General features: G+C 42.7%; 1 protein-coding gene across 5 annotated transcripts; it reads right to left on the minus strand.

Annotated features, from left to right (window-relative positions):
* Positions 1-20,027: 20,027 nt before the first annotated feature.
* Positions 20,028-45,848, minus strand: LOC104563121 (potassium voltage-gated channel subfamily A member 6). 5 transcript variants are annotated; one of them, XM_062007433.1, is made up of 5 exons: positions 43,717-45,848; positions 39,813-39,996; positions 39,422-39,508; positions 22,661-22,731; positions 20,028-22,469 (listed from the first exon to the last, which is right to left on the minus strand). In XM_062007433.1, exon 1 carries the CDS (start codon positions 45,846-45,848, stop codon positions 44,298-44,300), a length of 1,551 nt encoding a protein of 516 aa, XP_061863417.1. In that variant the 3' UTR covers positions 20,028-22,469; positions 22,661-22,731; positions 39,422-39,508; positions 39,813-39,996; positions 43,717-44,297. The 5 variants fall into 5 exon arrangements, with proteins under 5 accessions (XP_061863417.1, XP_061863425.1, XP_061863409.1 ...); XM_062007441.1 differs by having other exon boundaries at positions 22,661-22,728; positions 43,551-45,848; XM_062007425.1 differs by having other exon boundaries at positions 43,551-45,848.
* Between the last annotated feature and the right edge of the window lie 26,241 nt (positions 45,849-72,089).

Consider the following 72,089-nt stretch of genomic DNA (forward strand, 5'->3'; position numbering starts at 1 on the left):
GAGGTTGTTTGTATGCAGATCTGAAGAAAAGAACTTGGGTAGAAACTGAATGAAAAATTTTTCTACTTCAGGGTAGTGAGTTCCTGGGTTATGTGCAAATATTTGCCAAAGAGAGACGGGAAACCAGGACTGAACAGGCAGAGCGCTCATCTGGTCACAGGGAGCTGAGGACCAACAGCTATGCCAATGCTGTCTCTTAAGGATGGCCCTGAATCCATGTCCCAGTACTAACATGTTTTCATTGTCCAGCAAGAGACTGTAAAACTCCAGGGCATTACAGATCAAAGGATGCCTTGCAGGTTTCCCTCCATGCTTCAAATGCATCTCTGATACACAACTGCTATACTACAGGTGCAAGAACAACACAGGGAGAGTATATACCTTGTGTAGAGCTGCTGCAAAATGGCATAACCACAGAAGCAAAAGTGTATAAAATCACTGTGTCCATTCAAATACACCCCAAGTGTATGAGGTCAACTCCATTCCATGAAGCCTTATGTCAGAGCAGGTGTTATCCTTCCTGCAACTACTATGTGTGCTATAGATAGCTCAGCAGAAACATGATAAATATCCACACCTTGTTTCAGACCCAGCAGGTGCTGATGGATGATCCAACACTGGACCGATCCCATATCAGCCATCATTAATTGTGCAACCATAGACTGAGGTGAAAGGGGCAAACAGGAGTGAGATGAGTCACATCACTTAGCAGAGATGGTCTTCAAATGCCATAGTGATATGAACAGATACTCAGCAAAGTACATTTCACTATCTAAACCTGCCTCCCACTGAGCAGATAACACTGATATGTCCTCTAAGTCTGAGGAATGGAACTTAACTTACAGGAAATCCAATGGCTTAAAATCAGCCTGGGTCAGCCTTATTTGGGGTCAATACTTCAAGGTGCCAAGTACTTACTGACAGTATACCACATATCCCTTTCCCTTATCTAAATAGCCTGTTACTTCACTTATCAAGTGCTGCTTTATGCTTACTGAACTCCAACAACTTTACTCCCAAATCCGCTAGCATACAGATATGCTGGTATGACTTACAGTTGGTTCTGTTGATGTTTTTTTCTATGTAGCAAGAATGTTTGAAGATAAAAATTAATGCAACTTCTCTAAGGGCAGACAAAGAAGTCAAGGAGCTGACAGCTCAAATCCCATTACCTGCTGGTAACTTAGCTGAGTCATCGCTGACTGACCAAGGGTCTTTCACATCTGTTTCAGCACGTGGTGGAGGTGCTTAGATCTTACAAACTTGAGGAACTTCTTGAGGAACAGCTTTCTCTCTGTTCATCCGTCTTCACTGCAACACCAACATCTAACATAGTATTGTTTCCCAAGAAAATAGAATTATTCCTATCCCTCCTGCCCCTAACCTTGCCTCCAATCAGACTCTTAAGCCTCCTACAAACCACTACTTCAGAAGAGCAGTGCTACAAACTGCTGACACACAGTTTGCAGTGGAAGTACAACAGCAATGTAGCACTGCTGACTGGGCATACATCATGAAGGATAACTAAAAGGATAGAGGTTCTGCACCATTTCAGTCTTATTCCCCTATGAACAGAACAGGTTCTTATATTCATGAAACACCTCCACTGTTCATCTGTGCAGATGGAGCCAACAGGCCTGCTGAGCTGGCACAGACTGTGGGGTAAAGCAGCACAGAGGAGTTGGTGTGTGACAGACAGGCTATTTCCTCCACTCCTCGGTCACCACATAGCTCTGGGATGTTAGTATGCAGATGTGGGTGGGAATGTGAAAGTGCTCTTGATTGCCTTTCCTTCCAAGGAAAGAGCCTGGTTTATGCATAGCTCTGAATAAATTCTCTACTAACCTCACAGTCATCTGCTATGGCAACTGTACCTTCAAAACCAGCCAACCAGCTCAGTTGCCAAGACCGTGAACCAGTCTTCTCAGAGTTTGAAGTATGGTGCAGAGGGATAGTGGACAAAACAACTTGAAGACAAGCCATTTTCTCGAGCACTTCTGAGTGATCATTCTTTACCCAGTGGGGTTCTAAGAAGCGTGCAAAGCATCTACAATGAAATGTAAACCTAGGCAAAACTCTTCTGATTTGGTTACAAGCGTAATTCTCAGGTTAGGTTCACAAAAGTTCACAAGTCTCCTGGTAAACTTGAGATGAGCCTTTCATGAACCGAAACTGAATGCTAGGCAATTTAGAGCCTTCAAGCAATCCAGTGGAGTTAATTTATGTTTGAGGAGACAATAAATAAAGAGTCAGGTTCAAACAAGAGGAGGTGGCTCTTTATGTGGGACAGCTAAGTTGTGGGACTCCTTGCTACAAGATGTTGTGAATGGTAATTGTTCACAAGCTTTCAGCAGGCAGCTGGAAAAATTCAGGGAAGAGAAATCCTTTGGAGATTCGTAACTGAAATAAATGCCATCAGCTTTTGAAGCTGCTGGATGTTTCATGGTTCAGGAAAAGGACTCAGAGCAAAGAGTGTTTAAATAACAGAGCAATTCTTCTGCGCTGTGCATTGGAGTCAAGATCAGGGATGTGGCCGAGAGAGTGCCACGGTTTGTCAGAGATGCAGGCTACTACCCCTTGTGTTCCATGTAGGTATGAATGATGTCATGAGGCATGACATCTCCAGGGTCCAAAAGGATTTTAAAACCTTGGGGGAGCAGGTAAAAGGTAGAGGGGCTCAGGTTATTTTCTCATCTATCCTGTTCACTAGAGATAAAGGAGGAGTCTGCAATGGAAAAATCAGTCAAGTGAACTCTTGGCTGAGAGGCTGGTGCTGGTGGGAAGGCTTTGGGTTCTTTGACAATGGATCCTTGGGGACTACAGATTCATAAGACAGGATGGGATTCATCTCTCCCATAAGGACACTGGAATATTTGAGAGTAGATTAGCAAACTTAATAAAGAGGTCTTTAAACTAAGGGGCTTGGGGGGTGAGGGGAGAAGCAAAATAGAAGAAGCTGCTTCCTCTAGCTGGGAAACAGGGCAGGACAGGCAATGCAATAATAAGTGTCCTTCATCTGCACACTGGGCTGAGATGAGCCTTAAGCTTGGCCAACAAGTCTTTAACTTCTCCCTCATCCACCCAGGACAAGTCCTCTGCTGTCCTCCTGGCCATCCTACTATCCTTACTGGACTGGGCTCCGCGAGGGCTGGCCTTGGCCATAAAGACTGAAGCAAAGAAGGCATTCAGTACTTTGGCCTTCTCTGCATCCTCGGTTGAGGAAGTTAAGTAAAACTTGATTTCCTGTGATATGTTTTTCATTACAAGTACCATTTCATTGCATGCAATGCTTTTTTGTTCTGCTTTCGCCATTCAGGATAAATAAGAATTCCAGACCAACCTTCAGTGTGTCACTATTTTACATATATCCTAGCTCTTCTTCCTCTGCTCTGGTAACTGCATAACCTCTGTTTGCATAACCTCTATTTTTGTGTGGAATTAACTCTCCCACATCTTTAACTATAATCAGTGTCCTTGTCTGGGGGTCGAACTGCTGAAGAGCAGCTCTGCAGAGAGAGACCTGGAAGTCCTGATTGATAGTAAACTAACCATGAGCCTGCAATGTGCCCTTGTGGCCAAGAAGGCCAATGGCATCCTGGGATGCATCAAGAAGAGTGTAGCCAGCAGGTCAAGGGAAGTTCTTTTCCACCTCTACTCTGCCCTGATGCGGCCTCATCTGGAGTTCTGTGTCCAGTTCTGGGCTCCTCAGCTCAAGAGGGACAGGGAACTTCTGGAGAGAGTCCAGCATAGGACCACCAAAATGACCAGGGGACTGGAACATCTTTCATACGAAGAAAGGCTGTGGGAACTGGGGCTCTTTAGTCTGGAGGAGACTGAGGGGGGATCTTATTAACATTTACAAATATCTAAATGGTGGGTGTCAGGAGATTGGGGCATCCTTTTTTTTCTATTGTAGCTAGCAACAGGACAAGGGGTAATGGGAGGAAACTGGAACACAAAAAATTCCACTTAAACATAAGAAAAAACTATTTCACTATGAGGGTGAGGGAGCAGTGGCACAGGCTGCCCAGAGGGGTTGTAGAGTCTCCTTCCTTGGAGGTCTTCAAGACCTGCCTGGACATGTTCCTATGTGACCTGATCTAGGTGAACCTGCTTCTGCAGGCGAGTTGGACTAGATGATCTCTAAAGGTCCCTTCAACCCCTACCATTCTATGATTCTATGATTATTTCCTTGCCCAGTACCTGTACTGCATATCAGGGTTCAAATGTGCAAAAGTATTTATGATTTCAAATCTTACCCATGGCATTCACACAAGAGGAGATGCTCTGCATGTGTCTGTGTTCTGTAAACTTGGTGCTCAAAGACACATAAGAGATATTCCAGCTCAGGAAATAACTGAACATGGGTTGAAGAGCAAAAACTGCTCTCTTGTTGTCTGCAGTAGGCTGTATAAAAGAGTCATTGGTTTAAGTATCCATGAAAGAGTTCTAATATAGACATTGTCCCTCACATTTGTGAGGAGATTGGAAAATGACATGGGCAAATACTGTGTTAAAAATGATGTGTGGCAGATTATTAAGCCACCATTGCTCACTGAGACTAGCTTCCCTTGCAGACAAATGTTCCCCCACATCAACTAGTTTGACTGACATCGATGGAGATGTGCCAACTTAAACCAGCAGTACATCTGCTCCTACATCTTTACATAACTGTTCCTGACTTTTTCTTTTTTTTTTTTTTTTTCCCTTCCCCACAGGTAAAAAGAAGCTGTGATTATCCCATATTCCTCTGAGAAATGCCGCCAAAATTGATGATTCATGACAATTATTACTAGTATTTGCTACTGTTCATATTTTAAGCCCTTCGAACTGTTCCTTACATTGTTTTTAGAGCTGAACTGTTTAACTCACTCCCAATATAAAAGGCAAGAAAAATAGCTTCATAAAAACATTAAACGTGCTGCAAGACTTGGACTAAACCTAATTTACAGTGTCTCTAGATGATCTAATAATGTGTGGATCAGGTTCATGCAGCAGTGAGCAATTTGACGGTCAGACCAACGATGTTTCAGAAAAGGGGAAAGTCATGAGGCAAGCAAAAGGATGCTCCATGGAAATAAAGCACTTCACAGTGGGACTGTATTTACAAAAGTATTTTTCACATTCAACAGTAACGTTTTTCTACTTTAAAACAATACCTATGGCAAATGCTGGACATATTTACTATAGGAACCACATTAACACTACCCTAGAGAAAATAACAATGGTTTGGCAGCCTGCAAAGGCTTTTAAAAATAGACTGTGAAGCCCCTGAGAAAACAGCAAGCTCCAAAAATAGGACTAGAGCTGAGAGGGGGAAAAAAAAAAAAAAAAAAAGCTTTCCTAGTACTAACGCTCAGGGTCAGCTACAAAACATGGGGTTCCTTCAAGGACATACAATGAATTCATTGCAGTGCTCTGCAATGACTAGAAGCTTCCACTCTGATCCTTGCCTATGTTGAAATAATTTCTCAAGGAGGGGAGAAGAGAGGGGAAAAAAGCAGAATTTGAACTAATTCAAGCAGGCATAATTTGGGGATTACCTCCCTTCCTACCCCAGCCCTTGACAGAAGCATCTCATGGAAGTGTGGTGGATCAGCCTTTGCTTCTCTCCCTCCACACACCCCCCTACCTCTGTTCTCCAGTGGTAGTGCTCTTTCATACAAAAAGGGATTTTATGAGCACGTCCTTGCTGCACTGGCACAGAGAGAGACCTCAGGAGGCTGGAAAAATTGTTGTAATAACTCAAACAATTTTAAGCAAGTGCCCTAGATTCTTGATTGTTCATGGTGCAGGAAGCTGGACATCTCATTTTCAATTTGCGTGCCCAAGCATTAGGATAAGGCATGAGGCTTCTGCAGGAATCTTTGATTTGCCCATGGGTTACCCCTCTACAGATTCCATCCTCATCACAAGCTTAGAAGACACCAATGGAAAGAGGGAGCCATTTCAAATGACTATGGTTGTTTGTTAGAAATAACCTGATTCATCTCTCAGAGAGTTACAGGGGAGGAAAAAACTACCCTGATATCTTGGCAGGAGAGCAATGGAAAGGCAAGCCATTGGTACAGGAGAGGCTGAACATCCCCAGAAATGCCACTATGTCACCTCAGAAAATAGTTATGAGCCTCCAGGGAATCATCTCCCTTTAAGGTAGCCACAAAATTCAGCCAAATGAGGCTGTGCCTCTGCTTTTGGCAAATGCCTAACAAACAACTGCTCACTGTAGACGTTTTGTTGACAAGAGCACTTATCTAAATGTACTTGTACTTTCTCAAACACAGTGCAATATTTACTAAGGAGTCAACGCAGCACAAACTGAGCCTCACACATGTGTCACTCCAGGTCGTGGGGTCTCCTATTGGTGGCTCCTGAAGATGTGACAGCAATACCTTCATGAGATTATCTTATTCCTGTGACTTTCTCTGCTACATGCTGTCCAATGCAAAAGAAGTCAGTTTTGCTTATTAACATTTCCTTCCTCAAACTTTGTTTACTGTATTTTGTGTCATTTTGCCCAAAACCACAGGAAAAACAAGTTAACTCTGAAGCCACAAAAGGAAGTGACATCTTCTCCAGCACATTCACAGGCACCTGCAGTTCCCCACAGAGTTCCTGGCCATCATTTCCCCACCTGCAAATAGGTTCATACAGGGAGGGAATGCTCCATTCTGCAGAGCTTCCAGCCATGAGGATGATATTCCTAGCAAGCGCAGTGGACTGACACACCTGGATGCCAGAGACAAGATTAACCTTTCAGTCCATGTTAGATCTTCTCTCATGGATCTTCAAAATCACGCAGAATGCATAGACACAAACAAAGAATATAAAATGTATGTGCTTGAATTGTTTTCCAGAAACCACACTATACCTAAAAACAGCATGGAACCAAAGGGAAAACAATGGAAAATAGTGTAAAAACCTATAGAAATGTAGTTTTGCAGAGTTATGAAGCCTAGTATAGCTTTTTTCAGATGAAATCCCAAAATATAGGAAGATTGACAAGAAGAGTCAGTCATCCATTCTTTGTTTCTCCCTCACTACAGACAACTTAGTCCTCAGATATTTTCCTCATGATGCAAAACCTGAATTTTAATGGCAGGTGCTCTGCAAAAGTCTACAGTCCTAAGAAATCTAGAAACTGTGACTGAAAGAAATCTCTCACCCACACAATAGTCATAGCCCCTAATGGCACTACAGTTACCTCTTCTACTCTGGGAGGGCTAACCTTACCACAAAAGACCTTAGATAAGGAAAAAAAATGATCTTTTGCTCTGCCACAAACAATCAGCAGAATGAAAAAGGAATCTGAATTCGGGAAGACTCAAGAAAGTGTTTGTCACATTTTTTAAGACAAAAGAGAAGATCAAGCAGGTGGTGAAGAAGAGGAAAAGATGGAAGACATTTTGAAGATTGTAAAGGTACAGATGGATAAACTTCATTTGGCTGAAAAAAACACAGAAATTGAGTAGAAAAAAAAATAAATGCTCAGATGTGTTATATTCTTCTTTGAGATCAAGAAGGCAGTGAGGAGAAATGAAGATAATTTAACCAAGAGAGTAATTAAAGTGTCTTCAGATACCTTAAAATAAACTACCTATCTGCAAACTGAAGTTACTCCTGTTCTATAGGGCACTATTTACTACAATCTAAGACAATAAATCACTGTTTTAAAAAGAACAGCTTGTTCACCATGCATGGAGCCAAAGTCTGTCCAGTTTAATGACTTGCAGTACATGAATTCTAGAGACTTCTGGCTGCATTAATCAACATTGATATACAGCCCTTGGAAGAGCAGAAAGAAGTCCTCATGCCAGCAGCATACAGATGATATCCAGGTGGGTAGGTACGATGACATTGAGAAACAGATAAGCAATCACTCAGGAAATCCATGTCAGCAGGACCAAGGGAAAAGGAGCATCTGCTTAACTTTGGTTGGGAAGGAAGGTCATATTAGCTTTTTACCAATCTCAGTGCACAACCCTTTGGCATGGAATCCTCCAGCTGCATCCTTTCCACCAGCCTCTGTGAAAGAAGTTATCTCCAGTTTCTGGAGGAAATTTGCTACATTCTTTTTTCTGACACATATCCTATTTATACCACTACAGTCTTAAAGCAAAGACATAGACTGAAAAGACAGCCCTTGAGTTAATCCTTGGCATAAGTCCTACATGTATTGGATGAGACCACTGGTGAGTAACTTTACCAAGACAAACCTCTGTCATGGGTCTTAACGGGAGACGTTTCATGCATCCTTAAAAAAATCCCTTGATTAGTACCAAAGAACTTTGTGTTGCTCTAATTGCCACATTAACAGCCTTTATCAGTTTAACCATCCCCAAAAGATGCAGTTCAGATAGCAATAGGATAACCATTCTCATCACAGTGGTCCTTGTAGAAATGAGACACTATCCAGCAGGGAATATATTAGAAGTCAGAGAGGAATTTGTTTCTCACATTCACCCCAATACAAGGAGTTGTGGTGACATGGTCAGATACACCAGCAGCACTGCTGATGCATTTGGTGTAGCCTAGTTTGGACACAATAAGAAAATGCCTTGATCCCTACTTTGCTTGACTTTTGGGAAAAAATGGTAGTGAGATCTTATTAGTTCCTTCAGAACTTCATCACATTAAAACCTACCTGGATGAGTTCCTGTGCAACCTAATCTAGGTTAGTCTGCTTTAGCAGTGTGTTGGACTAGGTCTCTAGAGATCCCTTCCAACCCCTGTGATTAGACTCTAACCTGTCTGAAATGGTTTCCTTTTTCTGAAGAAGTAAAACAAAAAAGGCTTGATGAAGCTGGAACACAAAAAGTTCCACTTAAATATAAGAAAAAACTATTTCACTGTGAGGGTGAGGGAGCAGTGGCACAGGCTGCCCAGACAGGTTGTGGAGTCTCCTTCCTTGGACATCTTCAACACCCACCTGGACATGTTCCTATGCGACCTCATCTAGGTAAACAATGCTTCTGCAGAGGGGTTGGACTAGATTATCTCTAAAGGTCCCTTCCAACCCCTACCATTCTATGATTCTATGACCATATGAGGCCACCATTGCTATTAGACATACCCAGCACTTCTCAGAAGTAAGCTCTTCAATGAGTTTCGTGGGCTTGTTCTTCTCCCACTGACTCTACAAGCAATGTTGACTGCATTCTAGTCCACTATCTAGCTTATACCAGATCCCAGCTATCCATTCAGCAGAAAATCTATAAATATCCCACCAACTCCATCTCTGAGCCTCTAGATACATCTTTCTGTCTCCCACATTACCTTAGCTTTTCCAGCTTGTATCAATAGGATGTGGCTGCTCTATCAGTGAGAACCAGCCACTTTCTGAAATTGAGAAAGCTACAGCTTTTAGATACAGGGAGCTCATCAGCTCAGTTTACTGTCACTCACTGCCTCAATTTGTGTGCACGTGAGTCTATTCACTGAACTTCTACTGCAATCTGAAGGAAAGATTTTAAATGAGCATAAACATCTATTCCCTCTGTTCCCTTCAAATATACTTCCTTCCCCTAGCAACAGACGTCCAAGGAAGCCGAGGTTAGGAGCTGTTTCTTACAAGCTGGCAGCAGTTTGGGGATCCCCTAGTGGCACTAAGTAGAATTTCAGTCACAAAAACTTGGGTCTCTGTAATAGCTCTCATCTTTCACGTCTTTCCCAGAGTATTTATTATCTGCTTTGCTGCGGTCCCTAGCATCCCCAGCATGGGCCACAGTACCAAACTCTGACTAAATACATTTGCAAAAGCCACATGAAATAAAAACAATCTCTCTTGATACCAGATGTGTTAAGACACAGAGGATCTGATTATTCCGTGCTCTCTTGCTGAAAGTGAGCCTGGACTGCACTTGTGGTTTTGTTTTTTGGTAAGAATGTTTGTCTTGCTAAAGACAAACCATGGGAACAAAGACTTGTCAAATACCATAACAAAAGCATTTCCTGCCAGTGCCCTAGAGAAAAGATGTAGGTCTACCATAGTGGCTACTGTCTGAGCAAGGCTTTGGTCCATGGAGCTATCTTCCACAGCTAAGGAGAGTAAAGAATTCGGTGTCAAAGAAGCAGAAGAGCACCTGCTACAAAATCTCTAGGCTATTGGATCTATCTATAAGATGACATCATATTTAATAGTGAGAAAGGGTTGACGGTATTACAATACAGTTCACAGTGATTAATACTAATAATTTTAAAAATTCTAAAGTGCAAAATTATAGATTATTCCTGGTTTGAAAAAAAAAAAAGACTTATGGAGTTTTTTTCAGAGAACCTTGGAGGCAAAGTTCTCGGCTGTGCAGCCCCAGCTTTGTCCACTTCACATGTAGAGAACACTCCCGCAATCCCATGTACATAGAGAGCTTCCTTTCAGTCATCCAAAAGTATATGCTTTAGTGTTGACAAGGTCAGCTCTATAATTATGCAAGTTACAGAGGCTGAGTGGAAAAGGATAACCTTTCTTTAGCTTTTTTTTTTGAGTCATCCTGTAACCTTTAAATTGGGACAGTACCCCAGCTTATCAAATTCAATGTGAGATTTCTTTTTTTTTTTTTTTTTTTTTGTAAGATTCATTATCTGGGGAATACCTCTGCAATAATTTTTAAAGCCAGAAAGGAGTGCTAATATCATGTAATGGAATAGAACTAGAAAAGGGAAGGGAACACTGGAAGTTCAACCTCCTGGCAAAGCAGCCCTGTAATGAAACTAGCTCTTGTCCTGTTGTCACCCATGCACCTTTTCTGTCCTTTAAATCCACAAGTTACCCTGAAAGGATAGCCTCAGTAGGCAGACACCCCACACTTCCACCTAACAATAACTTGACACCCCATACTCATGAGGCGAAGGACCTAACTTTCACTAGTGAAATGTAGTTAGTACAGGAGAAACCAACATTGCCCAAACTTGTGGTCATCAGCACTGCCGTGTCAACTTACATGACCCACTTGAGGAGTTTTAAAGCAGATATGTCCCATAAAGACAGATGCCTGTGCAGCTCTGTTAGACACTGCCTAATTCCTGAGTAGCAGAAAAGAAAAAAAAAAAAAAAAGAAAAAGCAAATAGAATTAAAAGCAAACAACTGTGCTAAAAAAAAAGGGAGAGGCAAATATCTAGAGACTGTCCTAGAGGCAGAGTCTGTAGGGATGTTTATACACGTGAAACAGCACTGCAGAGGGGATAGAAAAGAAAAAAAAACCCCAAAAAAGTCAGGCATTCAAACTTCCTCCAGCTCGTCTCTGAATGCATCTTGCGCCCTCTCCTGGGGCACTGTGCTCATGTCAGCCAAGCCAGGGCGGGGAGAAAGGGAAACAGAGGTATACAATGAAAAGGATCAGAGATGAGGAAAGGCAGGGGCCATTTAGAAGGGAGAAAGCTCAAGGGATATAGTGTAAAATAAGGATTATGCAGCTGATGTGAGTGAAGTTGCTCCCTATAGGGTACCGAGAAGTAAAGGGACGGACAAAGGGATTTGGGGATGTCTTAGCTCATTTCATAGCAGAGTTAAGAGAGTAGGCTACAAAATTTGTATACTACAGTGGGACAGGCAAGTAGGGGGGGGAGCTCAGAATTGCAGGTTTACTAAAAACGGGATCAGAAGTCTCCAGCATTAATTAGAATGAATTAGAATTGTGCCAACCTCTTCTCCAAACACTAGTCAAATCGGTGATACCAATGAAGGATGCTGACAGCACAATTTCTAGCTTCTGGGAAAGGTTCTCAGTGCTGGGAGTACACCTGTGCTGCTCGCTTCACTGCAGCCACTTTTGCAGAGTTTCATGGACTTCAACCTGAATCCTTCCCAAAGGCAATTCTTCATGAACTGTTCCACATGGATCCCTTCTATGGGTACAGTCCTTCAGGAAGAGACTGCTCCAGTGTGGATCCCCTACAGGGTCGCAGGTCCTGTCAGAAGCCTGCTCCAGTATGGGCTTCCCATGAGGTCATAATCTGTCTTAGTCCCATCCATCTGATCTATTGTGGAGTCCTCCATGGGATGCAGGGGTACAGCCTGCCTCACTACCAGCTTCCCCTCATCTTCACCACAGGCTGAAGATGAAACTCTACTCTGGCACCTGAAGCACCTCCTCCCCCTCCATCTTTACTGACCTTGGTGTCTGTACAGCTGTTTCTCCCACAGAGTCTCACTTCTCTCTCTGGCTGCAACTGCTGTTGCACAGCAACTTTCCTCCCTCCTTAAATATTATCAGAGAGGAGTTAGCACTGTCACTGATGGACTCAGCCTTGGCCAGCGGTGGATCCATCTTGGAGCTGGCTGGCATCTTCTCTATTGGACATAGTGGAAGCTTCTAGCAGCTTCTCACAGAAGCCACCCTTGGAGCTGCCTTCTCCTACCCCTAGCCCCCAAAACCTTGCCATGCAAACTCAATACCATATATTACACCTGCTATTTCCCTTGCAGGCTTGTTGTACACTTCTAGAGAACTCAGGGAAGATCATTTGATGAGATGTTCAGGTTTTCTTTCAAGAGGTGGATTTTCCTTGTAAATCATGTTTTTCTAGACATTTCTATTAAATGTCATTCAATCTGGTAAGCCCAAAAGATCTGAATTCACTGCAAGACAATTTCATTTAGCCACAAGAAGCATTATATTTCAGCTGGTTGGCATAAATTTCATCTTGGAGTACCACAATCAGTAACGAGGCTTCTGCTGGAAAAGTATGAGGCCTGGCATCTTCCAAAACACTCTGGCCTCATGCAAACTGTTTATTTGGGATGGCCTAACTACCACACTCCCAGAACACGTCCCTCAATACATTAGAGGCAGTAACAGTTGTCATGGGCAAAATCCACATCAGGCACTGCTGCAGTGAGTTTGTTCGAGTATCCAGGACTGTGAATTTATTTTATTAGCACGGATGTCGCCTAAGCATCTTGTGGAAGTGAGTCTCAGAATCCAACTTCAATGTCAGTCTAAGTGCTGTACATTACACTATTAAAGTGTATCTTCTTCTCTCATTGGGAAGAATTCAGAGCAGGTGAATACAAGGCACCCAACCCTGAAGACAAAGCTCTGCTGCAGAGAAGTTAAAGGTTTTCTTATGCAACCACTTTTTCCAGATAAAAGAAATTAAATAGGAATCCAAAGTGCAAAAAAAATTAAATCAAGGACAGGCCACAGCAGGATGCAGACAAGGAAAGGTAGGATGTCAACTTGCCCCCTTCCCTGCTGTGCTGCCCCAGTCACCCATATCAGTGCAGGCACAAACAAAATCAATGTGTGTATAGTCTCTCTTTTCTTCTACCACCTGTGTTTACTCCTGCAGCAGTGCCCTCTCTCCATCCCATCAGCTTTTAAACTGGGCCAGATAGAGTGGTTTATTATGACTTGAATCCAATACACCCTTCTGCCTGTACACTCCAGGAAAGGGGCTCTGAGATATCTGTCTCTGCATGTAAGTGCCACAGTGCATCTCACTCTCATCTGCATGAGCTGTGGTTGTGGATGATACAGTTCATAAAACATCAGTGATACCAAACAGTGTCACGGCACCAGCAACTCTCATTAGCAGTGATAACTCCCTCCCTCCCTCCCTCCCTCCCTCTCTTTTCACCAATGGCTGATTCTGAGCTCCTTGATAGTCTCACCTCATGGGTGGAGCAGTTCCCCAAAGATAGGGGAAAGTCGTCCCTACTTTTGGAGACTCTACCTGTAGTGCAAAGTGTCACTGAGATTTAGCTCTTCATACCACTTACCCTTGCAGCCCATGAGATCTCAGGAGACATTGTTTCCCTGGACAGGGCATGTTCTGTCTCTGCTGGGAGAATGGGAGTTGTGCAAGCTACTGGGAACCGTAAGCTCTGTCACTCCTTCTCCTCCCCGCTGTCACAGTAAAGAGACCAGACACCTTACCAGGAGAAACTTCAAAGGGAGGTGCAGAGGCTGAACCATAGTAGGACTGCACAGTACTAAACAGGTCCTTCCCTGCCCTATTGTGGGGCAGCAGAAGAGTTAGGCCCCACAGTAAAGACACTGCAGCGTATTTGCAGCTCTGTAATTCAGTGATGCCTTCAATTTGCAATGCTCCCAGCTTGGCCACCCTTAGGAATGCACATAATGGACAAAAGTCCTACATGTTTTCTTCACTCCTATGTTATGCCTGGGTTTGATTCCCATATAGACATATAAAGCAACAGAAAGACTATATTGGGTGTACAGACTAATTGGCAGACAGATAGTGAGTAGCTGCTGCAGATAACCAGTACCTGGTTGATCTGGAAAGGAGCTACAACTACACATCCTTATACAGTGAAGCAGTTTAAGGGGGGGGGGAAAAAAAAAAAAGGTATCTTCCTGAAACACGGTATCTCCTTAACAGCTTCTTCAGATCATCACTAAACTTCTCGCAACACAAGGAAGCCTCTGTGCTACTTTCAGTCCCTGCTTGACACACAGAGCCTCCACAGACTCCTCCAGCTCCCAAACAACATTCAAGTGCAACCGCAAAGTCATATTTTGCTCTACTGAGTATTTGGGTTTGTATTGTCACTATCCCCAAGCTACATCCTACAAACCACTGGGGATGTGGTCCTGCTGTTCTTTACCCTCACTGTTGTACGCCATGTGGGAAAGATCAAGTGATCATAGCAAAACGAGCCTTATATGAGCATTTGCTTCTCTCATAGATCTGACTGAACTTGATGACCAACTTGACACCAGACTGGGCTCACAGTCCACTCCAGGCTTCTTGACTGCACATGTAAAAGGGATCGTGGATACATGATGAACCACTCTCTACTATAAAGTGGCTTGAAACTATCACTTTCTGGTCAACATCAAAATATACTGTAAAGGATCAATTTATCTACTAATAAACAAGGAAATTATTCCCCTATGAATATGCAAATTGCTACTCAGGAAATGGCCTGGGCCATTAGGAGCTATTAATGTGCACAAAATCAATACACAGGCAGATTGTCTGCTCCATTCAGAGGCAAGCACACCAGTCACACCAACTCAGATTGGTCTAGGGGATGGAATATGGCTTCTTACCATTTAAAAGAGCAAAAGTGTCCCATACAGACCTTGTGCTACCTGATGATGTCACCAAGAGCATCAACACTTCTTTTCTCAGTTCAATTCTTTGGACATGGTAATTAAAAAAGACAAATCTGGCCAAGTCACAAAGATAAATAGATGCAGGGCTGTATCTTTTTCTCGTGACCACCTCTCATCTCCCTTCTTCATGAACTTCAGACTCTATAGTGTCTACTGATTTGCTAGTTTCCCAGAAGTGCATGTCTGCTCCCTACTACAAATTTGAAAAATAGTGATGAACTCTACCCACTGCAGTTGGTGGCCATCAAGCTATTGTTAAAGATTTTGTTTATGGACAAATTTGAAGGAGTCTATAAAGGTCACTAAGAAAAAAAAAGCCCGTTGTCAGTAAGATGGTATTTACTGCACTGCCTTTTTCATCTCCAACAACATTCAGAAAATCTGCAAATCAAGAAAGGCTAGAAAACAGTTATCCATCTCCATTAGAGCTTGATAAAGGTCAGATCTAGATCTCTTCAAAGGGTTAAAGCTATATAAGCCCATTTATTATCATTTATTTTTGAGATTGATTTGATTTTGGTGTTAATATAGGTTTTCTGCTTCTGCCAATCTTCTGCATGAATATTAGCAAGTCTGAAGAACGACCACAAGCAGATATCTAAAGAAAAATTATAACAGAACAGACATTTATGACACTTTCCCACCTTTTAACTTACAGATATCATCCAACAAAGACTTCATTCTACCAGTTGGCTAGAAACTATGCCGGCTGTTTCCCCTTTTTTACCATGCCAGGATCTTCCCTCTTATCCTGTGCCTGTACAGTTCTCTCTAAAGCCCTCTGCAGGTCTAACCTAAACAGACTCACCATTATCATTAGGTTTGTTTACCCTGTTGGTTTTCTTTTTTCACATTTATAAGGCTGTCAATGACTGGATTCTTTGTTTTATTGTCTATTAATTTGCCTACTTGTGGTGGGTTGACCCTGGCTGGATGTTAGGTACCCATCAAAGCCACTCTATCACTACCCCTCCTCAAGTAGGACAGGGGAGAGAAAATATAATGAAGGCTTATAGGTCAAGACATGGACAAGGAGGTATCATTTATTAATCACCAGTTAGTGTCATGGGCAAAACAGACTCAACTCAGTGAAATTAATTTATTACCCATCCAATCAGAGTAGGATAAGAAGAAATAAATACATCTAAATCTTAAAAAAACTTTCCCTCCACCAGTCCCTTCTTCCTGAGCTTATCTTTGCTCCCATTTTCTCTACCTCATTGATTCTATGGGTGCAGATGGGTTGTGGTCAGTTCATCACATTGTCTCTGCTGCTCCTGCTTCTTCATAAGGAGGCTTCTTACACTTTTGCTCCAGCATGGAGTCTCTGCCTTGGAAGACAGTCTTCCACAAATTTCTTCAATGTGAGTCCTTCCCACATGATGAAGTTCTTCAGGAATGGCTCCAGCATGGATCCCCCACAGGGTCACATGTCCTTAAAGCAAACTTGCTCCAGAGTGGGCCCCTCTCTCTACTAGCTCATAGGTCCTGCCAGGAACCTGTTCCAGTGTGAGCTTCCCATGGGATCACAGCCTCCTTTCCCGTGTGGAGTCTCACCCGAGCTACAGCTGGATCTCTGGTCCCCTGTGACTTTTATGGCTGCAGCCTCACCATGGGCTGCACCATGGGCTGCAGGGGAACCTCTGCTCCGGTGTGTGGAGCACCTCCTGCTCTCCTTCTGCATTGACTTTGGTGTATGGAGAGTTGTTTCTCTCACATATTCTCACTCCTCTCTCTGGCTGCAATTGCCTTTGCTCAGCAGCTTTTTTGTCTTCTCAAGTATATTATCACAGAGGTGATACTACCACTGCTAATGGGCTCAGCCTTGGCCAGTGGTGGGCCCATATGTCTTGGACTCAGCTGGTATTGACTCTATCAGATATGGGAGAAGCTTCTAGCAGCTTCTAACAGAAATCATTCTTCTAACCCTCCACTCCCTCCCCCCACTACCAAAACCTTGCCACGCAAGGCAAATATAGTAGTACAAATGTCCAATTTACTAGACCACAGTTCCTTAGATATCCTTGTGGAAATTATTTTGAAGTATTTTAAAGAATGACACCATGCCTGGTGCTCTCAACACTTCAGGCACCAACTGAAGTTTAAGTGAATTATACAGTGTCATAGGTTATTCCACTATTACTCTTTAAAGTCGTGAGTGAATACCACTCAGTTCTGGTCAGCATTCATTCAGCATGTCTGTAACACAGTTTCTGACATTTAATAGGAGTGATGCTAGTCTGTGTTTGATTTAATTTCTTCTAATTCAATGACTCCTCAAATTGCATTCTCTCCTGGGATCGCTAATTCACTTCTGGGAAAACCATTGTAACAGGCCAATTACAATAGCAAATATAAGTGCTGGACTCAAAATTAACAAATTTATACTCCTCACTGCTGCTGCTTCTTCCTGTTTCTTTCATACCTGTTATCCACAAATGCAGTTATGATCACATACTCCATAGGTTGTATGGGCCTTTATGGCAGATGTAGCTCAACTGATCAGTTAGCCTTGCAAAACTTACACCTTCCTCAATCCTTTGTTCAAAACCAGCCTCCCAAATTTACTCTAAACTTGATGGGATAAAAACACTCTTTGGTACATCCATCATATAGCAGTTACACTGCAATAAGTCATATTGAGAGGCTGACACAGAACTTACCATCATATTTGAGGAATTGTAGGAAGACACACTTCTGGGGCTCACAAACCCAGTCCTGGAGCTGTATCTTTTTGCCAGGACTCTCTGAATCTCAGATTTCAGAAAGAATACATATAATAATGTGTTTTCCTCTCAGCATCACTGAAAATAAAAATTAACCCTTCCTTTTTTTTTTTTAAGGGGGAGGGGAGGGAAGCAACTAGACCAGTAGTCTCCATCTCTGGTTGCACCTTTCATCAGAGTAGCAAAGATCAGATTGTGTCCATGAGTCAGGTTATATGTCATACCATCCTAAGAAGACAGCTTGTCCTAATAGATAAGAAATGAAGATGTAGAATCAAGGATTGTGCTGGCATGCAAGTATAACACAGCTGAGGGTCTCACAGGCATGAACATGAAGGATGGAGGCAATTGTCATCACTGATAATACAGTGTCATCACACATCAGTACAGTATGGTTCTGTGTAAAATTATGTGTTTCTATGGGATTATTTTTTTTATTCTGTAGATATTTTCAAGAGTGCAGGTCAGGACTAAGCTTACTTTCTGAAATGCTTGTATCACCATCATCCATTTACAGTTCTGACGAGTGACCACCTCCATCCAGCTTGAGGAAGACAAGATGGTCATCCCTCCCTTTGTAGCTTGCTGGATAAAATGAGCATTTTTATAGGAAAAAAATAGGATTTTTTTTTTTCTAGGAGCACTTTGAGTTTTACTAAATAAACAGAAAAGGGAGAGAGGTGGTGGTGATGGGGAGATAAAGGAGGTTGCATCACTGAACATGACTAGATCTGAATTGCAACCCAAACCTGATTAACTGACCTCTTTTTTTTTTATCTGAACAGATCGTAACTGGGCATAATACATCTACTTGTAAAGTGCTTTGGTAGTTGTAAGTAATCTAATTTCTGTCTGTTTTGACCACTGTTGATGCAGGGCTTGCAGTTACAATGTTCATAATGATGGGAAGTAAGACACATTTTGGTTTCGCAATGGCATTTGTGCTTTAAAGTACAGATTTTTTGGAAAGTAACCTTCCTCTTTCCTCCAAAAGAACTAAGAATCCTCTGGACTGAAAGAAGTAGGCAAGTGGGGTCAAGCTGAGACTGGTTTGACACAAGGCAGCTGAGAGAACAAAGGCAAAGAAAACAAAGACAAACAAAAGATGTGTGTAAACTCAAATTTCAGAGAGTCCAGGGCTCAACAAACTAGAAATACAGACAAGGATCTTACATAATGGTATATGAGGCTATGATTAGAGACAGTCATGTCTTTGGACAAGTGACAGGGAGCAGATGAGCACATACACTCACTAGTGACAGCACTGTCACAATATCAAGCCAGAAGAAAACAAATGCTGTGTGCTAATCATTGCCCTTGCTTCATTCAGCAGGATGTGGGCCACTGCATCTAGTAAATGAAACAGGATCTGGCATTTTCCTTGACTGTTGTCTTATCATTCTCTTTCAGTGTAGTTGTAAAGCAGACAGGATGCCTCCCCAGAAAATAAATTCCTTGTACATGGAAACTACCTTTGCAGTTGTCAAATCAAGGAGCAAGCAAAAGATGTGAGGAGTAATTTGGAGATTACCATTGAGCATTCCCAGGTGCAGTGAGCTTGATGAAACAAGCTAGCTCCCCTGGGAGGTGACAACACTTAGAGAAGTGTCTGAGTCAGCTCAGTTTTGCTTGGGCTTCCAACAAGACTCAGAATCTGGGAGATGCGAAAGCACCTCAGAGGTACCTTCAAAAACATCTTTTCCTGGGCAAGGGCTGGAATCGAGCAAGGCATTGTAGACAAAAGGAGAAAGATCTTTAAAACACATCCATCCTTTGGTATCTGTAGGGCCATGAGGCGAGGAGGGGCAGAGGCTGCAGCAGCAGGTGTAATGAGACACACACTCCCAGTATGAGACACTCACCAGCACTATGCCGAGCTCTACCCATGAGATTAATTGGATATAAACTTAAGTAGCCTTTGCAGCTCGGTCCCAGACAGAGATCATTCACTCCTGTAGGATCCAGAGGAGGATGTGCAAAGTTACCTTTGTGTCTTTCCCTGTGGCAGGTTTCAGCCCAGCACTGCAGAAATCACCTCTGAAGAGGAAAAGCTGCACTTCTGCAAGTATCTGCGAGCCATCCCAAGAAGGCTGCACAGCTGCATTAATCATACCTCATCTATTTCGTATGAACAAAATAAAGTCCAAGAGTGCAACCAGTCTTTTTGACATAAAAAGCACACCACGTGTTAAAAAATATTGATTTTATTCATACGTCTAGCCTATTTAACAGTGGATCACACTGGTGGGAACAATCACAAATATCTAGTTACATGGTTTCATCAGTTTCTGGCCTGTGCAAAGTTAGGTTAGAGTCAAGCACGTATTATGGCATCACGAATAAGGACAACAATTGCTCTTCAAAGCTCACTTGAGTCCAATCTCCTTGGTCAAGTTTCAAGCCAAATAACCTCTTCTTCCACTGCACGTGAGATTCTCTATAAAAAAACTTGTTTTCTCAAAGTCCATTCCAAGCAAACATCCTTGAAGCACACGCTCCATCTAAAAATTCTGTTAACCTCATGTACTTTATTCAAAAGGCTTCAGGTTTTCAGTGCAGCAAACAAACAAAAAGACTCTACCATCCACAATTTGTCAGAAATGTTGGATCAGACTGGTATAAATCAGCCTAGCTCCAATAAGGGAGCTAGAATTCCTTATGTCACTACATGAACTGGCCTGCAAATTCCAACTGCCTTCCTTGAAACAACACATTGGAGCAATATTTCACAGTAAAAGCAAAGCAATCCTGTAACAAACATTCCAGTTGTTTGTGCTGGCACACAGTGTGGTCTAAAGTCTCAGATCTGCATGCCACGAAGGGGTACCCATAGACTTCTGCAGCATATTCACACCTTTCTAAAGGCAGTTTGCACTTAGAGGGACTCTGAAGAAAACTACCCTTACAAGAAGGGTCCATGACAGCTCTGGCTTACCCACAGTCAGACACATGGCCTTCCCACACAGACCAAGATACATTCAGAGAAGTCCCACACTGCGAGCTGGTCTGCACAAAGAAGTAGAGTAGGTCTCTGTTATTGTTTGTGCCCAAACACTATGAACAAGGAGTGAATGTTGCTTGCTAAGAACTGCAGGCTCACATCCAAGCTCAGGACTACAGAGCAGACCTGCTCCTAAAGCATCTTTGGATCTGGTACCTCACGGTTTCTTTAAGTCCAGTCCTATAAGCCTCATTGAGTCACAGGTGGTCAGAAAGCCACAGCTCATCAGAGGATCAGACCCTCAGAGCTGACAAATTAGTGTGAGTTGCCTTCTACCTCTTTTTCTTCACACATTGACTACAAGGACTACCAGTCAGGCTAAAAGTCTCTCATGAAAATGTAGAGGGTGTTATTGGTAAAGAGTAACAGAGAAGTTGGATGCCCAGCATCCATCAGAGTGCCTTCTGAAAATCTCACTGGTCATGCTCAGAGTAACCTTTACTATATACTTCCTCTTAGTCTCTCCCCTCCCAGAATCAATTCTTTCTACCTGTCCTCCCTCTTTCCTATGCAGAGAGCTGGCAACATGCTCAGGGTGGATTCACCTTTGGTTATGGATATTTGTCTGCATGACTGACCTTTGCTGCTGCCAAAGGGAGGAGATTCCAGGCCAGAGCACCTCTCTCTACCCTTCACTTTTCAGTTTATATCAGTTTCAGCACAGCACAACACAGACTTGTGGAGCTTGAAAAGCAGCAAAGGTTTTTTTCACAATAGTGCAACAGGAGAGGACTTCATAGCATTTTCTGAGAATGCTGCACACAATTATATTACATTTTCAGAATTGTCTGGCTGTTGGGCCTTCTAAATCACATGAAAGAGTACAAGCAGCAGTTTCAGTGAAACTCTCTACAAGCACTGAAACTAAGTCACTATTTTCTTTAAAGCACATAATGGACTCACACATTCACAGCAAGAATCACTATACCTACACTAAAGCAAGACACTTCATAGGTAAATGAGAAATACCTCTAATTTGGGCCCATTACTTAGCTATCAGATATTATACGTGAACAGGACAATTACTACTTGTAGAGCTATGTGTAGCGTCTACCATTTATCTGAATTATGAAAACACAGTTTTAAATGGCACAGTAATCCAAGGTCGAAAGACAGGAAGACAGACAGACTTTGGCCACATTTTTTCACTCTCTAGAGAAAGCCATTTGCTCTTCTAAGGGCTGACCTTACGCATTTGCTAGGACTGGATCCTCCACTTGAAAAAAATGTTTCAAAGAAGTTTCATCAATGAAGTCTTTTGGAAGTGCCCTATGTCAATTTGCAGCTTCCCACAGCACTCGATGCTTGTTTGGGGCTTTTCATGAACAGTTCATAAACTGATGATATTTAGCTACTGGCAACTGAATCCAGCTTTATGTAGTCTTCCCAGAAATGAGACACCTTTGTATAGGATTCTTCCTGCCTCTCTCGTCCAACAATCATTCATATCTAGTTCCAGTTTCCTGGAACTAAGAGTGTTAACCTCTTTAAAAAACACAGAAACAAGAAAACCATAAGCAAGGAAATGAGATTCCTGCTCATAAACCTTGCATTCCCTACACACAGGGAAACTTTACCAGCTCTACAGTAAGAAAATGCAACAATCCCTTTTGCAGCATCCCAATATGACAGTCTTGCAGCATCCAGGATCCAGCCTAGAACTAAAAAACAAAGTGTTACATGTTAAAAATTTCACAAGACAAATGTGTTCTTTCACATGGATCACAGTTTCAGACATGTCAACCTAAGTGTTAATTTCTTAATGAGAATGTTTGAAGGGACTGAATTTGAGATCCGTTGTCAATATAGGTACAGCTGGCTACAATGGAAAGTACTACCTTTCTTTGCTTACCTTGATAGCTAGTGGGATTTGATTTATCAGGGATTTTTCCTCACAGCTCCTGGGAATGATGCACATCTCTTCTTGCATGAGACAAAATATGCATATTAAAAGGTTGCAAAGTTTGGTAGAATGCATTCATAGAATCATACGATCATTACAGTTGGAAAAGACCTTTAAGATCATCAAGCCCAACCACTAACTTCACACTGCTAGGCTCATCACTGAACTAAATCATACCCCTCAGCGCCTCATTGATGCGTCTTCTGAATATCTCCAAGGATGGTGACTCCATCACCTCCCTGGGCAGCCCGTTCCAATGCTTAATAACCCTCTTGGTGAAAAATCTATTCCTAATGTCCAATCTGAACCTCCCTTGGCACAACTTAAACCCATTTCCTTGTGCTCCATCATTTGTTACTGGAGATAAAGACATTGACACCCACCTCCCTACAACTCCTCTTCAGGTAGTTGTCATATCTTCTTTCAGCCTTCTCTTCTCTAAGCTAAACATCCCCAGCTCCCTCATCTACTCCTTATAAGACTTGCTTACTTCCTCATAGACTAGCTTAATTCTGGTAGTCTAACGTGACCCTACAAGTTCCCTAGTGCATTTTTCTTTACACAGGATGCTCCTGTAATACTGTACTGGTAAGTGTGTGTTAAGGTTTTGGTAGATGGGGTGGGGCTGCAGGGGTGGCTTCTGTGAGAAGCTGCTAGAAGCTTTCCTCATGTCTGATAGAGTCAATGCCAGCTGCCTCAAAGACCAACCTGCCACTGGTCAAGAAGGCTGTGACCCCATGGGAAACCCATGCTGGAGCAGCTTCTGGCAGGACCTATGGAGAAAAGAACCCACACTGGAGTAGTTTTGCTGCAGAACTTGTGATCCCGTGGAAGAGAACCATGCTGGAGCAGTTTAAGAAGAACTGAAGTGCATGGGAAGGACCTACGTTGGAGAAGTTCATGGAGGACTGTCTCCTGTGGGAGGGATCTCATGCTGGAGAAGAAGAAGAGTGTAAGGAGTCCTCTTCCTGAGGAGGAAGAAGCAGCAGATACAAAAGTGTGATGAACTGACTGCAACTCCCATTCCCTGCCCCCCTATGCTGCTGTGGGGTAGGAGGTAGAGAAAACTGTGAGTGAAGCTGAGCCTGGGAAGAAGGGAGGAGTGGGGAGGTGCTTTAAGATTATTCTTTATTTCTTCTTATCCTCCTCTGATTTGATTGGTAACAAAATAAATTAATTTTGCTGAGTTGATTTTGTAGTTGACAGGGCTAGTCATGAGCTTAAAGAAGTTAAGCATGTGCCTACCCAAATGCTATGAGTAGCTCATAGCTCCTTGCATTGCAAGGAATTGACACTGTTTATATTTTTACACAGTGTTTTCTACCAAGGTTTTCTACCATACCCCAGTCAGTACAGGAGTGTGAAAGCATTCCACCATAAAGACAATACACTTTCTGGTCCTCATGCACAAGCAGCTCCTGCTACTGCTTGACAATAACTCAAGTAGCCAGAAAAAGAAGAGAAAGAACAAGTTATAAAAAGTGCATCAGTGATAAGAAGTCCTGGGCCAGAAGGTTGGTTACAACACTGCCCATCTTCACAAGATGGTCTTTGTAAGGAGAAAGAAAAAAGTGGGAGAAATATCAGGGACAGAAGCAGCCTACAAAGTGAACAAAATTTGTCAAGAGCTCTGTCTAGATTCAGAAGAGACAAAATGGCAGTGCTACATAAAACATATAAATATGTGTGATTATATATCGAAATGCATTCACACTCACAGAGAAGCTACATAAGCAATACCTACAGACACATAGAGATGTGTAAAATATTACAAGTAAGAATTTGTAAAATCTGTTCACCCTTCAAGAAGTATTCTGAGAGCCAGCTTTAACCAACAAAAAGAATAGCCTGTTTGCTCTGAGTTCACCAAAACTGTGAGAAATCTCTGATTTGTATGCTAATTCTGTGCTGATCTTCAAAGCAAAATTCCCTCACTGAATTTTTTTTCATGTAAGTTTTTTTCTGCAAAACTATACATTGGAGAGGGGAGTTTTCAATCCAGGGATTACAGAGTGTAAACATGCCAGTAGAAATATGAAGGCTATCTTATAGTTTTCCAAAAATACAGAGCAACAATAAGTGGGTTCTAGTGACTGCTTGGAGTTTGGTAAGTCAGAGACCTCATTAAATAATTCAGAAAGATGTCTGCAACAGCTGCATTAATTGAATCTATGACAAATCACCAGATTTAACAACCTCAGTGGAGTTTGTTGGCCTGATTCTAATCCCAGTTTTATACTGATGTATCTAATGTGGAGCTTCTCCAAAGTCAATGAAGAAAGAAGTTCTGCTGGAAAAGAGTAGAGGATGAAAGCCTACATATTCAATATTTGCTATCTACAATCTCCTTTATCAATCGTATACATTAATAATAAAAAAAATACTTAGAAATTGTAGAATATACTTCCTTTCTGTGCTCCCCTCTATTAGTTGCCTCCAAAGGGAGCCCTAAAGCTCCAGGCATTTGCAATTTGGCCACCAAGTACTTCCAGAGCTGTCTGTTTATATGGTCTTGGCAAAGTATTACAATTTCAAGATCCACTGGCAGAATGGCAAACCAAGGCAGATCCACAAAGTTACTGGTGGAAAAAAAATCACCCAGGAAAGAAGGAAAGAGCAAAGAGCAGGAGGTCTCATTTCCTGCTCCAAGGAGTGCTCTGAAGCCATACTCCTCTTCTGCATCGTTAATCTGGTATCCCATGAAGATTGAGCAGCAAGGAGAGCATCCTGCTGCACTCTTTAACTAGCCTCCTCTGTTTCCTGGTGGCCAGGCGGCCCTCTTAGCAGTCTGAGTCCTCCTCACTGCATAAAAAGAAGCTGCCCTCTCTCTTATGTCTTGAAAGACACAGTCTATGCTCAGCTTAAGAATAAAAAAATACTATATCTCTGTTATCAAGGCAGGTTTCTGCCTTGCAAGGCCTGCTTCTGCACAGCCAGGGTGTAGAGCTTCACGAGTGCCATGGAGGCTTCACAAAACAACCCAAAATTGGCTCACTAGATAGCCCACCAGTAGCAAAGGGAACCACTTAAAAAAATGCAGAGGTAGGAAACTCTCCTCACAAAAAAAACGAACCTTCATGGACAAACTTACCTCTGCCACAATCTGCCAACATCCTGCGGCTGTTCAGGTCACAGAATCACAGAATCTTAAGGCTTGGAAGGGACCTCAAAAGATCATCTAGTCCAACCACCCACCAAAGCAGGACCACCTAGAGCAGGCCACACAGGAACTCATCCAGGTGGGTTTTGAATGTGTTCAGAGAAGGAGACTCAACAACCTACCTGGGCAGCCTATCCCAGTGCTCCATTACCCTCACAGTGAAGAAATTCTTCCTTGTATCTCTTTGGAACCTCTTGTGTTCCAGCTTATACCTAGTCCCTTGTCCTATCATTGGGCATCACTGAGAACAGCCTGGCTTCATCCTCCTGACACCCACCCTTTACATATTTGTAAACATTAATGAGGTCACCTCTCAGTGTCCTCCAAGCTAGAGAGCCCCAGCTCCCTCAGCCTTTCATCATAAGGGAGATGCTCCACACTCTTAATCATTTTTGTGGCCCTACAGGTCATACATCCAAGGCTGCTTTGTCAGTTACCTTTGTGTCCCACAGGATGGCACTGTGCCCCCCCACAAACCCGTCACTGGCTTTGGGTGGCATTTGCCGATGGCAAGTCACTCTAAGGGTGACTTCTTCACATCACAGGTTTTTCCCTCGAAGTTTCGGGCTTTCCAGAATTCAGCACAATTCTACAGATTCTCCCATGCCGGCACACCAGCTGATCCTCTGTGTGTCTTTGCTCAGAAAGATCACCATCTTGCTTCCTGTAGGCATTTAGCTTGAATAAACAACACTAAGTTTAACCCCAAAACAGGTTAGCCTAGTATCTACACAGCAACCTCCAGAGCAACTGTTTTTTTTGCTGCTGTGAAATAGTATTTGGTAAGCCTGAAACTAATTAATAACAGCTATCACTTACAACACGCTTTATATGTTCAAAGTAAAATTCAGTGAACAATCTTATTAACTAACACATTATTTGCTTTCTACTTAAGCTCACTGCAAAAGCTTAGAGTTTGTGCAGCTTACAGCTATCCTGAAAGGACTGGAGTGGGCTCAAGCCTTTACATGCACATGCACAGACATACTTGACACATATATATGACTCAGCTCCATCAATACAGCATCCTCGCGGCTTCCTGGTCCTCTCCCATTTATGGGTCAAAGATGGAGCCAAACAACAGATATGAATATTCTGACTGTGCATCTGATTTCAAACCCTTCTCATAAGTGTTTGAGGATCCTATGACATAGGGTTTAGATTTTTCCCTAAACTAGCAGTGCATCCCTTCAAGAAAAATATTCTGGAAGAACTGCAGTCAATGACATTAAAATTCAAGAAGGTATGCTTCTCTTTATTAAATTTTTTGAAAAATATCATCAAACTCAACTATTTCAGCTTAAAGTAGCTAGGAAGAAGAAGTAATTTTAGTTTTACTTGAGTCTAATCTTCTTTATTAGCTTGAACTTCAGTTGTTAGCCCTTGGTAAAGCTTTTTCTGCTTTATCTTTATGGCTGCTTTAAATGCTTTTTTTGCACTGTGGATATAGCCAGAGAACCAGCACATAAAATGACAACAAAATATTAGACCTGGGTCTACAGCAGAGGCAAAGGCAACAGTTGCTAAGGACAACAGGCTGCTGGGGACAGCAAAACACCAACAGTACTGCCAGCTGTTCTGCTTATACCTGAGCCCTGGGAAGCCAGGACTGCAGGCACCGATGGGAAGCGTGGAAAGGAACAGGGAAATTGCTGCCATGGTTGTAGAAGTGGTAACACTTATCTCCACTCCTTATCTCACCCTTCCTCTCAAGGGTCTCTAAGGTCCCTCTGGCTGGAAAATCCTTTCTGTGTTCCTCCCCAAAGTTTACCTCTGGCCCCACATATGCAGCAATATTTAATTTTGCCTTTGCAGCTGAGACACATCAGGCTGGCAGAGAGCAGCCACACTATAGGAAAGTTGCCACACTTTGCCAAGGTCATGGAGTTAACAGAAAGCATCGTGAGAAAATGCATTGCTTTGGTGAACTCTGCATGTGGAGGTGTGAATGGAGCTGGCATAGTACAGGTCATACACTTAAGGGATTACAAGAGCAACAGTCACCTGGAGACAAGTGTGACCAAAACTAGCAATACAAATAAAAGCAGCAAATTCGATGACAGCTCTCAAGTCCCTAAGAAGTGGGTGACTTGGGTTCAAAGGATCCTTTGCTTCTGTCACTCCTTCACTGTCAAGTACTAATCCATCTTAGAGCAAGAGGCAGGATTTTGAAATGTGCTAACTATTGGTCAAACTCTCCCTATGGGAGAGAGATTTATAGTATCATCCTGAGTGCCTGGATGATTAGTTAAGTATAGTTACTCTCATTATAATTGCCTGAAGACCCAGCAGTCATATCTATGACTATTGACATAAACTATGGAAAGAAGTGTAGGGGCACAGGGAAATACTAACAGAAGTAATCACTTCAGCAAGTAAAGAGGGTCAACATCCCATTTATCTTGTTTTCAGCTGTTATGCCCTTTATGGAAGTTCCAACCGTGTGAAATCTGAAACAGGCTTACAAAGAGGCTGACTGAAGGTCCTGCTGTAACCAGGTGTCCCAGCTGCACACCCAAGTCCAACTTTACAGCCCTGCTTCACACCATCTGCTTGTGATTCCCTGCAGGAAAAAGGATCATTTGCATTACCTGGAGAAAAATGAGTTTACCAATGAATACATTGGTTGTTCCTATAGATTGTTATCACTGATAAACACTCAACTGCGCACTAAGGGGAAATAGACTTTATTTTCCTTCTACAAAGAATGTAGGAAATCTGAGTAAATCGAGGCACGTGTTGGAGCCCTGGCACAGGGTACCCAGGGAGCTTGTGGAGACACCTCTGGAAAAACCCACCTGGATGTGTTCCTGTGTGACCTGATTGAGGTGGTCCTGCTTTAGCAGGTGGGGTGGACTAGATGATCTCTAAAGGCTACCTCCAACCCCTACCATTCTGTGATTCTGTAGGAAAAATGTAATGTCAGATCCAGACCAGATCCAAACCCAGAACGTGCCTGTGAGCATCAGTCTGTCCATGGACTGGTATGACACTGTGACAGATCTGGCAGTTAAAATCCAAAAATATCCAAATGGGAACTTTAGTTACAATTGCTGAGGGACATGATTTAGTGGTGGAGTTGGCAGTGTTAGGTTAGTGGTTGGATTTTATGATCTTCAAGGTCTTTTCCAGTCAAAATGATTTTATGATTCTATGATTCAATATACTGAATTTTCAACAGAATAGGTCTTGTTTCCTAACATAGACAATGGGCTACCTGAAAAACTAAAGACTTCTAAAACATCTTGTACTACCCTGACTGGTTGGCATCAGAAGAAAAGTGTGCTGATGTATAGATATCAGCTGAGAATTTGACTCCACTTGCCTGAAACCAACTATCTGCATCAGGACGGGTGTTAAAATATTTCAGCCATCAAGAAAACTCTTCATGCATCATGGTGGGCACAAAGACATGACAATGGGCCCTCTCATAAAATGTGACTCAGGCACCTAAATATTCTATAGGACAGGAAGGAATTTGCAGGAGGGTTCATCTGGGCCTTATCACATACACTTGTGTCATGGTTTAGTAAGGAGCAGCTTTTGCTGGTAACAGGGGGAGTGGGTTGCAGTGAAGACCCGGTAAAGACTTCTTGGACTTTCCCCCAGCTCTTGGGTTCAGACCTACCTCCAGTCCAGCTGGGCCAATCTGGCACCTCTGGGATCACTATTTAGGGACAGGAATTTGAAGTGCTTAGGAGGAGTTGTAAGAATGGTACAAGATGGAGGTGAACACGTGGACCCCATTGTCAGAGAAGGAGGAAGGAAGGAGGAGCACCAGACCAGAGACTCCTCTGCAACCTGCGGTGAGAACACAGACCTACCCCTGCAACCCTTGCACAGCAATGGCAGGACTGCGAGCCACCAGCAGCTCTGTGTGAGTGCACTCGGATGGGCACGAGACTGTGTGGTGAGGTGGCTCCAGGCCGTGCTCCCCAGGCCGTGCTGGAGAGCCTGCAGGCTGCAGAGCAGCCCCACACGAGAGGCAGAGAGGAGCTGCAGCTTTTGGGATGAACGCACGTCAGAGCAGCCCATGCAGGGCTGCTGTGTGTGTGAGGGACCCCGCAGAGGACCAGGGAGGACTGGTGCAGAGCCCACCTGCCCTGAGGAAAGACAAACAGCAGAAGCTATCAGGGATAGACTGACTGAAACCCCCATTCCCTGCTCCCCTGAACCATTCAGGGGGGGAGGAGATAAAGACATCAGGATCAGGGCTCTGAGCCCAGGAAGAGGGGAGGGGTGGGGAGAAGGTGGTCTTAAAGGGCTGGTTATACTCTTCATTGTTGTACCACTCTGTGTTGTTTTGTGTTGGTTATGTTTTGGAGTTTTATGGTTATGTTTTAGTTGGTATTGGATTAAATTATTTTGTTTTCTTCCCCAAGCCAAGTAGCCTGGTCTATTTTGTACAGGACCATAAGAGGCAATTAAGCCCTCCCTGCCCTTTGGCAATTCTCAAGTCTTTAGTACCTGAGTCTAATCGTGGTCTTTTGTCCCCTGATGGGCCTAAACCATGACAACTTGCTTCTGAATCACCAACATATGGCTAAATATAAACTGCGAGGAGCCACAACTGCTGTTCTAAGTATTCTCATATTCCTCTGTAAGATCATAAAGGAACAGAAATTAGCAAAGCATTTAGGAGGATTAGTTCTTCACAATGTCAGTGAAAATCTGTAAAAAAAAATATTTTGCCAGACTCAAAATGCAGATTTGACTGCTCACTACCAATGAGCTGCTAGCATCCAAATCACCTTTGTGCTTGGAGAGCTAATACAAACCCATGAGAGAGATCGTGAGCTCCCATCTCCAGCCTATTTTCTTTTGCTGTTTTAATGCCTTGGTCCCTGACAGCAATTCAAGGGGTGAAGAAAGAAAAACCTGCATAAATTTACTTCTTTTGGACTAGCTGTGAAAAGTGGATGTCAACCTCTTATCTCCATGGCACATTCATTGGGCTTCCAATTTACCTTGCAGTAAGTCAACTCTGGGCTTTGTCAGATAGAAATATTTTGCACATCTCTAATTATAAGGCAGCCTGAAAGGGAACAGAGAGTCACGAATAAGGGGGTTGCACTGAATATTTTGTGTCTGAGCCTGAAAAACAGAAACCAGATCAGCATGGTCAAAGCATTGGCCAAAAGCCAACACAGGCCTAGGTAACAGCACAACTTGTTAGCATTTGGATATTTCATGTGTTTCATGCACAGAGCCAAATGTTTGGTTTTCAAATGTTTTCTTCCCATGTTTGGTTGATCCTCACTGTCCATATCTTAGTTACTACTGTTACGACAGTAACACAACACAGTGTCAGGGAGCAGAGGTCCTGAGTTGTAGGTATTAGGTTAGAGATGGGGCATACTCAAAACATCTTCATGCTTTAGGGAGAAGGAGCAACTAAATGACACAATAGTGTTGTTAGTAGGCCAAAAAAGGTTCTCCTCCTGCTCTACTCTGCCCTCATGAGACCACATCTGGAATATTGTGTCCAGCTCTGAGTCAGTTCAAGAAGGACAGGGAGCTGCCGGAGAGAGTTCAGCACAGGGCCACCAAGATGATGAGAGGAGTGGAGCATCTCCCTTATGATAAAAGGTTGAGGGAGCTGGAGATCTTCAGCTTGGAGAAGAAGAGACTGAAGGGTGACCTCATTAATGTTTACAAATATGTAAAGGGTGGGTGTCAGGAGGATGGAGCCAGGCTGTTCTCAGTGATGTCCAATGACAGGACAAGGGCCAATGGATACAAGCAAGAATCTAAGAGGTTCCAAAGAAATATAAGGAATAATTTCTTCACTGTGAGGGTGACACAGCACTGTAATAGGCTGCCCAGGTGAGTTGCTGAGTCTCCTTCACTGGGGACATTCAAAACCCACCTGGACAAGCTCCTATGTGACCTACTCCAGGTGGTCCTGCTCTGGCAGGGGGGCTGGACTAGATGATCTCTCAAAGTTCCTTCCAATCCTTAAGATTCTGTGATTCTGTGATTTTATCACTGAGGCACTGAGATTGAGATCTTATTAACATTTTCTAAAATGTGGGTGTCAGGAGGCTGGGACATCTAATTTTTCTATAGTAGCTAGTAACAGGACAAGGGGTAATGGGATGAAGCTGGAACTCAAAAAGTTCCACATAAACGTAAGAAAAAACTATTTCACTGTGAGGGTGAGGCAGCAGTGGAACAGGCTGCCAAGAGGGGTTGTAGAGTCTCTTTCCTTGGAGGTCTTCAAGACCTGCCTGGACATGTTCCTATGCAACCTGATCTAGGTGAACCTGCTTCTGCAGGGGGGTTGGACTAGATGATCTCTAAAGGTCCCTTCCAACCCCTATCATTCTATGATTCTATGATATGAGGGGCATTCCAAGGCCATGTGACAGTACTCCAAGTCCAGTATTTAATTACAAGACCTTCTTTATTGAGTGGTCTCTTAATTAATGAAAAGCCTTACGCAACTTTTTTATGCAACTTTCTAGTAAGCAGAAATGACAGGGCCAGAAGTACCTGTGGGTGTTTTTTCTGCTACATAGATTACATGATTGGAGGACGGAGAAAAAAGCTGCATCAGCCTCCAAAATCCATCACAGCTATATCACAGCTGCAGCTGGCTTGATCAATATGTATTCAGACATCTTCTATGGAACTGTTGATTAACAGTTACTATGCAAAGAAGAGCTCACTACTCATCTCTAAAATCCACTTAGCCAAGTGTTAAAGACAATTCACAGATCTGTGCAGTTTTTTAAAGGAGACAACAACAAAAAAAAAGCAAGTAAGGAGGTGAGTCACAGCACACTGGAGATTGCACCTTCTATTTCCATTCTTTCCATTACAATCAGGAAATTATGATTATTTTTTCTTTTTTTTTTCTGTTTTCCCTAATTCATAACCTGTGAGTGAAAAAGACCCTAAAAGATTACCTGCTGAGTGGAAAAACAGGGAGCTCAGAATTGAGTGACACATTCTAGCAAGTCACATTGCATTGTAAAAGCATTCTATATTTATTAAACAACTATTTTACCTCTGCAGTTTTTCCAGTTGCAGAAAAAAACAATTAGCTTGCCTCAGCAATAGTCAAAGCATTGGAACATCTCTTCTATCACTACTAGCACATGCCATAGCATCCACACCATTTGGCTTGTCATTTCATATCTTTTGGAGCATCTAAGTACCACCTACCCGAATTCAAAGTATTGGAGCTTACACTGGAGCCACACTGCTACCTATCAGGAACAACCAACGGCCGGTACTACACTGCTTGGAAAAAAAGTTTTTAAAATAAACTTTCCTAAACCAAGGATGTTTCCCTTCCTTCAGAAAAAGCCCAACAAAGTAAATGGGAAAAAAAAAATCCACATGATAGCCTTCATTATAGATCAAAGAAAAAAAGACATAAATGTAAAATTTTGTATTTTACCTTAAATTTTTCCTTAAAAAATGACAAAAGCAAAAACATTCAGAACATTAAGAAAATCACACACTTTAAAAAATTTTCCAAACATGCATTTTCTAAAGAATACCAAAATGACCTGAAACAAATCTCCTCTCACAAAAATTGCTGATTTTGAGGAAGAGATAACTTTTGACGTAAATATGTCCTAGCAAAATACTTGCAATCCACTGTAGAAAACTGTAATAGATCATCAAATAACAGACAAGTGCATAAGTAACAGCAAACACCTCCCAAAATGCTTCTGGAAGTCACTGTGCCCTCTCAAAGGACAGACTACAAAGATCAATTGCTTTGTGCATATTATTTCATAAGCATGGAAGCCCACAGTCTACAGTACTAAAAAGAATGGACCTGACAGTATTATTTCCAACATATTAAAATATGAGCGTAACTCAGAGTTTAAGAAATAGAAAATGTATTTGTGGTTCTTAAGAAAATTTACAGTGATAAAGTAGATGTTCTAAGTTTGCCCACCTGACACCATACAGGGCCAACACCTAAACATCTGCTCTGCACCTATTTTATGTACTGATGATGAAGCAGGATTCAAATACGAAGGTCTGTTCCTCCATCACTGACAAGGGAGCTTGTGCTTAAGAGACTCTTCCTGTTTAATCACAGCACAACCCTTAAAAAATGTAAACCCATTATGAGAATGTAAGTCTGGACTGAGGAAGGTTTAAAACTGAAGAGTGGAAAGGTCAAATAAGGTCAAAACTTAGTCACCAGTTAAGAGTATGTTTGTGTTTCACACACTGCATAGAGGGTTCTTGAGCTGTTTAATTTGCAATGCAAAGCCAAAAAGGAGAGCATGTGTAAATACTATTTAGAGATAAACAGAATGGCTTGAAGCTTCACAATAAATGCATCTCCCATGCTTCTACATATCCTCATGAATCAACATAAGTTATTTGTAGCATTTGCTCCTGTGGTCTTTAACTGTAATCCTTGTCAAAGCCAACATAGAGGCTTTGATAGGATTTGATAGGAAGATAGGATTGCCAGGGCCAAGAATATGCAGATTTGTTCTGTAGCAGTAAAGGAGTCATGGGTTCAGCTCATTCAGACTCGTGCTTTCCCACCACTCTCCACAGTTAACTCTGACTTATTTTGTTCCTACTAGAAAATCAAAATGTAATAATACTCTCTCACCATTAGAAAGTTCTTCAAGCTCTTAAGAGGTACATATGATTTTAAACATATAAGCCCTTTGACTAGCTTTTTGATCTGTCTGTGTGGTGATTGCTGCAGAAGAATCTTCACCATTAATGTGTTGCACACCTCAAGACCAATGCTCTGTGCTCAATAGCAGCGCACATGATGTAACACCAGTAAACTAAGAAGTACATAAACATATGAAAATGGTGGCTTCTTAAACCAGTTTCAAAGTGAACTGAGCTCAGAAGCAGATGTAACAGTGTCCATGGTTCAAATTGAATGCATTTGCTCACTCCATATTTGTTATAATTCCTTTCTAATTTAGCTTCTTGCTATAACTCAAGAAATTATGCCAAGCACTTGCAAGCCCTTAAAACAACTGATGGCCAAACAGATTTGCCCACACCATCCTGTCTATGTCACTGATAAAGCTCAATGGTGTTCACACGATTTCCTAATGTATATGGTTATTAATAAAAATTTCCTTTGCTATTTTTTTTCAAATTAAAAGCAGAGCTATTTCAAAGATAAAGAGCTAAAGTAGTTGGTCAAAATATGGATACAAATCACAAAATGATGGCTTCCTCACAGAGTGAACAAAGAGCAGCAACAAGCTAGAAGGCTCAAGGACATATTATCAGGACAGATTTCTTTTGTGACATGGATATATGGGTGAAGCTCCCACCTTGACTAATGTCTGTTCCATCTGCTGAGCTTAAGGGGATTATTTTGTGACTTTTTCATGGGACAAAATTAACTGAAATATGTAAGATCAGTGCTTGGAATAGGAAATTATTCTGCTAACCTCTTCAGGCCAGAGTGGCTACTGTTACCAACTGTTCCGATATTCCGTTCCACAAAAGTTGCTGAAGATCACACATCACTGTTGATTTCAACATCCAAATCAGATAACCTGGCTGAATTGCAGAAGATCTGGCTCAAGGCTTTTCTCAAAATTAGGTGCAATGCACTGTTCCAATGACTCCAGCTCACAGTAGTGAGGAATTACCAGAGGCCCCAGAAAAGAGGAAGGTCAGCGTAGAGCTGAAGAGCTCTGGATAGAGGGAAAGGAACGGGCAAGGTCAGCAGAGTTTCCAGGTTGAAGCAAAGAGCAGTGAAAAGAGATTGGTCTCCAGACTAGCTCCTTAGAGTGATCTGGTATCCCCTGCCTTGTCCTACCCTACTCCTAGGACTTCTTCCTCTTCCCACAATCCCATAGAGAAAAAAACATCTCTCAAGACTCACAGTTCCTCCCCTAGTTCTCCCTCCTATCCACAAGCTTGGATATTAAATAATAAAATAAACATAAGCTGGTATTCTGTAGCTAAATGGGTGCAGTATTGCAAATGAGTTGGAGGACAGCAAAAAAACAAGGGAGGTTCTCGCAATTTCTCATCTATTAGGCACCTCAAACACAGGTGTAGGAGAGGATTTTGTTAGACAAAGTCACTGAACTCAGTCTACTTTCATTGCATGTAACTATTTCCATATTTTCCCTTTCATAAATTTAATAAGGTTCGTCTGAAAAAAAAAAATCCCCCCCCATTTCTCCTATTTGACCTGGAATTAGCTTTCATTTCTCTTTCTTTGTCTGTTATATTAGATATCACCTTCTTCTTTCCAAGATAAATTTATTCACAGCCAGATTATCCTCTATTGTTCAAACACCAACATTGCCATTTAGCTTAAACAGCTGATACCTATTTTGGCTACCCTGCCCCCCATATTTTTGTAACTATAGGTCTTGGCAATCTTTTGTTGTCCTGGAAAAGTCAGACTCTTCCAGCTTCCTCTTGCAAAGCAGTTCCCATCCACCTGATCGTCTTGATCATTCTTGCTGTTCTTCCATGCATCCTTCCTGAACAAATTTAAAGTCACCAGAAAATGCACACAGCATTCCAGATGAGGCCTTACAGCATTAACACTTCTCAGGTGGTACTGAACATGCTCCTTCTGAGACATTCAAAGGCTTGCCCCTGCAGTTTTTATGGCTGCATTACTCTGGTGGCTCAGTAAAGTGACATTGGCATTCGGGTTGATCTTAGCACCTCCAACTTTCTTTTTCTCTGTCTTCCCCAACTTTTGCCCACAAAATCCCTATCACAACTTCTAACTTCTGTGTTATTTAATATCTTTCCAATTCTTTAAGTCAATTATTAAGATCATCAGGGGACTGGAACATCTCTCACACGAGGAAAGGCCGTCGGAGCTGGGGCTGTTTAGTCTGGAGGAGACTGAGGGGAGATCTTATTAACATTTATAAATATCTAAATGGTGGATGTCAGGAGGTTGGGACATCCCTTTTTTCTATTGCAGCTAGCAACAGGACAAAGGGTAATGGGATGAAGCTGGAACTCAAAAAGTTCCACTTAAACATAACAAAAAACTATTTCACTGTGAGGGTGAGGCAGCAGTGGAACAGGCTGCCCAGAGGGGTTGTGGAGTCTCTTTCCTTGGAGGTCTTCAAGACCTGCCTGGACATATTCTTATGTGACCTGATCTAGGTGAACCTGCCTCTGCAGGGAGGTTGGACTAGATATCTCTAAATGTCCCTTCCAACCCTACCATTCTATGATTCTATGATTCTATTCAGTCATCTAGTTCTGTGTCTTAATTCACAGTCTTGATTATGATGCTTAGGTTGCTTTATTGCTAAATTTCTCAGTTCTACTGCTAATATTTTACACAATCCCAGGACTAATACTTCAGGAACTCCTTTAAGAACCTCCCTTCTGTCTCACACTACTTATTTACTCTGTTCTTTATTGACTCTATTGCTTCTGTCCATCTTCATTTGCTTCACCTCAAGTGCTGGATTTTTCCAAGCAGCATGTTAATGGCTTTTATATGAAGCTTTTTTGTCCCGTTTCAAGGAAGGCATGACTGAGATCAGCAGAGTCAGAGAAGGAAAGAAGCATCTCCATTTGTTTATACGTATTATTCTTCAAAAATTGAGATTCTGAAGCCAGCAGATGTACAGCCACCTGCCAGGACTGCAACAATTTTCACATAGCCATAATAGCAAAAAACTGTAGGAGGGGTAGAATTTGTCTCCATGTTTACCTCTCCTACTCTTCTGTTACTATATTATTTAAGACTTGCAATTACATTTCTTTAGCTTAAAAATCTCTGTCTCCTTGGAACACATGTCCAAGCAAGAGGAAGCTGATGGAAACTGGAATGGGAAAGTGGTCAAAAAATCTGAGCACTGCATAGCAGACAAGTACAGGCACTCGCTTTCCCCTTAAGGTATGGTAATGGTGCACCTTCCTGAGAACACCAGAGCAGATAAGCAAACAATGGGACTGTGGTCCAATTCTGCTTTTACCAGGGATAAATTTGGAGTCACTTCACTGACGTCAGTGGAGTTATTCCAGAATTGCACTGGTGTAAAAGAGGGCAGCATCTGCTTCCTGAAAATGGATGCCATCAAGCTAATTGAAAACAACAGATGCATCAACGAGCAGCAAGAGGAGACAGTAATGTTCCAGTTTTCTTGTAAAACACCATTTAATTTCTCTCCAGAGAATGTAAGAGAATAAACCAATATGTACTCTAAAAGCTAAATTTCCTGTTGGTGTAAAATTGTATACAACCTTTTAAATGAATGGATCAATGTGTGTCTATAACACCTGAAGAGCTCTATTCTAGACATCTGCATTTACAGCCCTCTTCTTTGATCCCAATTCTTCTCTCACAGCTTCTTAAATTAGGAGTTACGTCACTCATATCTGTAAGCTTACATTTATCTAACCTCAGGTAGAGAGCAGAATGGAGATCCCAGTTTTCTTTAGTCAAACAATTGCTACAGTAACATACATTTGATATTTAAATAGGTACATTTGTGATTTCTAGCACTTTTTTACTAAGGGTCTTCCACACCACTGAGTAATTATACCCATTTAGTGAAAGTGAAGCTGAAGAACTTACTGAACTTTCAGTGATATTTTGTATGAAGACAGACGTTTTTTATAAGTCTTATCTCTAATGAATAGGCAACATAGTTTCAGTATTTTAGGGTGACAATGGAAGGTGATGAGCACCTTCCCTCCTGTAAATTCTTTCCTTTCTTTCTCCAAGAAAAATCATAGACAGGAAACTTCAATCTATTGCTTTGGCCCCTCTTAATCTGCACTATAGACAACATGGATATTTCCTGCTGTGAATATTTGTCAATGAATGCATATGCTTTAGAAATGTAAAATCCACAGTGATCACAGTTATGTTTCCCAAAGTGTAAAATTGTGCTGTAATATTCAAGCTTCCCTGGAGCATGTGAAAACCCAGCTAGTTAGGCAAGGCATATAGAATTGACATGTAATAACAATATAAGCTACACTGGAAGTCGAGGTTATTGCAGTCCCTCTCTGCTTTCCTGGAAAAACATTCTTCTGGGTTTACCTGCCTGTTGACCTAGGTCTTGCCTTACTCTAGGACTTGACCCAACACAAGAAGAGCTCCTTTTTGTAATTGTTGGGCAATTTCATCACCAACTGTGCTTGGTGACAGCTGAAGACACACAACATTCACTGGTTCATACTATCAGAGGATTAAGTCTTTTCATCCTGCAAGCACCTGCTCCCTTCCTGAACTTTATGTGTAAAGCAGATGACTGCAAGGCAGGGATTCAACCACAAGCCTGCTCATAATGTGGCTACAAATGTCTTTAGAATAGGATTTGTCTAGAGTGTGAACTCCAAAAAAGCAAAGATGAAGAGCTCAGACTGTGCTCTCAGTTACAGCAGTGTGAATACAGCTACCTTGTGGTTACAGGACTGCAGCTCAGGGCAGAATCTCGTTTAGTCTTAAACTTGTCTGTGTATTTGCCTGCATGGATCCACCATTAATAAAAAAACAAAACAAAAAAGTAAACAAAATGCTGCTGTTCTTACATTTGTTAATATAAACTTAAAGAGAAACTTAACTTTCTTGATTTTGGTAGACTTACTTGGCCTCAAGTCAGATGATAGCTTTTGGGAAAGCTGTGATTAACTCCTGCTGTAATCTGCAGATCTTTCCCCGATGTAAACAGGACCTCAAGAAAAGAACAAACAAAATTAAGCATTTTACTAAATAGTACATATGTTTTGACTCGATGTAGAAGATTGAAGTTGGAGCCCAATATAAACCAAGGTAGTTGTACTAAATGGAGTTTTGCCATCTTGAATCAGCAGATGGTGAAGATCTGGCTCATACTATATTTTTGTAGATTATAATTATCTTTCTTCACCTAGAACCAGATTCTCCCTTTAGGCTGCAAATCTTAATTAGGAAATCCTTCCTCATTAATTGCAAGAAATTCTTAGTCGTTAATTTCACAGAAGAAAAAGAAACTTTACCTACTTCTGCTGTAGTAGCAGATGCTGGAGCTGTTTGTTCCTTTGCTTTTAGGGTTGATGCTGTTTTTTCAATCACAGCATGGAAGACACTTCAGTCCTTACCCTGTATCTTGCTGCCCTGAATTTCCTTTATACTCATTCTTCTTTATCTCCATAGGGATCACTGTATGCTGAACGAGAAGGCCTAGAAGAGAATATCGAGTCCAGTCACCTTCACCTCCACAGCTGCTGTAGCAGGGAATTTTTATCCATGAAAGATGGATCAAAAGGAATAGGGCCAAAAGAGAAAAATGCTCAGAAATCCCAAATTGAAATATTTTCCAAAGAGGAGCAGAATAGGAATTTCATTTTGGAGATGTGCAGAAATCCACTAGTAACGTAGACTTCAAAATACCACAAAATGGCTCTTCTTGCCTTTCACATTTGCAGTCTTTCATGTGGTTTAAAAAAAAAGGCATCCTTAGTAAAAATCGTCCTTCCTTCCTTCCCCACCTCCAACAAGGTGATCTCTGCCCTCTCCTGCTTTGGTGCAAAACATCCTGTGGTAAAGTTATCTGAGGAACTGATAGTCACAGAACAGCCAAGAATTCAGGAAGGAGCAATAGTCTCTTCCACAACAAAATGACTTCCTAATGAGACCATTGAAATAGGACTTTGTTTTGTTTTTTTTTTTTAATGTGATGCTTTAGCTTGTATTCCTTGTCACTGGACATCCAGATGACTCCACGTTCACAGGCCTGCTGCCCTTCATCTCTCTGACTGTGAGTGCTCAGATTGTCCTTCACACACTCCCTACCTCTGTGTGCAAGGACATACAGATATAAAATCCCTTCCCATCTTCTGGTTTGTACTGTCTGCTTTCAAATGATGAAGTGCCTGTCTGGAGTTGGACCAGAGAATTGTACATGATATAAAATAATGAGATTATCTTCACCGAGTAAAGTAAACCACTACAAAGACAAGGTACTAGTATCTGAGAAGTGAAAATATTCAACGAGTTTTTTTTGCTTGTAGCCAAAGTCACAGGATAGAGAGAAACAGTCTGGGAGGTTGTTATGGAAACAAGTCCCTGGAGGTGCCTACTTTGCTTCACAAGGATGTGCTCTGCCTTCAGAAGGAAACAGCTAGACAGACAGATTTGTATTTTAAACATCCAGGAATGAGTGCTAATAGCTGAGAACCTGAGGTAAGATTTTTGAAAGCATCTCTGTGATTTGGTGACACAAGTCCTCTGGAAAGTCAATGGCATGGATGCCATGATGTCATTACAGTCACTTGAAACAAAAAAAACTTTAAGGTCCCTTAATCAAATTCCAGAAGTCCCTAGGTTACAGTTTCCAAGCCTATGCTGGGGGTTTTTTATTATATATTTATCTTAGCTCTAACGCAGAAAACCGAGGCAACAAACACCACTCCTGTTTTACACATTTTCATTTGCACTTTCCATTCAGAACTGAAAAGTGCAGATTGCAAGAACTGCACAAAGCTACCTGTTTGCAACAAAGTTCTTTCACACTGTTGTCTTGTGCATGCATGTGTATGTATGCGTGAGCGTGCATGTGTCTGTGTGCAGACAACACCCTAGCTAGAAACTCTGCTGAATTTCACCTGAGAGCTGAATTTCACCTGAGATGCTCTTGTATAAGAGCATCTTTACAAGACACCCTGGGATTATGCTACTAGTAATTTGTCTCACGTCTTTTCGGTTGTTTTTTTTTTCTGAAGTCTCCATGCCCAGCTCTCTGTCATGCTGGTCAGGAGAACAACCTGTTCTGAGCAGGGAAGGGCTCCTGTCTGGCTGGGGCAACAAGGTTGGGCCCAAGGGAAGAAACAAGCATGGGAATTTTCTAACGTATGCTCAGTGAGCCTCATGCCTCCTCCTGAACTTGTGCTTAACCTGAGTTTTTTATATCTTACTTTGGGGAAACTTTTATCAGCTGATACACTCAGGCATAAAATATCTCCAAACATGGGCATTCTGCTAGGAGGCAGCAGCAGCCTTGAAACATCTCTCTTAAACAGCAGGTTCTTATGCTAGTTCCTAGTGCACCTGCCAGAGAAACATAAAAATTGCACTCACACTATTGCACTCACAGAAAAGATCTCATTATAGTGACCACGAAACACAAATGATAACAACAGCTTTTTACTGAATAAACTCAAAGACCAAGACAACTTTTTTGCACAAAATCAACAGAGATGCCACCATGCTGATCCTTCCTCAGTCCCACTGATGCACCAGGATTACTTACCCATGGGCTGGTGACATACTTCAAGTGATGCAGAAGAGCTCCCAAGGCCTAGACCTTCAGACGTTTGGCTCAGTTTCGACGAATCAAAGAGGAATTAAGCACCTATGTATTCAGTCAAACTCCTCTCAGCTACAGAGCCCTTACCATATCACACTGTGTCGCCCAGACTGACCTGCAGTAGCCGAGACAAGTGGCATCTTGCTACCGATCCCATTGAGAGAGAGAACAGAAGTTATAGTAGTTGTGTGCTAACCCCAAGGGAGATCCCTGCAAGTTAAAAACCTTCGAGAAGACAACGGGACTCTGGAGAAATGCAGCAGTTAGGATTTACACAAACAACTTCTACCATATGATCAGGGCCCAGATGAGGAGAGGTCACAATAAAAACACTCTAGGCATGGAGCCAGATCTCAAGACAAGGGAAAACAAGCAGCACAATGAAAATGCAAACAGATCCCATCTCACAACCTGTTCTATAGCCAGTTCTGACTACATTAAAGCATATGCTTTTAGCATTCTTTGCCTTAAGGTTGAAAAGCATAATATATACATAAAACATATTCTTTAAATATTGCATCTTGATATTATGTCTGGTTTATGTATTACGTCTGTCACATGCAATATGTAGTACATCTAAATATGCATATCATACAGTATGACGCAAGGTATTAATGGCTGCCTTTGCTTTCATACACATGCACACATATGGTTGCAGAATATACACTTAGAATTAAAACAAGAAAGCCTTCTCCTTGCAGGAAAATTTGCCAATACAATCTCAAAGCATCCATTTCCCTTTCTCACCTACTGGCAGTATTTGAAACATTTTAAAGTTAGATGCAAGGCAGAGTTGATTAAAAAAAAAAAAACACACCACCAAAAAACAATCTGGGAAGCAAAATGTGCACTTTAAGATGCAAATCTCTGGTCCATGGCAAAATCAGCCTTACAGGCAAAGCTATGTGTTTAACATTGCCAACTCAAGTTGCTCTCATAAAACCTAGTGCTTGCGAAAGACATTGCTGTACCTTCTATCCAAGAAATACCAAGAACTAGCTAGATGATGAATAGAGCAAAAGCATCTCTTCGGGGCTAGCTGTTTCTCCCCTCATCTGAAAAGTCTGGGGTATGCTGCTGGGTTTGTGCAGATGGCTTAGTGAAGTTTGTATCCATGCCAGTCTAAAACTCAAATACTGACGTGCTCACCCTGAGGCAATTTATGCCTGTGACCCGCTAAATCAGTGAAATCTTCAGATAGTACAAGTGCGATTTTCTGTGGTCAGGGTTTCTCAGCAATGGTCAACAAAGCACACAAACTTCCCTCAGCTATACAAAACCAGTGGAGTCAATTGCTCTCACATTCCTGAATACAGAACTGGCTATCTGAAGCATGAAGCACATCTCATTAACCGCTATTGTGTGGAGATAAACTGCACAAATAACAAATGAATTTACTCAAATGTGCCTTGCATCAGAAGGCACTTACCACTATGACGATTAAGTCGGTACCATAAAATCCAATTAACATCAGGGCACTGACATAAATACGGCTGAAATAAGCTCAAAACGCAGAGAATCTTCACCAAGCCTGTTGATTTCTGTAAGCCTGTTTCTGACAAATGGTCACAAATAACAAGTAGCGAAACACAAACCAAGAGGGTCTTTAGTAAGCCAGGGGTTGCAAAGAAGGCTGGCATCTGCTTGCTGACTTTCCTCCTACAGTTGCAGAACTCGCTGTGATGCTGGGTACAGGGTTTCCATTATTCAAAGGCAATGGCATGGCAGGCGTGACTGATCCCACAGCCAAGGGTACTTCACTGGCATGGGAACTAAGCGGAGAGCTTGAGCCAGATGTTTGTAGTCCCTTTAACTCTTTACTCTCCGTTGAATCCTTCAACTGAAGTAGTGGCAAGGGCTTCTCTGCTAGTGGAGTAGAAAGACTAGGTTTCACAGCAAATACTGGATTAAAAGAGTCTTCAAAACCAGAGAACAAAATTCACAAGGGCATGGGGGATGACAGCACTCCATAGAATAAAGCATGAACATTTCTGGCTGCACATGGTAATGAGAAACAGCAAATCAGGGCAGAAGACCCCATTATCACAATCATTCTGTTTACAAGATCACAATTCACAGTCTGGCATGTAAATGCTGAACAGATCCAGCTGCTAGTAGAAAGACGGCTGTGCAGCAGCTTGCAGCCCCATGTCTGGACCCAGGATAACAAAACTGATCACACTTCTGTCAGCATTTTCTTTTCTTTATAACCCTGGTTGTTGGGAGGAATGAAGTTGGAATATTTCATGGACTCCAGGTCTTCTGCTTCCAGGAATTCAGATTTGCTGAGAGACTGATTGCTGTCCCCCTTCTTGGGCTCAGAGAAGGGTGACTGCTGCTGGCCACAGGTGACGTGGGTGTACTGGCACTGTTCTTCATGATCAGTCTCTCGGTGGTAGAAGTAGTTGAAGTTGGACACAATGACAGGGACAGGGAGGGCAATGGTGAGCACACCCGCGATGGCACACAGAGAACCCACGATCTTGCCACCAATTGTCATGGGATACATGTCCCCATAGCCCACGGTGGTCATGGACACCACTGCCCACCAAAAAGCATCAGGGATGCTGGTGAACAGGGAGTCAGGATCATCAGTCTCTGCAAAGTAGACAGCGCTGGAGAAGAGGATCACACCAATGAAAAGGAAGAAGATGAGGAGGCCCAGCTCCCTCATGCTGGCCTGGAGAGTCTTCCCCAAGATCTGCAGCCCCTTGGAGTGCCTGGAGAGCTTGAAGATCCTGAAGACTCTGACCAAGCGGATGACTCTGAGGATGGCCAGGGACATGGCCTGCTGCTGGCCCCCGTTATTGCTGCTGCCCCCGGGCTGCTGCTTCTGCTGCTGCTGTTGGGCCAGTTCGGTGCCCAGGGTGATGAAGTAGGGGATGATGGCCACAATGTCAATGATGTTCATTATATTGCGGGAGAACTCGGGCTTGCTGGGGCAGGCAAAGAAGCGGACAAGAAGCTCAAAGGAGAACCAGATGATGCACAGGGTCTCAATGAGGAAGAAAGGGTCTGTGAAGAAGGGGCCAGCGCCGGCAGTGGGGCGCAGAGGTGGTGGAGTCCCACTTGGCGGCGGCGGCGGCAGCAGCAGCGCCTCGTCGCCTGGAGGCACCACCTCCCCGAAGCCGGGCTGGGTGCCCTTGGGCTCCTGGCGGAACTCAGGCAAGGTCTCCAGGCAGAAAATGACGATGGAGATGAGGATGACCAGGACGGAGACAATGGCGATGGCCCGTGCCGGCCCAGAACTCTCAGGGTACTCAAAGAGCAGCCAGACCTGTCGCTGGAAGTGGTGCTGAGGCAGGGGCTTCTCCTCCTCTTGAATGAAGCCCTCGTCCTCCCGGAAGGTCTCGATGGCTTCCTGGCCCAGTTGGTAAAAGCGGATCTCCTCCAGGAAGATGTCGAGGGGCACATGGACCGGCCGGCGGAGCCGCCCGCCGGACTGGTAGTAGTAGAGGATGGCGTCGAAGCTGGGCCGGTTGCGGTCGAAGAAGTACTCGTTGCGAAGCGGGTCGAAGTAGCGCACACGGCGGCTGGGGTCGCCCAGCAGCGTGTCGGGGAAGATGGAGAGGGTCCGCAGCTGCGTCTCGAAGCGCAGCCCCGAAATGTTGATCACCAGCCGCTCGCTGCTGCAGCAGCTGCCGCCGCTCCGCTCCTCGCCCGGCGCCTCCGCCTCGCCTCCGCCCGCCCGTGGGGCCGCCAGCGCCAGCGGCTCCTCCGCCCGCATCCCGCCCGCTCTGCCCCTCGCCCCGCCGCCGCTGCAGACACCGCCCGGCCCCGCGCCTTCAGCGGCCGCCGCCGCCTGTCATCCGCCCGCCGCCCCGCCGCTGCCCGCCGCCTGTTGCGCCTCGGTGCGGCCGCACTCGTCCAGCGGTTCCACGGAGCTCCCGACGCAGCACGGCTCCGGCTCCGGTCCCGGCGGCTCTGCCCCGAACTGGGGCCCCGCGCTAGGGCACCTCGCTGCTGCACGGCACGCCCGGCTCTGCCCTCCGCGCCGCACACACACACACACAGGAGGGCGTATAGAGGAGGAGGAGAGTGTACGAGCACGCACACAGCCGGTCACACAGAGCGAGAGGGAGAGAGGTACGCGCAGACACGCACCCGTAAGCAGAGGCACGCAGGGAGACAGACAGACAGACACGCGCAGACACAGGGAGAGCCAGCACGGATACGCTCCGATACGGATCGATGCTCGCACCCACACGGCGAGACGCACGCACTCGTGGACGTGCACGGAGCCTGGTGCTCACCACCTCTCGTCCCCCGTTGCGGCGGCCGCGGCAGCCCCAGCACAGGGCTCTTTTTTTGGGGGGGTGGGGCGGGGAGGAGGAGGCTACTCCCGACGGGATGCCGCCGCGGGCTGCAGCTCTCGGGCCAGGCGCTTGGCAGCAGCTCGCCCGAGGGGTGGCACTGCCCCGCCTTTTTCTTCCCCCACCCCTCTCCACCTTGAAAACCTGCCACTGCCCTTTCACTCCAAGTCCTGACGGGGGCCGTCAAACGCCGCCGGCTCTGGGCAATGCTTAGAGCTCAGACATGGGACCCGGGAGACCTTGGTGCCGTTCCTGTCCCTGCTGCAGGCTGTAGTTGACCTTGAGCCAGTCACTCCGTGCCTGTGGCTCGCGGGCTCCCATTGGTAAATGTCACGGCCGTGATGCAAGTACGATTGTGGCATCGGACCATCCACAGATGGAGACAACCTGTCACACGGTGAACAGTGCAACTGGGGACAGACACCAGTAAACGCAGCCTCTCTCGTTTGCGAGATGAGTAGAGTTTCCCCCTTCTCCCAGGTTCCAAACAGGTGAGCTTGCTCTTTTTTTTTTTTTTTTTTTTTTTGGTCTGCCACCACACAGTAAGCATTTAAGTCTCCCTGGGAGCCAAAACTGCATTTCACAGACAATCAGACTACCAGCTCTTTTGTCTTTACAAATCTGTGGCTTGTTCCCTTGGCTTGTTCCCATCAGAGCCACGCTTGACATCTGAAAGTGTAGAGAAACACATGACTATGTACTTTCTCCCTCTGAAAATGGGACTAACAGGTGAGGCTGCTTCCATCCTTCACAGGACAAAAGACTGTCTTTCCCTTGAAAGCCTTTTGTCAGTGCTAAATATTATTAACCAGGCTTTTACCATCATAGTATCTGATGCCTTTGTTGGCTATGAGCCATATGCTTAGCCTACACTCTCTCTTAGCAGCACAGATCCAGAAGAAAACATTGCCCTCTTTACCCCTCCTCCCAATACCTCTCTAACTAGCTGGCAATATTCAGTTACTTCAGGCTCTGGACATTTTGACCAGATGACTGTGGCTGCCTTCTTTGTCCTCAAGAAAGAGGTAAATGTGATTTTAACGTTGCTTAATCCCTTTCCCCCCTTTCTCACTCATTAGCATTGAAGATGGCTGTTGCAAAGGGAAGCATATTTTTTCATTTATATGAAGATGGCTGTCGCACAAAGGAGCACATTTTTCTTTCATATTATAAATAATTAGGATAGGGTAACCAGGAGAAAAACCCTTTGCTGGAGTATATACCTTTTCTTTAAAAATAAAAAAAAATGAAGTCAGTGTTTACCTTTGTGATAGTAAAATGCTTCTTGCTGAGATTCCTTTTTCAATTATTACAATGAATTATTCATTCACAGGATTATTTGAATCATAATTATGATTTATTCATTCACGTGGTTAACTACTGAGAGATCCTTTAAAAACAGCTTTTGGGAGGGATGGAAAAGCTCCTGAGGTTTCTAAGAGGGTACAGGGCACATCTACATTGCAATCATTGCTGCGGTTGAGCTCATTCTGTACCAGGTTTAAGCGAGCAAGATTCAAGCAGCAGAGACAGCATGGAGCTCCACAATGGTTTGCAGGACAATTTGCCAGCCCACGCAGACATTTCATGCTGCCACAGCTCTAGTCTTCACGTTACCTGAGCTAGCAGTGTTACACATAGCTGAGGTGCCTCCACAAGAGCTGCAGTCCAATCTGGCCATGCCTACTCACTCTGCTCACTCTGGCCACAGTCCATTCCCATGTAGGCACTCAGGCTGCTCTATACCGCCTGTGCTTGCTCCTGAAAGCCCTTTTTTAAGTAGTCCCTGTATTTCCCTCTGTGTACTTACACTGCACCCCCAGACTCAGCATTAAACAGATAATCCTTTGCAGTGTGCAACTAAACTCTTTTTAGCACACAGCCTGTTCCCAAACTGCTCTGCACCACACTGCCTGAGCAGCCGCACCCCTCACTTCTATATTAAGAGGTGATGTCAGCTGCCACCCTTCAGCCTCCTTGTGGATCTTGCTGGGCCAGCATCTTGCAATGGTACACAATTTCTAAAGCTGAAGAAGAGAAGTGAGGGAGATCCAGAGATGTCAGGGAGGGGCACAAGGTGAACCCCAAAGCAGGGCTCCAGAAAGCCACACAGTAGAACTATAATGCTCTCTGCAGAGTGACTTGGCTGCTAGGTCTAAAGCCACACTACAAGACCAGTGCCACCTAAAGGTGCCACTAAGCTTCTCTTTGAGGTAGTGGCTGTGTTCGCATCTCCATACTCATGTATGGCATGTTGCTATGGTTGAGCACTGGAACAGGCTGCTCAGAGAGATAGCCTCTTTCTCTGGAAGTTTTCAAAACATACCTGTGCGACCTGGTCAAGGTTAACCTCCTTTAGAGGTCCTTTCCAACCCCTATCATTCTGTGATTTTTTGGTTCCGTTCCAGCTTTTTCTTCTTAAAAAGTAATCATGGAGATGCCTAATTGGCTCAGCCCCAGAAGTAGGTCTGGGGAGAGTTTTGAGGAACTTCTTACAGGAGCCATCTTTACAGCCCCTTCCCCATTACTAGACAACTCCACACAAAACCATGACAGGTATTTAGATTTGCATCTAGCACATGAAGAACTCCTTGTCTACTTTCTGCCTTTCTGGTTTTCCCAGTCATTTCATCTTCTCCCGAACTCTCCAATTCTCTCTTCCATGGCTCCTATGCTACCCCAATCTCCTGCTTCCCACATTCAGGTACTTACGGAACATCTCTTCCATCTGACCCTACTAGGTTATTTGCTTACTTGCAGACAAGTGGCCTTTGGTATGAAAGTCAGTATGCTTTTCATATCTCTTTTTCAAAAATCTTATTGGGGCTGGACCCTGCCTTGTACACACTGAAGATACTATCTGACTGCCTGGCTTGCTGGAAGGAGACACTGGGCAACCAGGAGAACAGTTAGAGATGCTTTACTCTTGTGACCTCTTTTAACACTCATGCCAAATGAAGAGACCAGAAGAGAAACAAAAAATCCTTCATACCTGCAGTAACTTTAGTGAACTATGAACCTCTGAAGTCATGCACCAATGCCTTAACTTGCAGCCTAGGAGTTATAACCTCCCACAGGCTTGAGGCCCTGTGGTAGAATTCATCTCCCAGAAGTCAAAACATTCCTGATAGTCTAAAAAGAGCTAAAGACAGGGAAATTAAAGAAATGTAGTAGCTGGCAAAGCATCCATATTTGAAATGGTCACTTACATTTATACACAGTACCAATTACAGCCAACTTCATACCTCCCTACTTACTGAGTCATAAATCTATAAATGAGAGTGCTAAACAAGAGGGAAGCAGAATGATATTATATTCTTAAGCTGTTAGCCATACTGCTCCAAAACAAGGGTTCTCCTGTTTTGCTCTCTTACCAGAAAACAGGAATAAAACTGTTTATTTACACCCTTCGAGGCATCAGAGCAGCCAGCTGATACGGTACCAAATGTTAATGGGCATATTCTTTACCGCTTTCAGCCTCTTTATCCAAGTGAAGGCATAGGTCTGAAATGTTACTCTCTTCATCTGGTAGAATGCTAGACACACTTATACTAGGAAAGAGGAATGACTTCACTGAATATGGGAAATGTTGTCTTTCATATTCACACTACACTGTAAGAGAAAATAAAATACACAGATAATTCTCAATTAGTGTAACTGCTGATCTCTAAGCATCAGGTGGCACCAGACTGAGTAGGGTTCGGATAAGTGTGTATCCATTTTTCCTGGTTTTGGATGAGACAGAGCAAATTTTCTTCCTACTAGCTGATATAGTGCTGTGTTTTGGATTTAGTAGGAGAATAGTGTTGACAGCACACTAATGTTTTTAGTTGTTGCTAAGTAGTGTTTTGGCTAAGTCAAGGATTTTTTTAGCTTGTCATGCCCTATCAGTGAGCAGGTTGGGAGAAGCTGGGAGGGAGCATGGACAAGACAGCTGACCTGAACTAGCTACAGGGCTGTTCCATATCACAGAACATCATGCCCAGCATATAAACTGGAGGGAGTTGATGGAGAGGGGCGGATCGCTGCTTGGGAAGTGGCTGAGCACAGGTCAGCAGGTGGTGATTAATTGCATTGTGCCTCACTTGTCTATCTTCAGTTTTATTTCACACTCTTCTCTTTTTCATCATCATCATTATCATCATCATTATTATATGATGAAACTGTTCCTATCTCAGCCCACGAGTTTTACTTGTTTTCAGTTCTCCTCCCCATCTGAATAAGCAAGTGGCTGCATGGTGCTTTGTTGTGGGCTGAGGTTAAACCACACCACCATCACAATGCAATTTCCACCATTGCCACAATGGGCAGTGATAAGACTTCCCAGTTCTCCCAAAAGAGAAGTTCTCTGATAGGAAAGCATCCATCTCAATTCTCTGAGCTGCTATCTGCTTTCATTCTTGCATATAAAGTTTCCTCCTTTCCCCATCAGTTACACACTCGAAGAGCAAGTAGACTCAGTGGAGGTGTTATTATAGAGATGTAAAATCAGCTGCAGCACAATGAATTCACATGTGCACAAACACATGGGTGTTCACACATGCACACTCGAGTGAACTGTCTCCCTGTACCATCAATCCTGTACAGTTGTGGTTTTGTAACAAAGCAATATATAGTTTCCAATGCTTTTACATTGACAAAACACTACATAGGCTGTCTCAACACTCTGCTTTGAATAGGATGCTTGTGTCGCTGTTAAGTCATGGAGGAAGAATTATACCACCATAATAAGGTAAAGATGACAGTCCCATTCACTATATCACCCAGGACTATTCCTGAAGCACTCTCTTCTCTGTGCAATGAATGAGGTCAGGTTCTTGCGCTGGCAAAAATACACCACGGTGTAACTAAAAAATGTGTCATAATACTGGAATAAAGGTAGAAGGGGAAGAGAAAGCAGGTTGTACCAGAAGCTTTCATTCAAGCATTTCCCAGCTTTTAGTACTTAGCTCTGTAAACCTAAAGTGCCTTTTAATGCCACGTTTGTCTTGAGCTTTCAAAAAAACAAAACTGAAAAGAAATTTCTTAAACTTTTCTCCTACTAATGACTAACTTTTAAACCTCTTCTAACCAACTTCTATTTCCAAATCCCTCGAGTTATTTTCCATGCAAACATGATTTTTTTTCTTAGATGCCTTTAGTAAAGACACCTCTTAGACGAATTTCAGAGACTCCAGAGCTCTGTTAATCACATGCTGAAAACCATGCTGGCTTGCCAGACAGTCACAATTTTTAGGCTCACAACACAATCTTATGCTGCATAAGCAAATGAATGAGTGAGACAGGAGATAACAATCGTATACAGATCCATCACGAGAAGAGGGTGGAGGATTTCACAATTGTTTGCTAAGCATCTTAGAATTACTGAGGTGTACAAATATCAAGTTCAGGTTCTTCAGTCTCAGACATGACTCCTTTGAGATGTTTGTCCACCCTTCAGCTAGACTTTGTCCTCTTTTGGTTCTGGTGAACCCGTTTTGCTCCTACACCCTTTCATTCACTTGCCACCCCTTAATTTATTCCTGTCCTAAAGTCCCTGAGCTGGTCCCAAATTATTATCCTGACACCCTGTGCTTTGGCTCTTGCCCATATCCCATCCTTTTATTGCCATCTTCTATTCTCTCCCAGTCCTTTAATTTTGCTGTGCCCTCCTTCCTCATTTCCCAGTTCCTTCTGCTCCTAGTCCCTTATCTAAGTTTGGCTTGATTCCCTAAATCTCAAACATTTCAACAGAGTCCCACTTCCATGGAAGAGAAGGGCATTCTTTCCAAAACAACAAGCAAATCTTTAAAATCCTGCTGTGGCATTTGGTACACCTACATATGTGTGCAAGGGATATTTACAGTCCTCCTAGTTCTTCAAAATGCAAACTGGTTTAGCCCAGGTACAGAAAGTTCTTGCTTGGAGTCCTGACTAAGATCAGATTGCACACACTGCAGTGACACCTCTAATGCTTTTTAGCTGGTGGTGTTTGCAACAGCAAAAATTTATATTAGGCTTATGTTACAGTAGGCCTGGTACTGACAAATAAGCAGGGTCTGGTTGGGGATGTGAAGGTTGGAGGTAACCTCGGCTGCAGAGACCATGAGATGATAGAGTTCAAGATCCTATGTGGAAGAGGCAGGACACAAAGCAGGACTATGACCCTGGATTTCAGGTGAGCTAACTTTGGCCTCTTCAAAGACCTGCTTGGATGGATCTCATGGGATAAGATTCTAGTAGGTAGAAAGTGCCCATGACAGCTGGTCAGTCTTCAAGCACCACTTCCTTCAAGCCCAGGATCAGTGTGTCCCTATGCGCAAGAAAGGAGGAAAAGGAGGTAGGAGGCTTCCATGGATGAGCAAGGATCTGCTGGGACAACTCAGGCAGAAAGCAGCCATCTATGAGAGGTGGAAACAGGGACTGGCTTCTTGGGAAGAGTATAGGAACATTGCCAGGGCATGCAGAGGTGCAACGAGGAAGGCTAGAGTCCAATTCAGCAAGGATAGTAGGACGGCCTGGACAAGAGAGAACTTGCCCTGGGTGGAAGAGGAAGAGGTTAAAGACCTGTTGGGCAAGCTTAAGTCTGATAAGTCAATGGATCCCGATGGGATACATCCTAGAGTGCTGAGGGAGCTGGCTGATGTGATTGCTAAGCCTCTCTCCATCATTTTTGAACAATCATGGAGGACAGGTGAGGTGCCTGAGGAGTGGAGAAAGGCCAGTGTCACTCCAGTCTTCAAAAAGGGCAGCAGGAAAGTACAGGCCGGTCAGCCTCACCTGCGTCCCTGGAAAAGTGATGGAACAACTCATTCTGAATATTATCACTGAACATATGAAGGAAAAGATGGTTATCAAGAGGAGTCAACATGGCTTCACCAAGGGGAAATCTTGTTTAACCAACCTGATAGCCTTCTATGAGTGCATAACCGGCTGGCTAGATGAGGGGAGAGCAGCGGATGTCATATACCTTGACTTCAGCAAGGCTTTTGACACCATCTCACATGACATCCTCGTCAGAAAGCTCAAGCAGTGTGGCTTGGATGAGTGGACAGTGAGGTGGATCAAGAGCTGGCTGAATGACAGAGCTCAGAGGGTGCTGATCAATGGCACAGAATCGAGTTGGAAGCCTGTGGCCAGTGGAGTCCCACAGGGATTGGTTCTGGGGCCAGTCTTGTTCAACATCTTCATCAACAACCTGGATGATGGGACAGAGTGTACCCTCAGCAAGTTTGCTGATGACACCAAATTGGGAGGACTGGCTGATTCCCCAGAAGGCTGTGCTGTCATTCAGCGGGATCTTGACTGACTGAGAGTTGGGCAGAGAGGAACCTCATGAGGTTCAACAAGGACAAGTGCAGAGTCCTGCATCTTGGAAGGAACAACCCCATGCAGCAGTACAGGCTGGGGGTTTAACTGCTGAAGAGCAGCTCTGCAGAGAGAGACTCAGGAGTCTTGATTGATAATAAGCTAAACATGAGCCACCAATGTGCCCTTGTGACCAAGAAGGCCAATGGCATCCTGGGATGCATCAAGAAGAGTGTCGCCAGCAAGTCGAGGGAGGTTCTTCTCCCCCTCTACTCTGACCTGGTGAGACCTCATCTCGAGTACCGTGTCCAGTTCTGGTCTCCTCAGCTCAAGAGGGACAGAGAACATCTAGAGAGTCCAGCACAGGGCCACCAAGGCGGTCAGGGGACTGGAACATCTTTTCATACGAGGAAAGGCTGTGGGAACTGGGGCTGTTTAGTCTGGAGAAGAGGAGTCTGAGAGGGGATCTTATTTATAAATATCTAAATGGTGGGTGTCAAGAGGTTGGGACATCCCTTTTTTCTATAGTAGCTAGCAACAGGACAAGGCTAATGGGTGAAGCTGGAACACAAAAAGTTCCATATAAATATAAGAAAAAACTCTTTCACCGTGAGAGTGAGGGAGCCCTGACACAGGCTGCCCAGGGAGTGTGTAGAGTCTCCTTCCTTGGAGGTCTTCAAGACCTGCCTGGACATGTTCCTATGTGACCTGATCTAGGTGAACCTGCTTCTGCAGGGGGGTTGGACTAGATGATCTCTAAAGGTCCCTTCCAACCCTACCATTCTATGATTCTATGTGTTTCATATTCTATGATTGTATTTGCATGCATATAATGGAATGGAGATTTGAGAGAGAAGTATTAGACAAAACAACAGCAGTTATTCATTACTGAACCATATATTAACAAAGTGAGAATATGTAGCTGTATATTGGAAAAGATAAATAAGTGACATTACCTTGTAAGGGATCCTGTAACTTTCTCCTACAGGGTACAGTTAGTGATCCATCTCAGTATCTTATACGGAGTGTAGGGGTATGTGGAAGGAGAAAACATCTGCTTCATTAAGGTAACTCAATCAAAGAGTTACAACAGTCTCTTTTGGCTTCTCATTAAACCCTTCCTTCATTTTCTCTGCTTGTCATCTCACTCCCTTCTGAGGTGCCAGCAAGTGGGGGCACACTGCAAGTGGATGTTGTGTCAGCTCTGGGGTCAGAGAGGGGTGCAGGATCCAGGTGCTGGAGCAGATGAGATTCTCATCCTGGCCCATGGGTCAGGACCAGCATCTGTGTGCTCTGGACCCAGCTGCTGGGGGGAGTAAGGGGAGAGAGGAGCTCAATGCTGGTGGCTGGAGCAGGACTATGGCTCACAGGCCATGTGCCAGCTGCCGAGGTAGAGTGCTTGTGTCTTCCTGCAGCCTGGGGTGTGGTGGGCTATGTGTGTGAAATCGCTGAACAAACTCTGAGCTGTATTAGCCAGCAAATGGGAGGCTCTGGATCTGGGCAGGGCTACCAGAGGGCCTGTGCTGGTGTTGGGGGTGCTGTGAGTGTTGAGTGCCTGTGGGGCAAGTATGTGAGTGTGCCTGCTTGCTAGCAAGTGTTGAGATGGTCAGTATAGCACCTGTGGGGCAGGCAAGAAGGGCTGGAATCTGGGCAGAGGTGTTGGATGGACAAAGTGGCCGTGCTGGTATGTGCTTTTGAACCTGGAGAGAGTTATATATGTGTCTTCACTAGTGAACTTAAATCCTGGGGAGCTGGAGGAGTGGAAGGGAATTTATCTGCCTATAGTTGTGTTTCATTTGAGTCCTGGTAGCACTACACGTGGGTGCTGTGGAAGGCAGTGCCTTGTCTGTGGCAGTCTGTGTAGCTAGCTGTGTCAATGTATGTGTCCCAGCCTCACTACTCGTTCAACCTGCAAATGGAAAAACAACAGCCACATCCACTGGCCCAAGACAGAGACCCAGGGGTCTCTGGACATATAGGGCTGGCCTACAGCATCCAGGCAGGAGGAATAGCTGGGTTCTGGAACTGCTGGAGATGGTAGCCACTTAGAGCATCCCTAAACATCCATTCCTGAGAGCTTGGGGTCAGTTGGCAGATCCTCCACTGAGGACATCTCTACAGACACATGCACATGCAAACTGTTTAAACTATTTTTTTTTTTTAAAAAAACCAACTCAGAAACAATCCACTCACAAGACCTGCAGAAACTCGTTACATTGAAATTTGTTACATTCTACAAGTTGTAAAAGGTCCTTAGATCTTGCCTGTACTGTGACGTGACCTCCTTTATTTTATGCCACCACAGCATGCCACTATTGTGAAAGAATGACAAAGATTTTAGTGAGGTTTGTATAGTTCTAGTATGAAGGAAACTCACTATCCCCAAGGTCAGATTCTGTCCCGTGACACCACATACACACATATACACAGTGCTGTGAGGAATACCCTGTCTGTACAAAGATTTTCTCGCTCACTGTTGCTCCATATAACTCGTCTCCAAAATCTGTCTATCCTCATCCTATTGATTTATAATCCCTATATATATGTAAATATTGCGTCTCTCAGCCCCACATCTGCCCTGGTCTCTGAGGCATCTTCACTATCCCATCTTTGAGTGGAAGGCCTCCATTTTTTGTGCGCAGCAGAGTGCACACAAGAGGGAAAGCAGAAAGTATTGCTGCTCCTTGGAGCCACACAGCTCTGTCTACCTGACCATCCCAATCCCACCTGTGAAGAGGAGAGAAGGAATTTGGCCTTTCTGTAACTTGTAACTGCCCTTCACAGGGATTTTTGTTCACCCCTGGAATGGAAATGATGCTAGAATTCATCTGGCCAGAAATGTCATGTCACTACCCATGAAGCCAAAGCTGGCAGCACTGCATTCCCTCATATCAGGCTGCCTCTCCCTTCACCCCACTCCATGTGCTTCTGCATCTGACACATGCATCTTACCACCTCGCCAGTGTCCTGCCTCTGGGCATGGAGAGCACTGGAGAATCTGTTCTCAGGTCTGCTGCCTGTTATTCCATACATCCTGCATGGACAGGAGCAGCAAGGTCTTGGTTAGCCTGTACAGCCCGTCACACTGACGTGGAAATATCCAGTTGTCCTGGGGCAGAGAAATCCTCAGGGATGTTGGTAGTAAATCTCTGACAAGGAAATCTGTATTAAAGGGATGTATTGAATAACAAGGATGGCAAAAAGCATGTGATGACATCAGAAGAGCTTCCCTGCCAAATTTCCCATCTCTGCTGAAAAAGGAGATTTGCAGCAAACTGAGTGTAATAATTTTTGACAGGCAAAGCAAAACATTTTCCACCAACTTTGCTTCAGAGGCAGCCAAATCATTTTTTTTCCCTTTCTTTGTTTTAGCAGAAGCTTTCCAAATAAAATCAAACAAGAAAATTAGCCCCAAGCTAGACAACAAACATGGAAAAATGTTATTTGAACAGTCTTAAGATCACCAAGAAGCCCTCCAGCTGGAGTGGAGAGGGCTTTACCACACTCTACTAATGTAACAGTAGTATGATCGTTGTGCTTAGTGACAGTATTTTGGGACAATTTTCACTGAGTATAGACCAAATAGACACTAAACTCAATTAAAACCTAGGAGAGGAACATGATGGACAAAAGCCAGTACACAGACTAATTCTATTCACACAGTCCTCCTGTATTAATTGCTATAAAGAACAGAAATAACTTTCCCTCTTCTTGGCCACTGGAACAATAAGATGGTGTTCAAATATGATGCAATGAGAAACAGACGTAAGCATCAGCTTTGTATCATGAGCCATCTCTTCCCCTGGTAGAAAAATGATGAAAATCAATGGGACATTGCAGGGAAGCTCAATAGAAACCATCATGGTCACTAATAAGGTGAGGATGAAATTTCTGGTAGCACTTATTCATGCAAAATCATCTGTGTCCACTCCTGGGCTCACTGGAAATCACTGGAGAACCACAAGCTTTCAGTCTGAATCAGATTTCAGGGCAATATGAATGGCCTCCGTAAGTAAAGAGGCAGAAAAAGGAAGGATAATGGATAAATGATTCCATTGCTCAGTGATGCAGATCCATTGCTTTTTGTTTGCATTAGTTGTTACCAGCAAAGTTGAACCTCAGGTCCCTGAGGACACTGAACCTAGTAGCAGGTCATCTCACAGCGACCAGGGAGAGGTTCCTGTTACCTGAAAGCCAGGTACAAACCTAGCCTTCAAGAAGGGAATTCAGATAGCTGCAGGCCAGTCAGCCTTAGTGCCATCCCTGAGGAGGTTACAGATCAAAACCTGCTTGAAGTTATTTGATCCCCATGATGGATGAGAAGGTAATTGGGAAAAGCCAGCATGAATTTATCAAAAGCAAATCACGTCTCACCAACTTTGTTCCCTTTTATGATGAAAAGACTGGTTCACTGGAGGAAGAGAATGCAGTGGATGCTACCTATCTTGTTTTATCAGCAATACAGTGTTCCCTCCTGCTCAAATGTATATTATATAGGAAACAACAGCCATTGTGTATACCACCACCATGCTACAACTTAATGAATCCTGAAAAGTGTGTTGAACAGCAATAGAAATAGACTGTTATACTGCAGGTCTGTCTGATACAAGTCCTCCAACTTTAGGATTTTTTCAAGATTTGGAACTTGGCAGAATCACAACTTTAAGCATTAGATGCAGTTTAAAGCCTCATATGTTAATCTGGGAAGCAGATCTGGAATAACTTTGTTTCAAAACTTCCTAGAGAATAAGGAGTTCCAAGAAAAGGGTATCTTTTTCAAGCTCCAGCTGCTCCTTGCAAAGTATGTCCATATCAGTGATACCTAATTATCTAACTGGAATGTGATCAGAGATATTCAGGAAAGGCTCCTCGAAGGGGGAGGAAGAGTTTCAGGATCAGAAAGAGGAAAAGGGAAAAAAGCAATCTTTCCTAGTCCTGGTGTCAAACTATAGATTTGCAGTTTGGCACCTAACACCAAATTAAACCAAGTACTTGAGCTCTGTGCACAGCTCAAAGCAATGAATCACGCTTTTTCCATGACATCTCTTCTATTAGAGCTGTCTCATCCACTTATATCCAACAGCTTCCTAATGGCTGCCAAACCAAAGCTCAGCTCTTATGAGGAACAATAACAGCAGCACCACTCTGAGCAACAAACCCTGAGCAGGCAAAAGCTGCCTGCAAAATAAGAAAAGGGACCTTCCTGAATCACCCTTCTGAGTTTAATGAGATATAGATACAGTTAACCTTGTACACCCTTGCAAGGTCAAGGTTTGATGTGAAGATGTCAGCACCCAATGGATTATGAGCAAATATTAAGCAATCTTGTGCTCATGGGAAACCTTATATAGTAACTTAGGTATTGTTGTAGGGACAGGCAGGGGAGCAACTTTCCTTGGCTGATGGAAACCTCTTTGGGATCATTCAGAGGGAGCCCAGCATGCTGGTGTTTGTGTGGATAGGCTTTAACTTTATTGGCATTTTTTTCTGCTGAAGTCTTGTAAAATGCCGTTTCGACACAGAGGATGTGCTCATAAAGGTGTCAAACAACATTCCTTAATTATAGTGTTGATAGTTGCTTCTTTAGAAGACAGGGGAAAGAACAGAGGAGGAACATATTCTTACAGCCTCTGTTCTCTCTCTGAAGACTGAATAGATTTTAATTTTTTACTCTTAATAATCAGAACTATAAAAATCTTTTTCCTCTCAAAATATCGAACATCTTTTTAATAACATGTAATGAAGAGGCTGTGGTTAAATAATGCAGTTCCTTTGCCCCATTTCTGGTACTTTCTTATAGTGCTCATCTAAGTCACTAAAAGGAATTAATATTTCATTGCTTTCTATGAAAAATGCATAATGTCTCTCCTTTAGCTTTTCAGCAAGGTTTCAAACTCTAGCACTTTAGTTCAGAATGGAAGTTCTTTCTGATTTTGCTATCATGCAAATTATTTGTCAAAAAATTAAGAGGAACTTTAAATTTGTCATGGAAACTGGTTTTGAACTTGCATGATTAAGTTACTGTCATGCTTCAGTTTCACAGCCCTGAAAAAAAACAGTTTCTGTTTGTACACATCATTATACACTGATGCTTTCTAGAACTCTGGATAGAGTCACCCCTGTTTTTTAGGAAAGAGGCTTTCTTTACAAAAACATAATTTCCTAATCTTTTTTTGTTATATCTTGTTTGTGCAATAGGCCAGACAAACCCTGAGAACTAAGTATTTGCAAACAAGATTTCATCAGACAAACTCTGTCAATTAAGCAAATATAACCAAACTGACAGGTCTATGTAAATCAAAACTATTGTTGACATCTTTGACGTTGGATGAGAAATAAGCAAACTCACTTGATTATGTGAAGAGTTTAAGCATCCCTAAAGCAGCCAGATTAAATGCCAGACATCTAAAAATAAAAGAAGTATTCCAGACTTTTAAAAACAATTCCACTCACATTTCCAGTGGGTTCTCATGAGCAGATTCCCTAGGATTTTTCCCAGGGGAACCATTTCACATACCAATAGTGATCCTAATCTTGCAGGTTTTCACTCGGTTGAGAAGTTCTCCTTTAGCGCTTTTAGCATAAATGGCACCTAAGGTGAGGAATGGCTTGACCAAATGATGGTAAACGTGGAATTCTGGACTTCAGATCTTTTGTAGAGGCGTTGCTATTAATATTTAAGAATAATTTTTAAAAACTCCATAGATTAGATCAGGACAGAAATAGCATTAACTATGTTTCATTTTGTAAGGCATTTTTAGCTGTCATCACAGACAGCTGTTGGAATGAAGCTTTAAGGATCCAATCTATTTTTGTGAGCCCAAAATGACCAGTAATTCTGCAATTGCTGAGGTCATTTTGCAAATGCTGAGGTATTTTCAGAATCTGATACCCAGGCTGTAGGGACTGTTGTAGCCTGGCAAAATGCTCAGTGTGCACTCCCCAAACAATATCTGAGGAAGGTTAAACAAGAAAAACATTTCCTAAGCCTTCTGAGAAGGGCTTATGCACAGATTTGTCTTTCTGCAGACAAGCAATGCTCTCTATTACTCAGGAGTACCTACATCCCACATGAACATAGAATCATAGAATGGTAGGAGTTGGAAGGGACCTTTAGAGATCATCTAGTCCAACCCCCTTTCCACTCCAGTAGGTCTCCTTAGCAGGTGTTTCTGCAAGGTAATGCAAGTACACGTTCTGAAACAGGACTACTCTTCTTCCAATCTCCTTGACATCTTCTATGGGCACCTCTGACCTGAGGTTTGTTCTTCTGCACGTATTATTAGAAGGACATCAGTGCTACTGAAAACCCATTAAATGTATTTTCTTTCAGCATTCCTTCGATTACCTGTAAGTCAATCCATCTTATACTGATTCAGAGATATCCACAGGCATACTATATACTGCTATGAGATGTCTCATCAGCTGTTTATTTCTGAGTTATGTGGAGAATTGCAGATGGATCTGAGGCGTGACACTGTAGCAACAAAGAAATATCAAGCTGCACAGGCTACTGCTTCCTCGTGTAGGATTAATTCCTGTGACCTCTTACATCCAACTAAATGATAACCTGAAGGAACACCATGTGCCTGTCTTCCACTTTTTCTTAATTCTCTGCATTAGAAATTTCTAGTGGAAATTCTGACTTATTGACTGCGTGCCACTAATGGGTTCAATGCTTTATCTATTAATTTATTTCTTCCACTGTTTCCCTGCCTACTTCTAAGGACAATGAGAATTTGACAGTAGTTCTTTATAGGAGTCATAAAGCTGAGCAGCAAAGTCCTGTGTCTTTCTGCATCTCCTCTTTCCCAGTGCCTGACTGGAAGAGATGCTGCTGAGTTGGAGGGATGTGGTTGCTATGCATCCTCACTTGAGAATTGCTCCTGACTTCCAGTGTTCCACTGCAGCTGCAACCTCTGGGGAGAGAGGGGAAAATAAAAATCTTTCTCCCCATAAAATCTCAATGTCTCACAACATGCATTTTCCATCAGAAAACTGTTCTCATTGAAGGTTCCCAGTCAGCCCTGGTTAAAATGTAATTTCCAAATAAAGAAGGACTACCATCTTCATTGTGTGAAAGCAGCAATACCCATACTTTAATTCACAGGAAGACAAGTGAGGGAGGCTCCATTAAAAAAAAAAATCAGTCAGCTTCTGAACCCAGACTATTACTGATCAACCCTGGGTAAACATGCAGAAATTTGACTGCAGCCATCAGGATTACTTCAAGTCAATATTAGTGTAAATGGGGTCCAAGAGATCCTCAGAGTGCGAGAGAAGACTGCTCAGTCCCTGGATTATGCTCCTGTGCAGAATTTGATCCTAGATCGGAAGAGAAAATTAATAGATTAATAGTATCTCCTAGCAGGCACAGGTTTAAATTGAAAATATAAATGAGATAGTAATTTAAAGCATGGCAGAGGGCTTTCTCCAGAGCTCAGACACAGCAGCTCTTCTTATCAAGGGTATTATAACAGGTAGAATTTGTGGTAAGTTTACTGAAAATATAAATATTTCTCAGGGTCAACATTTGCGTGCTCCAAAATCATAGTGGTGGGTTCACTGCACATAAAATCTGAGGCACAGATCAATATTGCAGTTCAGATAAATGGGTGAGGAATAGAAAGTAGGGATCGCTATGAAATGCATTCCTTTCTCTCCTCTTCTGAAGTGAATGCCATTAAGTGCAAAAGCAGAACCACATCAGGGAAATTCCCTAAAGACTTCCAAGCACTACACATTGCCAAAACATCTCATTGATTTCTAAGGAAGCATACCTATGTCTCCACAGGGAGGGGGAAGGGGAAAAAAAAAGCAGAGAGACTTACTGTTCTTCTACACTTATTACAGAGGCACTACACTTGATCTCAAGTTCAAATCCAGACACAAAAGATGTTGCTTCCAGAGAAGACTGAACAAGAGCTCATTAATGCATTTTCACAGGAAACTGCTGCATTTGTGTGTTCTCTTTACATGCTAAAAAAAAGAAGTCTGATTTTCAAAACAAGTTCTTACCACTTGTCAGGATCACAGTCTTCAAGGTGCCTTACTTCAGGCATTCAGAGTGAATGCTCTTCTGAATCTTTAGTTCTCTTTTTTTTTTTAAAAAAAAAAAAAGAAAAAAAAAAAGAAAAAAAGAAATGCACAAATCATCACGACCTGAGTGGCATTAAAGGGAACTTTCTGCTGCGTACAAAGCTCTTCTGATCAAAATATAAAGAAGGTAAAAGCCTTTACCAGTAAAGTGACAGGAGGTGAATACCTCAGGCTTTGTGTAACACAGAAGATGTATTGAGCCTGAATGCTTCAGATGAAAGGATCTTTTCATTACTAGGTAGTTCAGATACAAATTGAGTAGACTCTTTCTCAGAACATAACCTGTGTTATGTTCAGTCAGGTCAGATTCAGTATTGATATTTGCTGGGACTGTCTGCAAGTCACTGTTTTAAGGATTTTTAAAAAAATAATTATGTTTCAGTTATGTCTTCCACCCAAACTTCTTGACTCACCTTTACAATTGCAGCCAGATTTGTCTTTACTCTGTCCAGATATGTGGGTAGTTATTAAAACCAAATAACTGTAGGTTTTGTACAAATCGTTAGATGTATGTGATCATGTTTGCCTGCACATGTTTAGTTGCAGGGCTGTGCTCATTTACAGAATTATTCACTGTTTATAGAAATAGATATCCCTGTAAATTTACGCATGAAAATGGTTTTGAATCATTTAGTGAATGAATTTGAAAACACATGTTAAAAACATTGCATTCACTATTCTCTTTTTATGGACTGCTTTCCTGCTTTAGTATTTTCAGGCATTGGAAAGCAAACAAGCAACACCCAGCAAGAACAGGCAAAGGTGGAAACTTGTCTTAAAGCAAGCAATTTAGGGACAGTCAATAACATGACTTCACTCCTGCTTTTCTTACAAAGCATCAAATATTTATTTCAAGATAAAACAAGACTGGATGGCTCAAGAAGCTGAGGTAGATTTGAGGTAGAGGAAAAGGGTCTGGAGGTGTTGACAACAGCTGAACATGAGTGAGCATTGTGCCCAAGTGGCCTATATCAAAAACAGTGTGACCAGCAGGGCCAAGAAGGTGATTGTTCCCCTGTATTTGATCCTGATAGGGCTGGACCTTGACTACTGTGTTCTATTCTGAGCCCTTCACTACAAAAAGGACATGGAGGTGCTGGAGTGTGTTCAGAGGCAACAAAGCTGGTGAAGAGTCTGGAGCACAAGTCTTATGAAGAGCAGCTGAGGCAGCTGGGGTTGTTTAGCCTGGAGAACAGGAGGCTAAGAATGATATCTTTCTGCAACTACTTGACAGGGAATTGTAGTGAGGTGGGAGTTAATCTCTCCTCCACAGGAATGAGTGACAGGACAAGAGGAAATGGCCTCAAATTGTGCCAGGGGAAGTTTAGATTGGAGATTTTTCACCTAAAGGGTTGTCAAGCATTGGAATGGGCTGCCCAGGGAGGTGGTGGAGTCACCATCCCTGCAGATATTCAAGACACATAGATGAGATGCTGAAGGATATGGTTTAATTTAGTGGTGGGCTTGGCAGTGTCTTTTCCAACCGAAATGATTCTATGACTCTTATGATTCTATAATTTACAGAAAACAGCTCATTAAGCTTTAAATCAAGGCTTGAAAGATGAGCAGTTGTAGTTTTGGTGCAGAGATACTCAGCCCTCTTTGTAAGTTAGACTCATCTACTCCAGACAAACTACCAGATACCAGATGTTTCCCTAAAAAGTGTACAGCTTTGGGACAGGCCAACCTTAGTGATGGGCCCCTTTTTGTAGATGGGGAAAAGACCCAACAAGCTGAAGATCCAAGGATGCAACGCACTTCAGTGGCAGAGCGAGCCCCAGAGCTGAGGTTATCTTTGCCTCAGTCCAATACTCTAATAAACCCATATTAATGTGTGGCAATGTGCCATCACTCTCTTGTCACATACAGCACATCTCAGCTGGCCATACTTGGATGTAGCATTCAGCTAAGGAACCTCTAGCTAGAGGAGTGAAGGCACATAGAGGTTTGTTCCTTCAAAGTGGATTTGTTTCAGAGAAGAACTTATCCCAAAAACCTTATTCCCAATCCTTCTTTCTCCACCCCAGATGCCCTATTCTCCTCCTGGAGATTCTCCATCTTGCAGGTCTTTCAGACAGGGAGAATGGTAACAAACTATAAAACTACAGAAATATTTCTCATCCATGGAATCAGAGGGAAAGTCAAGAAAATACATATTAGAAGCAAGATCCTAGCTTCAGAGAAAGTGCAGTGTTTATTTCATATGACAGAGAACACTTGCTTGCATGTATACCAGCATCAGTCAGAAGTGATTCAGCTGCAAAGAACAGAGCAGTGTAAGTGCTGAATCCACTGAAAACAGGATCAGGCTCTTTAAAGGACAAAGGCAATAACATATTCTGAGACTCGGCTCCCGTTTCACAACAGCCGGATGGAAAGAAAGCAGAGACTCCAAGTGTGCCACACTTCCCAGAGCTTCAGATATACTAAAGAGAGTATGAGAGTACCAAGTATAGGTTTGTAATTTAATTTATGTTTATTTTGGTCCAAGGTTGAGGTCAATGCACAATGAGGAGGTTATCAGATGACTCATATTAGCCCAAACGCTATGCTAGGATAAAGTTAGTACTGTGCCTACTGGGAAGATGTAAGATTGTCAGATGGCCAGGGCACAGCCTTATATAATTCATTTCTATTCCTGAAATAATTTTCTTGACCAAGTCTGAGAAGGGAAGGAACATTCTTGGTGGGGGGGCAGTAACTCTGGGCTTTACACATTCTATGCTCAGCTGAATTGACAGGAAAGCGCATTAGATAGCATTATTAATGTAAACTACTTGTACTGTTTAACACTTAACATGATGATAAAACATATACAGTGATATCTAGGGTTTTTTTCTGTCTGGCAAAATGTAGATGTTAATTTCGAAGCAGTAGTTCCTTAATGTCTTGCATAAGTAATAACACAAGCAGTAGGAGCAGGACAAAAACTTAAAGAACTCAAACTTTTGGCTTTATTTGTGTCCAAGACAAAAACTCAGTGTTTTATTCCATGGAAACAGAATAGGACTCCTGAGTGTCATGGAGGATACATAGAAGAAATAAAAAGATGATCCAGACAGGATATCAAGGAAATGTGAAACACATGCTGTGCTTGTATATTTGATCATAAACCTATAGGAAATCCAGTCAAAATGTTTTAGCATGATTAGGTACGCTTTTAGATTAAACATAAAAAGCTCCTAAAACATAAGCAGCTATTTCAGGAATCTTTTCAAAATAGATTAATGTAGATTTCCTTTTTCTGTCAATTAGACAGAAAGTGCATTACTCTGCTACACTGTAGACAGGGTCATCCTACCACATGAATTGTATTTTTGCTGGCAAGTATTATATCAGATTCACAGTAGCAAGATATTGAAGTCCACAGCATGGGTTTCCTTTGTGTAATCAGTCTGGAACTCCCCAGGTGGGACTAGTCCTTAGAACTGGGAAAGGGATGGGATTGATATCTCAGGATGCTAACACCAGCAAAGAACTACCCTCTTCAAAATTTCCTGGCTAGACATATGGAGAGCTTTTAAGTATTTGTAGATAGTTCCCACTTCAACCTCCAGTCTACCAGATAATTAGTTTTTGTATATAGTATGCTGCTTTACAGACTTGCACAGGTGAGCATTAAAAACAGTACTAGCACACAGTAATATTGCACCCACCCAGTTCTTGTGAATTTTACTTTATTTGGAACACTTCTTTCATTACTTTCCATATCTGTTTCTGACCAGAAACTTCACAGCTCCTCACTTTTTTCCCAACAGGAGACTGCTGAGACCTCTGCTATGCTAGATACTGTCCTAATGGTTTGAATTTCAACTTCTGACCCTGTCCAGTGTCAACGGTATCTCAGACTCTCACAGGAATGATGGGAAAGGTGTGGAGGGAAACTTAATCCATTCAGAGCGCAGGGGTCCATGGCAGAAGTGTTAAATATGAATGAAATACCAAGTTTGGTCTATTTTGAAAAAAAAAAAAACCCCACAAAACCACAGTGAATCTGTTTCTGCTATTTGTCTATGTTGTGCAGCCCACCTGTGTCCTTAAAGGTTTTCAAGACCTGACTTGACAGAGTTCTGTGCTTCCTGGTCTGCCTTCAGAGTCAATCCTGCTTTGTGAAGCAGGTTGGACTACTGACACCCAGAAATCCCTTCCAACCCGAATGATTCTGTGATTCTAATCTATGGTCCTGAATCATGCCATAAAATGATTGGTCCTTAAAGGGCTGTGCAGCACTGAATTGTTTTATGCAGACATATGGGAACTACTAAAAAAACAGTGTATGTTCCAAGCTTCTGAGGCTTCCCAAAATCATCACCTGGAAACACAAAGGACACAATGAAAGACCAGGACAATGAGGCATTTTCTTGAAATAATGCATCTATTGTGGAATATTCACATTTTCAGGCAAAAGTGTTAGTTTTTAGAGCTTTCAAAAGACACGAAAAAATCTGAGACACTCAATTTCTAAAAAATAGTTAATTCTCTTAGCTCATTCTTCATGTCCTGATCTCCAGTTTGTGGCCTGATTATCCTAAGGATCAGTGGGACAAAAACCTTTAAATATTTTCTAGAAGTATAGGTGCCAAATATAGAGCTGGCCTACACTATTAAAATATAACATGCTAATTCATTTTAAAAGCAGCAAACCAATTCACCTTTATTTCTGTGGTTGTAGGCACATTCTCTTCTTTAAATGTCAGTTCCTGCTAGGCTAGTTGGTGCTACCTATTGTGGAATGATGAGTTAGCACAGATGATACGGTTTAATTTTCAAGGGCTGCTGTGTCACAGAAACTCCATCTTCAGAGGTCTTCAAGATTCAAACAGGCAAAGACATGACTGATGTGACCTAGTGTTAGCTGCCAGTTTGCCCTTGCAGGAGGAGAGAATAGAGATTGGAAGACAGAACAGAGATTTCCAGAGGCACTCTCCAGCCAATACTTCTACAATTTTTTAAAAGCCTCACAATGTAACATTTCCACTTGAACATGAGGAGAAACTTATTTCCCGTGAGGGTGAGGGAGCCCTGGCACAGGCTGCCCAGGGAGGGTGTGGAGTCTCCTTCTCTGGAGATTTTCAAAATGCACCTGGCTGCATTTCTATGCAACCTGATTGAGGTGAACTTGCATTAGTAGTGGAGTTGGACTGGATGATCTGTAGAGGTCCCTTCCAGTCCTGACCATTCGGTGATAAATCTGATAACTCACTGGTCCTATAGAAATCCATGTAGAAGTCAGATGGAATGAAACTTTTAAAAGCATGTAACCACTCAGCTTACCCTCCTAATCACAAAAGTATTTTTCTCCACCATGTGCATTTTCCAGCAGTAAAATGGAAAGAGTACATGGACGAGAGTAAACTCTGGAGTCAAGGGACTGCTGTCTTCTCATGTAATCTGTTAGAGAGACAGATAAAAAAAAATTACTGTGCATGTCAGCTTGAAGAAGTTTATTTTTTGCTGTTTCCTTGTCTTCAGTGAAAAAAAAAAAAACAAGTAAAAAAACTGTTTGAAAAGTCTCCTGAGTATATCTGTATAAAACAGATTATGCTTCTTTTTCAATAATTTCAGATCAAAGCTTTTCATTTTTAAAGTAGGGAACCAAAGGGATCAGGTAGAGTAAATATCCTCTCTTCTCCAATTTCATGTGCAAACAACTGAGTATTCAGCCTGGGAAGACAGGATTTAGTAGTTTTACTGCTGTGGAACTTAATGAAGTTCTGACTGTCTATCTGATCCATCAGCTCACGAAAGTCTAAATTATTTTTGAGGTTCAATGAGTTCCTAGGCTAAATACAGAAAAAACTAGATGAAGTGTCATATCCACCATCATTAAGCATATTAGATTAGATATACTAGTCCATGACAAATGTGGGAAGAAAGTAAGTAGATACTTCAAATCCATATTGAACCATTGCTTAAAGGTCTCACGCAACACACAGGCTATATTATGCTCTACTGATGTACAAATGGTGATAGATATTGCTCATGTCCAAAACAGTCACCCATATTTAAATCTCATGCAGCTAGGGTCAGACATACTCCTATTTTGACTTTTGTCTGCTGATGAGAAGTGCACAACCAGTCCAGTTTTGCTGCCTTCAGTTGTACCAAAAATTAAAGTTTGATCCTCAGGTCAGACCCACATTTTTGAACCGTCTGTCAACCTTGAATGAAGTTTCCTCACTAAGGCAGAAAACATTGAGACCTAAGATTTATAAAAAGAATGCTACCACAAAACTTTGCTCCACAAAAGCCTGGAGCTCTTCCCACCTACAGTTCCTCTTTGGAAAAGACAACTATACAAGCACATCTTTGCAGGCTTCAGTCTGAGCACTATCATTATTATGAAGCTGGATTTATTACTGGACATGGAGGAGAAATCCATTTCAGATGTATTATGTGTAAAGCATATTATATATAAAGCATCTGTTGCTCAGCTTTTTACTATTTTGATAATAATCCTGCAAAAGTTCCATTTTTCAATGTTAGCTTCCAAAGCTGTCAACAACTATCATTTAATGCACAGATAATGTCACGGCCTCGTACACAAAGTAATACACTCCACTGAGAAGCCCTCTGATTTATTTGGTAACTGAAATATGATAATCCTGGAAGTTATGCAGCAAGATGAAAGTGAAGATGATCCAGTAAGCCACAGATTTTTCAACTTTATTTTAAATAGCATAGTTTTGGGAGGATATAGGTCCAACTTTCAGTTTGGCATACTTTATGTTAGTATAAGCTGTATTTTACAAAAATTAAGTCTGTCTGCATTGACATTTTTAGAGTGGTTTCCCATACTTAACAGGAGCATATGCAAAGTTACCATTTGTCTGAGGATCTTGAGGATTCAACAGCCAAGCCCCAACAACTTTTCATCTCTCTGAGATGAGAATGACTCCCTAGGAGCACTCACACTCCTATATGGGATGCAAAGGGCTTCCATCAAAAGCTAAACAGCATCCGAACAAAATTAGGCTTAGAAACCCTCATTGGCTCACTTCCTGGCAGCTCTCATGCCAGCATGTCTACAAACAGGTCATAAAACATGGCCTCAGAGCAGGACCTGTGCTAAAAATGTCCAAGAAATGTGTTTCACTCAAGTGACACCTGATTTCTCGACTGCCCTTGTCTCTCTAGCAGTCATCACTAGCCAATTTCAACAAAAAGTAACAGAAAGGCATAAATCTCTGATATGGCAAGTTTCCACATTTTCCAAAGCAGAGGAAAAACCTAGAAATTTCCTTTCTGAAGGAAAAAAAAACCCTCAACAGTTATTAACATAGAAGAATCCTTATACAATTCATCCTTGAATGCATGCATAGGAAACAAGATGTGGTCAGTTCCCATCCTCAGGTTGCTCCTTATGTGTGTGGTGGGGTGTTTGTCTATGTATTCCTTAGAAAACAATAAAGTTTGCAGTGGTCAGACAAGTAGCTAGTAAGCATGAAAAGCAACACATAGAGCCTGCATTTTGATGTGTATTTAAGTAATTCAGAAAAAAGTTTTCCTGCTGGATGGCCACATTTTAAGCCTGCTATGAGATTATGGAAGTACTCTGTTAAAATTTCCGAAAGCTAGGGAGACACATTTGGGGCTAAATCCCTGCCTGCCTATTTCACTGTATGTTCCTTGCTTTAGTCAGTGAGTGAATACAGACAGAATGGGGTGAGAGGGGGGAGGAACGCAACTCAACTGTTTGGAAAACAGAATTCTTTTCTGATTAATTATGTAGCTTTTGTGTATCATTTTCAAAAACTATTTGCATGTAAAGAGTGGGAGTTGCATTTCTCAACCCAAAAAGACTGAAGACTTTGGGAAGACCTTGTCTCAGAGAGGAAAGACAAGGTGAAATCCTACCTCTGATGCACAGACAGATAGACATTGATTTCAAAGCTGTAGGAATTAAGTACAGGGATATGGCTTGAATAATTTAATTTTTATGTGGCAGTAGGCTTATTTTGTCATCTAATGGGTTGTTTAACAAGAGGAAAAAGGAAGAAATAAAAAAAGGAAGGGAAACAGACTTTATTTTTAAAGTGTCCAAGTGGGATTTGGAAAAGTTTAACTGAAAAAAATCAAAACAAAAGCCATCAAAAAACAAATTTCATGGAAAATTGAAAAAAATATTGGCGCTACCTCACGAAAAAAGAAAACACCAAAGCAACCCTGTAATCAATACATTCTGCAGTTCATCTAGGATTTCTGGAGCAAGAATGTCTCTTCAGTATCTACAGTAAGTCAGTCAGCAAGTTCATCCAGGTGCACTAAACTGCAGGGATAAAAAAGCACACTTACAATACACAGCTGATCTCTCAGAAATCTGAAGATAAGCAACAACTGAGACATAGCAGTCCCAGGGCGGTTTAAAGTGATTAAACAGAAGCACAACAGCTAGGTTGAAAATAAAATCTTTTCAGTGAAAAGCATGGCCAGTGAGCTCCTGCAGAGGGTTCTGGAGGGTTCTGGAGAGCCTGTGCTGAGGGCTGGCACATGGAACCCCATCTACCGGGTCAAGTCCAGCTCCCTGTAATGAAAGTCAGGTTCCTGAAGCTGCAATTTCTGCATGTGATTTACACTATTAAACGTAAGTGGATAGCTGGGCTTATTACCTCTGCCTCACTGGAGGAAGCCTGGAGCTGGCTATCACAACACTGCCCTGAAACCAGGGATGAGTGAGCTGAGGCTGGTCTGGTAGGTGAAGAGCACCTCCAGTGCAAGCACAAACCTAGGCAGATGCACAAGCAAGCTTCATGAAATCTTGCAAAACATGAACTCATAACTCTGAGGAAGAGAAATTCACCTGGAGGGGAGAGACAACTTTTCTGTTTTGGTTCTCAGGACACTTGGGTTTTAACTCTGTTGTATTGCCTCTTGTAAAGAAGGGTATTGTGCATGGCAAAGGTTTTTTGTCATCTGGTGGCAGCCTCCACCTGGAGAGTCTAAGACAAAAAATGGATTAATGGAGTCCAGTTTCCTCTCAAGCAGCGCCAGTGAAGAATCGTATTACACCATTCTCCAATTTAAAGCCTGCACCATCTCCTGCCCTCACTTGCCAGACATCAGAGTGTCTCACAACTGTATGTTGAAAATGCGCAAAAGGTGTCTAACTTGTGGTGTAGAATATCTTCAGGCTCTATTTTGACTGTTAACAGTTTTGGGTGATACCACCCACAGTAAACCCAGATGCAGTTGCCATTGTTCAGTACCTTACCCTTAGTTTCCCAGCAATCACAGTACCATACAATCACTCAATACATCACAGTGGTTTG

The sequence above is a fragment of the Colius striatus genome, chromosome 1 (assembly GCF_028858725.1).
Source record: "Colius striatus isolate bColStr4 chromosome 1, bColStr4.1.hap1, whole genome shotgun sequence".
Classification (NCBI taxonomy): domain Eukaryota; kingdom Metazoa; phylum Chordata; class Aves; order Coliiformes; family Coliidae; genus Colius; species Colius striatus.

Excerpts from the sequence above, each read along its gene's own strand:
- LOC104563121 (XM_062007456.1), bottom strand. The coding sequence starts at position 45,848 with ATGCGGGCGGAGGAGCCGCTGGCGCTGGCGGCCCCACGGGCGGGCGGA.